Here is a 55,500-nt window from a genome sequence, read left to right as displayed (position 1 = left end):
CGACGACCCCGCTGAAGCCTCCTAAGCTCCAGCTCACCCCACTCAGCGGTTGGGGTGATTTTAGCAGATCCCCACTTCCCGTCCCCAAGACACGGTCTCCAGAGACGACTTCAGCGCGCGGGAGAGAGGGGTAGGAGGCTTGAGGCCACAGCTGAAATGCCGTCTCGGCTGCACTGCGCATTCCCGCCTCCCCGACGGTAATGCCCAGTCCAGCGGCGGAGCCTCGCATTTCTGTGGCCCTGTAGGTGAATCTGTAAAGGAACTGAGCGCTTGGCCGGGTGCCCGCCTGGAGGGACTCAGCCCAACCGATCCTGGCCCTGCGTTCCGACGGCTTCCCGCGAAGCTGGAGAAAGGTGGCGCATGCGCGGGAGAACTCAGGACAACACTTGGGGCAAAACAAAGCTCCCCGCCCCGGGCACCAATGAGAGGGCAGCGAGTTCACCTCCACGCGTGCACGCCCTCGTCTGGATGTATCAAAATGCGACAACTCTACATTCCTTACCTGCCTTGTTGTGATTGGTTCTCTAAAAAAACAAAGCAAAACAACAGCCTGTAACGTGCCCTCCCTGCCCTTGAAAACTCTTCATTGAAGGGCGCTTACAGAGCCTCCAGCACTTGGACAAGATGCGGAGAGCGCTCTAAGGGAACTGGGAAGTTGTAATCCTAAAGGATCCTTACTGGTCTAATTTGTTACTCTGCAGTCTCTACCCCTCTTCTCTACCTCCAGGACTAACATTTTAGCTAGAGAGAGAAGGCACATTCCTGCGTAGCTGGCCTGTGGGGTAGTGGTTAAGTTCGCATGCTCCACTTTTGCAGCCCCAGTCATGGGTTCGGGTCCACGGCACAGACCTATACATGCTGTCAAGCCATGCTGTGGCGGCATCCCACATACAAAATGGAGGAAGATTGGCACAGCTGTTAACTCAGGGCGAATCTCCCCCCTCACTCACCCCCCCACACACACAAAAAACGTATTCGTGCTTAACAAAAGGTTTGTTAAACTGACAAAGGATTAATCCCCAACACATATAAAGAACTCCTACAAATCAATGAGAAAAAAGATAAATCAGTAGAAGAAACATGGGCAAATGACTAGAACAGGTACTCTCAAAAGAGAGAATGGCACTGGCCAATAAACGTGCAACACGATGTTCAGTATCATTAGAAATCCCAGAAATGCAAATTAAACTACAGTTTAAACCACAGTCAATACTGCTTTAATGATTTGCACAGACACACACAAAATCTGTAAACGTCAAGTATTGGTGAAGATCTCTAACAACTGGAATGACTACTGTTGGGATTGCAAATTGTTATGATTGATACAATCACCTGGGAAAACAATCATCTAGTAAAGCTAGATGCCTCCCGGGTGACCCAGCCAGACCTCTCCCACATCAACCTCAGAAAAACTCACTGACACGCATCCAGGTCCATGTGCAAGAATATTCCTAACAGCACTGTTTGTAATGAGGAAAAAAAACTGGAAACAGTCCTTATAGCCATCAAAAGTGGAGTAAGTTTTTGGTTGATTCATGCAGTGGACACTGTATAGCAGTGAAAGTGCTGAGTGAAAAAGCAAGTCTTAGAAAAATATAGAATAATCCTATTTACATAAAGCTCACAAACTTGCAGAACTAAACAATATATTGTTTGGGGATAAAAACATGTGGCCAAATTATAAAGAAAAGTAAAGGAATGATAAATGTAATAGTCAGGGTACTGGTCACCTCTGAGAGAAGGGAAAGGAACAGGATGGGGACAGACGTGCAGGGGTCTTAAAAGGCAAAAGTGATGTTCTCTTCCACTAGGATATGGGTGCAAAGAGTTATAAATGTACTCAATCTTTCTACATGTATTATAAATACTCTTTTGTAGCCATTAAATATTTTGTAAGAACAATTAAAAAATAAAAATAATTTTTTTAAGTGTCAAGTACCTTAGAGGTTAGACACAAGGGGTAAAGCCACTAGCCCAAGGCATTTGACCCTGTCTCCTCTCTTGGAAGAGCCAAGTAGATAAGGCTCTCTCGTTCTGGCCAGAGAGCAGAGCAGCAGTTAGGGGTCCGCTCTGCTCTCTGCTCTCTCAGGTTGGGCTGTGGAGGGTTGGGGGGAGATGGAAGGGCAGTGCATGTCTCAGGCTGCCAGGGCTTTATTACATTTGCAAAGCTGATCTGCAGATGCAGTGTAAGATAGAGAGCTCCATCCAGAATCGCTCACCCCGTGCTGAATGCCCTGGCAGCCACCTACTCGCCAGATAACATCTTTAATATCCAGGGGGAAATGAATTCCCCCGCTTGGTCTGCCCATCTGGCCTTGCCTCTTGCCACAATCAGTCTGGCAGATCTTCCTCCCCTGCAAAAAGAAGAGAAATTGTTCTTCCACAACTCCGCTTTTCATCATGAAAGCATCGTCTGAGTGGCAGGGCCTGGGTATTGGTCATTCCTTCTTGCCTGCCTTCCTCTATTCAGCTTTCATGGGTGGCTTCTGTATTAGAGCTGTGCTAGGCACAGGGGACGAGGAGATGAATTAGGCGTGAACCTCATCCTGAAGAGGGAGCGGTCCAGTGGGGTAGACAGATAGAAAGCAAATAATCGGGCACCAAGTGTAATGGAGGTAATGGAGCCTCAGGAGCAGAGAAAGATAAAAAGATTAATTCCACCAAGGTGGTGGCCTGGGAAGATTTCCCGGATGAAATGAATTTTTATTACCTCTAAAATAAAGTTAATATTTTTTCTTATTACAAGAGAAACGCATGCTTATTTCAGAAAAATGAGGAAAAAAATGTGGAAAAGGATACTAAAAACACTCTTTTCTCATCATCAAGACAATCATAGTTAATAATCCCTTAGTATATCTCAAGAGGTACTAATTGAACTGAATCCTTAAAAATGAGTAGAAGGTACTGGTGAAGTTCTATTCCTTTAGCTGTGCGGTGGGTACCTCACTGCTTTTAAATTAGTCTTTAGAATGTATATATAAATTAAATGTACTTTTTTTTTTTTTGAGGAATTTTTTATTAGCCCTGAGCTAACTACTGCCAATCCTCCTCTTTTTGCTAAGGAAGCCTGGCCCTGAGCTAACATCCATGCCCATCTTCCTCTACTTTATATATGGGATGCCTACCATAGCATGGCTTTTGCCAAGTAGTGCCATGTCCGCACCGGGATCCTAACCGGCCGGGCTGCCAAGAAGCGGCAGGTGTGAACTTAACCACTACGCCACTGGGCTGGCCCCCTAAATGTACTCTTATATGTGTAAAGTATCTCACAATTAAAAGGTAAATAAATATCTAGTCAAGGATTTTGGGAGGACTGGTCTAGACATTTAGGCTGTCACTAAACTAATTTTTTTGTTTTTTAATTTATTTATTTGAGGAAGATTAGCCCTGAGCTAACATCTGCTGTTAATCCTCCTCTTTTTGCTGAGGAAGACTGGCCCTGAGCTAACATCTGTGCCCATCTTCCTCTACTTTATACATGGGACGCCTGCCACAGCATGGCTTGCCAAGCAGTGTCATGTCCGCACCCAGGATCTGAACCAGCAAACCCCAGGCCAGCGAAGTGGAATGTGTGCACTTAACTGCTGCGCCACGGGGCCGGCCCCAAAACTAAATTTTAACTCTTAAGAAATGTCGATGATAAAATTGGAATCATAGTCCATAAAATCCTGTATTTTTAGTTTCTAAAACTACAAGAAATTGCATAAGATCACAAGAATAAAATGGAATATAAAAGAATCTATGGGGGCTGGCCCGTGGCCAAGTGGTTAAGTTCTCATGCTCCGCTTTGGTGGCCCAGGGTTTTGCCAGTTTTGGTCCCTGGCACGGACATGGCACCACTCATCAGGTCATGTTGGGGGGGCATCCCATATAGCACAATCAGAGGCACTCATAATTAGACTATACAACTGTGTACTGGGGGTGCTTTGGGGAGAAGACCAACAACAACAACAACAAAGATAGGCAATAGATGTTAGCACAGGTGCCAATCTTTAAAAGAATCTATGGGCCACGGGTGGGCACAGAAAAACTGATGAACACAGATTTAAAAACAAAAAAAGCGAAATAGTATCTGAACCAATTTAAGCAATCAGAAATCAAGTCAAATTTCAGCCTCACTCAAATGTTAAAAAATGTTACCAGTAGAGGAACAGAATGTTACCACATGAAGGGCTTTCTGCTGGCTGGGAAGCAAAAGCCAACCGTCAAGAGGTAAGATGGTGGCAGAGAAAGGGCATTTTATCACAGCTTGCTAGCAAGAGGGATGATGGCCAACTAATGTCCAAAAGAACCATCTTCAGGAGGCAGAGAATCTTGAAGCAGTTAGGAATGCTGAACCAGGAGTCACCACACCGGATCTATCAGTTGTCACTGAGATGGCTATCAGCACAGACTCTCTGTTTGGGGGTCATCACATTCCTAAGGAACTCAAAAGAACAAAGGTATCTTCTTATCCTCTTATTGCAGCTGGGAGGTATATGCACTAGCAGGGGTCATAAAATCTACGGAGCAGGCAGATCTCCTGGAGAGTGGTATCCAGTTAGAGGTCATTCAAAGTTACAATATGGCTTCTTTTCTACAATATGGTTTCCCTTATGTCAACCTTGTATTGAGCTGGTATTATGAATTTCATTACATTCTGGAAATGGAAAAACAATTTATAATCCTACCCCTGGTTAATGTAATAACGACAATGTAGCGTTTAAGGCTTTTTTTAGTGCTGGGGTGTGCATCTGTGAGTTTTTAAGTGTCAACAGGCAGAAGCTGACCCTGGGAACTCCGGGACCTCTTGTGGATAACCAACGATTTATCTGTTCTAATCTCAACTGTCAAAGGCGCTATTGTCTAGTGCTTAGCAAATGGTGTGAGTAAAAATGAATAAACAAATTAAGCCAAAATCAAATAAAGTCTGAGTTTTGGCAGAGTGTTAAGGTAAAGGTAGGGACACGGTAGCGTTTTCCAGGTAGAGAATGGGTCATTCTAGGCACCAGCAACAGTAGATCTGAAGGTAGAAAGTGTGAATTTGCTGAGCATATAACAGACCTCAGCTGGGCAGACCGCGGGGGTTACTGCTGGAGCATGCGGCCCTAGAAGTCCCAGCTTTGCCCCTTGTTCCCTCCCTTCTCCCGGCTTCTCCGTTCCCCTTTCCCGCTCTCTGCTGGCTCCGCCCCTCTGGGGGCGCCCCGTGGTCCCGCCCCCTGAAAAAACCTGGGCCGGAGGCGGAGCCTCGTGTAGTCATCTCCCCACGCCGTGCTGACTGCGCGCGGTGCTGAGGCGCCGCTTATGACGTCACGGTCATTGACAGCGTGAGGCGGCGGCCGCTGCCATGGTGGTGAGGAGGCGGGTAAGGGTCTGCGTGGGTCTCCTGCCAGGCCGGGGCGCCTTCAAGGGCGGGAGGGAGGCCGGGAGGTTGCAGCCAGGGCGGCGGGCTTGTAGTCTGCCGTGTCGTGAGGCTGGGGGGAGGGTCGGAGGCCCAGAAACCTGATCGGGAGTCAGGGTTAGGGGGCGTGTTGGAGGGGAAGCTGAGTGAGAGGCGCGGGAGTCAGGCTCGGGGCGCTGGCGGCAACTTTAGGGTCCGGACTGGGGTGAGGGTGGTTGCGAGCTCAGGGTCTGGGCAAGGAGACATCTCCAGGGGGTCGGCCTTGGGGGTGGGGACACCACACTCACGAATCTCTCTCCCCCTGCCCCGCCGCCGGCTCCCGGTGGCTCACGCGGGCAGCAGGTGCAGCATGTCTAGTTTGGGGGCCTTGGGCGGCGCCCGCGCCGGGCTGGGACTGTTGCTGGGCACCGCCGCGGGCCTTGGATTCCTCTGTGCCCTTTACAGCCGACGGTGGAAATGGAACCAGCGCCATGGCCAGACCCAGACCCAGAGCCTGCCGAACTCCCTGGACTATACGCCGACGTCCGAGCCCGGACGCCAGGGTAGGTCCCCTGCGGCCGCAGTCACGGCTGATGGATGGGCCTGGGGTCCGGGCTGCCTTTGGCAGAACCTGTGGGACAAGACAACAGAGGGAGGGGGTGCCTGAGAGTTTCACCTTTTTGGAAAGCTTATTGAAAAGGAAAGCAGTCTTCCTCTTCTGTACTCTTTCACCTCTAATTTCAGGAAAATGTATTGTGGAAAGGCTGTTCAGCTTTCACTTTTAGTTCTGGCCACAGTAGTGCTATGTATGTATTAAAGGCACTTGCTTAGTGTTGGATGAGGTGTTTAGTAAGTAGAGGAAGGGCCCAAAAGAAGACAAAAGGAAAAGCTAATCCTACAGGCATTAAACGTCTTGAGGCTTGTGTATTACGTTATGTACTATTAGAATTTGAAGGGGCGTTGGAGACTACCTAATCCATTTTTTTATCCTTCTTATGAGGGAATCCAGATTCAAAAAGATTGCATAAGTTTCCTGAGTTGGTCACAGGGCAAGTAAGTGGCAGGCTTGGGCCTGGTCACCTGGTCCTGTGGACTTTCCCTGGCCCGGGGCTGGGTGTGCACTTACTGCAGTTGAAGCTGAATATCGCTGGAAGGCAGCCACAGCTGAGAGGGGTAGTGCTTTCAGTTTTGCAAACTTTCCATGTCAACAACTCATTTGAGGAAAGCATCTGGGGCTGGTTCAAACCACTCCCCTCAGGTCTGTGGAATGAAGGAGCGTTCCGATCATTTCACCCCATATTAATTGGGAATGAATGTTATCTCTGATTACCAAATGCCAGATGGTTTGGAAAAGTTAGTTTTAGAATAGTCTTCAGAGTTATCACCTTCAGTTGCCACCTGCTGTCAGCATCTTATAACCTGGTGGTAACCTAGGATTGCAAGTGTGCTTGTCTGTCTTTTCCTTGTGTTTTGTTCGTTTGTAATTTCCTAGCAGTTGTCTTTCTTCTGCTGAGGTGGGGAGAAAGTGGCCACATTCCCAGGGATCTTTCTTGCTCGACATTCTTGAACATTGTTGGGTGTGTGTGGTAGTCTGGCCCAGATTGTTACTAGATCTCCTTTAACAGATCTATGGTTGCCTGGACTGTGGGTCCTGCCTTCCTGGTTTCTTTCCTGTTCTTACATTTTCCAGTCCAGTTGCCTTCGTTTCCCAGTATGTGCTGTTGAAATTGACCTACAGCTCACTTCATGGCTTGGGAATGGTGTTTATCCGATGAGGTTTGGCTTGGCTTTTTCCGGTGTACCCTTTCTCTTTGCCCCTCTCTGATGATACTCAGTGAAGTTCTTGAGAGGCACTCAGCGTTTTCTTTGCTATTCTTTGTGACGTGAACGATCAGAATGTGAGCAAGCTCAGTTTTAGTTTTGCTGTGTGGCTGGTGTTGACTGCCTGGTACTTGGGCAGTATATAGTCAGGTAAAGGTTTCTCTTTTACTCTAGCAGGGCAGCTGTCCTGCCTTCTAGATACCACAGTCTTGCAAGCATTTTACACTATCTGCTGTGGTGTGCAGTACTGCTGAAGGACCTGGTGTGGAAGGTTCTTGGAACAGAGGGCTCTTGTTTAGAGATGGGGACCTTGACTTTTTTTCTGGATAGTCACTTGGGACTCGTGACCAGGACTTAGCTGTGAACATATGCTAACTGAGCCTAAAGGGTCTTTGTAAATTAAACTCCAGTGAGAAGCAAGTGTTCTTGAATTCTAGGCGCCAGATCTTTCCCTCACTGTATCCCGTGGCATCACTGTCTCCTGTCCTCCTTCCTTCAGTGCGGCCGTTGCGGGCAGTCCCAGGCGAGGCTGGAGATGCTGCGGTGCTGCCCGGCCTTCCACGAGAAGGGCAGGAGGAGGTGCTGGACCGCCTGGACTTTGTGCTGACCAGTCTAGTGGCACTGCGGCGGGAGGTGGAGGAGCTGAGGAGCAGCCTGCAGGGGCTTGCCGGGCAGATTGTTGGGGAGGTCCGGTGAGTAACGCATCCTGTCTCCTGCCTTGTCCCCAGCCCCTACAGCTTTTTCATTTAAGGTTCTGGCCTTTGCTGTCTGTCTCTAAGAAAGAAGCCAATTTTAGCTTCTCACCTAATTGGCAGCATGCTGTATACTTGGGACCTTACCTTGCACACATTCCTGGTAGCTTTTGGGCCCTCATGGTCTAGTGTAGCAGCTGAAACGCTTTGTTCTGACTAACCCGGCCTGCCCATGCAGGCTGGGTCCAGGGAGCTGCCCTCCTGTTCCCCTGAGGGTAGAGACCTAGGATTTTCTCTGCTCTTGACCCTTTGATGAGGAGCAGTATTAAGAGGCTTCCTCATGGTGAGGGGAAAGACAGGCTGGATGGGGCTTAATGGCACCCTCTGGAAAGGGGCCTGCTTTTCAGATCTCACGTGGAAGAGACCCAGAGAGTGTCTCGGCGGCGAAGGTTCCCATTTGCCCGGGAGAGGAGTGACTCCACTGGCTCCAGCTCCGTCTACTTCACGGCCACCTCGGGAACCACATTCACAGATGCTGAGAGCGAAGGGGGGTGAGTTGTTGCTCCTGGAAGCGGTCGTGGCTTCAGCCAGGTTACCTTTTGTAAAAGTAATGTTTATCAATGGAAAATTCACACCAAACTGGTATAAATAATTTTTGGAACAAGGTAAGGGTATAAATAAGTAAAATACAGAGCAGTTGAAACAAGAAAAACCATCCACCTTATGTCATCCAGACAAATGGAAATGTTAGTGGTTATTGCTCGCGTCTCTTGTTTTCCTCTGAATAGGTTTGTTTTTACTTAGTTATTAGATTTTTTATTTTGGTTTTCCTGTAACATTAGTGAGCATTTTCCTGTGTTATCAGAGGACTTTGTAAGGCTTGTTGTATGACTTTATCTCCTTCACTGAGTGGCTGAGCTGGGTGGACCGACTCTCTAAGCACGAAGTGTGTGCCCCTCCCCTGGATGCTCTCTTCCTTGCTCACGCTCCCTTGCCATCTTTACAAAAATGACTCTCCCGAGTAACCGGTGGCCCAGCACCTCTGACCATAGGCCTCACTGTGAGACAGGGCAGCCAGCAGGAGTGTGGTAGACAGCCTGCAAACTTGGTTAGGCTAAGGACTTTTTGATTTTAAACCACTGGTGCCATTTTGAAACTTTGGTTCCAAGGACGGAGTCTGAATGAACATCTTGTTGTGGTGGCTGGTGCTGTCACTGGCAGCGTCTGCCCTGGTCTGCTGCTGGGTCAGTCATCCGGCTGGCCTGTCTGAGGTCTAGAGGCTGATCTCTCCTTGGTATCTGACCTTTCTTCCTCCTCAAGGAAAAGACTGGTGCAGAGAACAGCCAAACCTTCTGTCAGGTCAGAATGACTGATTTGGCTCCAAACATGCACGTGGAAACCAAAAGTTAAAATTTTGATCTTTGCAGCACTGTCCCCTTTTAGCTGAAACACCTTATAATATTAACTACCATTTATTCTGTCCCTGTGACAGACTCTCTGCTAAGCGCTTGAGAGCTCTCTCCTCACACGGATCCTGTGACGTAGGTGGTGGTTGTCTTCTCCCTGTTGCTCAGATGGAGCCTTGAGCTTAGTGAGTTTGACGCCTTGCCTGGGTCTGTGCAACGTGCAGTGCTGGCTTAGCCTGTCTGACCCCGAGTCCATTCTCCCGGCAGCTGGGCTCATCTGCAGGCGTAAGGGTCTGCGATTTGAGGCATGGCCCAGTTGTCAGGGCACACAAGGGCTTTCACAGGAAGATGTGTCACATGCAGCCCTTGGGAATTCTTTCCATGGACTCAGAGCTGCCATAGCTCCCTGCCCAGGGAAGACCTGCCCGTAGCAGGACGGTTTGTTCAGTACATCTCACTCAAGACATTTCAGCCTTGTTTTCTTGTTTTGGCCGTTATATTCCCTGTTTCTCCTCATTTGGTTTTCTAAGAAAATTACGAAAGTGTTACTCTCTTTTTCCACTTCACTGCCATTGGGCATCTGTGCTGGATTTGATTATTGCTCAGGTGCCCCTTGAACAAGTGCAGTTTTGGTAAAGAGCTGTAGTCCTCCATTTGTGTTATCTGATCCCTATTATCTGTATTCTCAAGAGCTAGCAGAAGTGGCCCTTTTCTATTCAATTTACCTGCTACCTCTGGGCTGAGAGATGCTTTCAGAGGGCTGTGTTAGTGGGGGCAAACGTGAAATTAATATTTGACACATCTGGATTGAAAAGAAAGAAGGACAGTAGTTGATAGTGGGCACTGAGACTTAAAGAGCATCTCTATGCAGCCCAAGGAAGCAGGTCACTTGGGTGGGGAATTGGCCTCTGAACATTGTAAGAGGGTAGAACAGAAGGAAAGGTCACAGCTCTGCCCAAGATCAGGATGTAGAACTCAAGGTCCTTGATGATCTTAAGAAGTGTACAAACTTCTGGGGGCAGAGAGAGCCAGAGTGGTTAACCAGGGAAGCTGGGGGTGCTTCACTGCTTAGGGGGCTCCCTGGGCCTCCCAAGGTCATAAAGGACAGGACAGGGCTGCCAGCCACCTCTAATGGGATGAGAGGAAGGGTGGCTTTCTTAATTGTAGCTCCAGCAGGCTCAGCCCCATGACCAATCCTGTGGCATGTGGAGGCCGAACATGGTACGTGGTGCCAGACTCTGGTTTAGCTGGCTGCTATCTGGGGCGGTGACCACGGTGAATACTTCTTTTTGCCATGGCCAGTGCTGTATAAGTCAAAGAAAAATTCTGGGAGACCGCTAACTCTGGAATGGCTTTGAACACATGGGCCTGGGGGAAGGAGTGCTGCTTTGAGGGACAAAAGGATAAGACTGGATGGGCTACTCTACTCCACTGAAGGCTGTAGCCTCCCTCTTTCTTACAAATAAAATAAAATAGCAACTTTGAGCTCCTAGGGGATTGACTGAATGTGGCAGGGGCAGAATCATCGTGTGAGCTTGTTCCGAGCATTGTACCAAACACAGCTTCAGTTTCCTCCCTGTCAAAACCCAACTTGCCCTAAAACGCCAGCTCCTCCTGTAAGCCTTCCCAGGCATCCCAGCCGAGATCGCATGCACCCTCATTGCCACTCCTCAGGCATTTACCCCCTCATCTGGGTTGGTCTTATCTTCCCCAACAGTGAGTCTTCTCAGGGTCAGGGGCCGTACCTGGTTGTCTTTAATACTTTAGCTCAGCCCCTCTAATGGGGCTGAGGAGTTGAAAGAAACTTAATTGCCGGAAGGAGGGGATATGTGTATAACTGAGTCCTTGATCACTGACTTGTGGGCTCTCCTCAAGGAGCAGAGTAGGGTAGCTCTGGTCTCCTTGCTCTAAGGGAGCCTTGGGTCCTCGACCCTCTGTGGGGACAGTGTGTTCTGTCTGAGTGCACAGATCCAAAAGGCCTTTTCAAAGGCCCCTGCTGTCCCTGGCTGATCTCAGAAGCTGCGGGGCATGCTAAACAAAAGGGCCACCCTTCTCTCTTCTAATGGATTTCTCCCAGGGCTGGGTTGGTGGTCCCAAGAAATGTGAAAGAATGGTGTGAATGCAGAGACAGCAGCCCGCATACCTCTGGCACATGGTAAATCTCCTCTGAAGCCCTGGAAGCCCCTGGGGCTGATGTTGGTGCTCACTCAACAAGTGTTGGCCTGCCCACCACATGCCAGGCAGCGGAGTTGCAGACTACTGAGGCAGAGCGCCTCCCAGTGGGGCTGAGGTGCAATAAAGGGCCTCCTCCCAGTGCCAGCCTCCCTGGAGCCCCTTTGCCTCACAGGGCTCTACCAGCTCCCACTCTGGGTGGCAGTAAGTCCCCTCCTGACTGCTCCTTTCCCTTGTCCATGTCAGCTCCCTGCCCTTTACGACCCCGAGGGATCACAGCAGTGCAGGACTTTCTTCCTGCTCAGCTCCCTGGAGACACTGTGCTGATGCCTGTACTCTAGCGAAAAGAGCAGGGGTCCCTCCCTGGGAGACTCCTGATTTGAACTCCTGATTGGCCAGGGCAGCCTTCAGCTGAGCAGGGAATGGGTCTTCCCTTCTTTGTAGCAACAGGAGGTGATGATTCTCAAGCTCTCCACCCCAGATAACCCACTTACCCATTTTGCCTTTGGGCCTGGCTAGGCTGAGTAGGGGCACTGGTAGACTCAGATTTGACTTTCATTTGGGACAGCTTGTTGACTAAGCCCTAGGAAGGAATTAGTTGGGAGTTTCTCTAGGCTGCCCCCCTGTGGTCTCTCTCATCACCACCCAGGTTGGTTGTGAAATCTGATGCCACTTTTCCTTGTCCCTTTAATTTCTAAAGTTTTTACTGCAAATTGTTAGAGGGGAAAGATACTTGGATAACCTGCTAAAAAAGCAAGGTGAGGTCAGGAAGATTTTAAATGCCCCTTACAAGTTCCTGTAGTAAATGCTCCTGGGGCCCCTTCATTAGATGAGTCTGGAAGCTCCTCTATAAAGCAGTCAGCGTGGATTGGGCACCAGGTCTGGCTGCTCACTTGCTACCTTCTGGAGCCTGCTTCCTTGTCATCTCTGCCTTTCTGGATGAGCAAGACAGTACTTCAGCCTAAACATTCAGCCTCTGACTTTAGACTGTCTTGTATGGACTGTATTCGGAGTTTCTCCCACCCCTTTCCTTCAGCTCTGTTTTGCTCCAGCCATAGGGATCCCACCCCTTTCATTCCAGGATGGAGGACGGCTTATCCCTAAGTGATGTTAAGATCTTCCCTGTGCTTCAGAACCTTCTGGCTCTGACAGAACCTGCTTTTCCTTCAGTTTGGAGGGCTCTCTGGTATCTGGTTGTGGCCTCTGGAAGTCTTACCTTCTCCCTTGCTCAGTGTTTATCTGATTCAGTTGGCAATTAGAGAAAACACCCTAATCAGCTGCTGGTGGAGGCCAAGATCTGAGAAACTTGGCTTCCTCTTCAGTGGGCCTACCAGGGTTGGGGCGCCCTAGGAGACCCTGGCTTATGGAGCCCCAGACACCTTCCCAAGGGGTGGCTTGCATCTTCCTCCTCTCCTGCTCCCTGCTGCAAAGTGGCCCCTCCCCATCCCCAGCAAGTTCCCAAAGTTGCCAAGGGCTACTCCTGCTGTGGTTTAGGTTTGGTTGCTGACTTGGGGCAGAGGTACATCTTGAATTGAGAAAGACAGTTTGACTATTTGTGGCTATCCATGGCCTCAGAGGCCGGCACCCACTCATGCTGGTTCTGGCAGGTGCCTTTGGCTGATAAAGCAAAAATGATTGATAAACCATTAGCCTGGTGAGCCATGTAGCTCAGGAGATCAGCTCCACCTATATCTTAAGGTTTTTATCGTAAACATTTTTTCTTTTTTGTTTATAAGAAGATTATGTTTATTAAAGAAATCATCTATTAAAAGACGAGGGAAAAATGACCTTTTATTCCTCTACCCTGAGAGATCTACTGGCAACATTTTGGTACACACCTTTCTAGACTTTCTCTTTTTCTCTATTTTCGGGCAGGCTTGATGGTAATTAAGCAGGGAGTTCTCATATTAACCTCTCACAGGGCCCCCAGTTGGTCACTCTTCCCCTCCGGGGTCATTTTCCCAGTCCATAGTTCTATAGGAAGCTTTGAGGACTAATTTCTGCCTCTAAATGGTGGGAACGGTTCTTACTTGGTGCTCTCAATGACAGTGCCATGCAGAGTCCCTCTTTGTGGGTGGAGGGTTGACCCTAGGGGCACTGGGGCTCACCTCATCGTGTCACTTACATTTCTCTGCCAGTTACACAACAGCCAATGCCGAGTCTGACTATGAGCGGGACTCTGACAGGGAGAGTGACGATGGGGAAGATGAAGTGAGCTGTGAGACTGTGAAGATGGGAAGAAAGGATTCTCTGGACCTGGAGATGGCTTCGGGTCTGGACACAGGAGCCCTGGAGGCCGGAGGCTCCCCTGGCCTGGAGGATGTTCTGCCCCTCCTGCAGCAGGCGGATGAGCTGCACCAGGGCAGTGAGCAGGGCAGGCGGGAGGGCTTCCAGCTGCTGCTCAACAACAAGCTGGCGGTGAGGCTCCCCCTCCCTTCCCCACCCTGCTGACCCCCAGCGTATGACGGCAGGCCACTGGGGTTACTGACCCGGCAAGGTGACATGGGGAAATGAGGGCCAGATGGCTAGGTCTGCATCTTTCCCCCAGGGTTGCAAATCCTAGTCCAAGGAGGCCAGGCACCCCTCACCCTAGAGCTCCTCCCCCCTCCCCCACAGGGCGGTCCTCTGCCTCCTGGAGAGACTGCAGAAGAGCACCACCTCTCACTTTAGGGAGAAACGTGGAAAGAACTGGAATTTTTTTTACTCTTTTATTTCCCTTGAGGCAGTCCAAGCTGGCTGCCCCACTTGAAGTTTCCATAAGTGACAAGTGTGTAGGTCACTCATCTGCACTTCCCTTCTCCTCAGGTTCACTGCCAGAACTTATTTATACAGAGCTCTCTTGTGTATAAATGCCCCTAAAGTCAGAATTTTCCCTTTTCTTGGGCATTTTCTCATGTTCTTCATTGTGGCACGATGAAAAAGACTTCTCTTGCTGTGCCTCATTACATCTTGGAGTTGACCTTTCTTCCTTACAGTAGTAGGAGGTCAGAGTGCCCTCACTCTGGAATCTACTGGCTAGAGAGACAGTGTCGTCAGTTAACTGCAGGTGGGAGGTTGCATGGGGGTGGTAGCCTGATGTCAGTCAGTGTTGGTGTCACACACTACCTTGGAAACTCAAAGGTGGGAGGGAGAAGACCACAGCCCCAATTCTCTGCAGCTGAGGGAAGAGGGGCCTCATCCCTCTGTTTGGTTGGCAGTATGGAAGCCGGCAAGACTTTCTCTGGCGCCTGGCCCGGGCTTACAGTGACATGTGTGAGCTCACTGAGGAGGCAAGCGAGAAGAAGTCGTATGCCCTAAATGGTAAGTGCCAACAGGCTCCTGGTGGGAAGGTGACTCACTGACTCTGCAGGTGGAGCCAGCCCAGCTGCTTGGGCCCAGGGGAACCACCAAGATGCAGGCTGTCGGGGCAGTTATGGTGTACTCAATGGGGACAAACCCTGGCCTCCAGGGAGCCCTGCTTCCTCCTTGGGGCAGAGCAGTCTGTACAGCATGATGGTGAACACAGGTGCACGTGTTTTCAGTAGTGTATCCTATTAGCATAATTCTTTGTTTTCTCCCAACCACAAAGACAGCAGAGCCTGCTTTCTTAATCTGAAGAGGTTTTTTGCTGCTGCTGCTGCTGCTGCGGAATCTGTTTCAGTTATGGAGCCTGTGGGGCAGGTGTTCTAAGAATATAATAAGTGGGGTATGTTAGGTGAGCACCTGTAAGGAGCAGTTTGGGAGAATACTGCTAGCTCAGTAGTCCCTGGGATCTACTTAGCAACTCTGTTGCCAGAGTGGGTTGCCTGGTGGGTAGGGTGCATCTGACTTGTGCCAGGCTCAGGGCTCGTTACTGTCTGTCATGAGGTCACTGAGAATCCTAGGGCTTCTCTTAAAAAAGAGGCTAGTTTCATGGGGAAGATGATGCATCCTGTCTAACCACACACCCTCTGGGTCAGGCACCATCAATGGGCTTTCAGGCCTTGTGGTTCAGTTAGTTATCCAGAGTTATCTGATCTAAAGTAGATTTGTCTGCTTTCCCACTTTTGTAAGTACAGCCTTGCAAACATTATTGAATCTTTGATTATGTAGAATCTAACAGTAACTCAAGGTCATTGTTCTAAACATTTGTAGAATTTTGTTGATATAGAAAAACAGGCCAATTGAGTTAAATGTTTATTGATACAGATTTTCAGAAAAATCTCTGGAAGTTTTAGCAAAAGGTGCTTGCTTAATTACTGTTTCTTTCTTTTCAAAACAGTTTGTTTTCTCTCCTAAGTTTCAGATGAGGATTCTGATCAGCTTTTGGGCTGATTTTTGGACCCTTGTTATCAATAAGAACCTTTCCTTTCCTTTGCTCATTGATCATCTCTTATTAGTACTAGTACCCAGCATGAACCCTGCAGGTGGAGGTGGGGCGGTGGTTAGAGGAGCAGCCACGGCCAGCACTGGTCTGGTCTGGCTTCCCCAGCTTAACACCTTTGGACTAGTCTGTTCCTGCTGGAGGTGAGATGACTGTAGAGCATCTGTGAAGGCCCTGCTCTGGGATTCTAGCTTTTTAGCACCATCCTTGCTGGTTCTGAAGTTCTTCATTTTGTTCCATCTCTAGAAGCTGGACCACCAGGAGGCAGCCATTCTTTAGGATCTCAGGCGATATCTGTTCACCCCCTGTCTGTCTGTCTTGGCAGGAACTACTTGTCTCATTCTTCACTATTATTTTCCTAGTGAGACAGTGCTTTGAAGGGGGGCGGGGGGTGGCGGAGAGAAGTCCCCTAAGAGACAGTGTCCCTCATTAGCAGGGCCATGTGGTTCTTCTGTTTGGAAAGGGGGATGTAGGGTTCTCATCAGCTGTTTTAAAAATGTATTTGTTGCATATACAACCTTATTACTTTTGTTCCATTTTAATCAAAGGAAAAGTTCCATTTTGCAGTGTGCTCTTTTCTCCTGTGTGTAGGCCTGATAGTCTTCATCTCGAGGGCTCCAGGCTCCTTGACACTCTTAAGGGACCCTTGTCTAAAGCTTTCATGTGGTTTGACCTTCATATTTTTATTAGTCTTGGTGCCTAGAAAACTTGGGTAAGACTGAGTGAGTCATCTCTGGTCAGACCTCAGTCTGTTTGGCTCTGGTGAGGAGTTTTGGCCGAGAGCCATAAAGAATGTTCTTGGATTGTGGATCCTTTTGAGAATTTGATCAAAGTTGTGGACCCTCTCCTCAATAAAATGCACATGTACGTAACATTTTATACAACTTCAGAGGCATTCATGGACACCCTGAAGCCTGTCTAGAACACAAATCAAAAGCCCTCTGGGGGAAGGTCTGTTGGGGACAGTTTCTGATTGCCATTGGTCCTTTTATATTTGAAATGCCTCGAGCATATCAGGTGGGTGTTGCAAAAACAAGGTAGCTGGGGCAGCTGATGACAGAGAGAGAGAGCAAGGTGAAGCAGAAGTCATCCCTGAGAAGCTATTTGCTGCTTTTCATTCTGCTCAAGTTCACAACTATTTCCAAACCAGTCCAGGTTGGGGAGGGGTTGGTGAGAGCTAGAGCAGTCATTCTTCCCACAGCCTCTTCTGTGGAAGTGTGCGTGGGAGTTCTTGTTAACTCTGGATCACCTTTGTCCTACAGGAAAAGAAGAAGCGGAGGCCGCTCTGGAGAAGGGGGCTGAGAATGCTGAATGTCACCTGTGGTAATAACACCCTCAGGGGCCCGGGAAGAGCCAGCATGGGTTAGAGCAGAGGAAAGCCCTTTCTTTTCTCCGTCCTGGCCACAAAGGCATTTGCCAGAGAAACCAGGAGAGGGAGCTCTGGCCTTTATTTCGATATGCCCCACCCTACTCCCAGCCAGGGACCCAGAGAAGTTTTCTTTGGAAGGTGCCTTGGGGGTTAGGTACCTCCCTCTGTTGGGGCTTGGAGAAATGAGTCTTTGTAAGAGTCATCCTAGCCAGAAAACTTGTGGGCTCTTGGCTCTCAGGGAGGCTCAGACAATTTGCAGCTCTCGTCCCCTGCATAAGCTCTCCTTTCCCCTAGCTGTGATCCCTGGCTGGTGGTGGATTTTGGCTTCCTTGCTTGGCTCGCATGAGGAAAAGTGAATGTGAGCTCACCCCCCAGGAAGTTCAGCAGTCAATTTATTAGCTTAAAAAGCATTAGCCCTTTTGTGGTCTCATGTGAGGTAAAGCTCTGCCAACTTGCATGCGTCATTGCCAACTTGTGTCCTGGGGCCTGGTTCCAGCACCTCAGATTTTAGTGAAAATGTTCCTTTCCAACCTCCCTCCCTTCCTTTCCATATCTCTGCCCTCAGACCGTGAGGTGGGAGAGGCTATTTCTCCATCTGTTGCTGAAACTTTGCCTCTGCAAGGGCTCTTCTCAGAGGCCACGTCACTGTTTCTTGGGTGTCACAGGTGCTGCTTCCCTGTGGGCTTTCTTGGGACTCCTGGGCTCCCAAAGATAGAAATTGACCTCATTTTCTTAGCTATTCTTGGGAAACAGCTGTTTGGAATAAACATGGAAATGAGCCTCTCTATGGATCTGATGCAAATACCCCCAGATATTTAGTGAATTACTAGAAAAGGAAATTGGGCCTTTAGACGCTCATTTAATGTCAGCTGTGTTTCTAGAAACAATGCTGGGGGATGGGGGATGAGACCTTTGTTTGTGAAGACAAAAGATGGGAAGCTGGCTGGCTTTGTTCCCCTGGGAGAGAGGATGTGAAGGAGAGGGCTGAAATTGGAGGGCTTTCTTTCTCTGCTTCTGTTGGTTCCCAAGTTAGCATGAGAAACTCCTGGAGTGCCCCGTCCCAGTCTGACTGGCCTGGAGTGCGGTTTCCCAGTGATGTACATGTATACTTCCAAGGCTAAGGAAACGTTCCTTCACTGTCTGCTCAGGAGACAAGTATCAACACTCTGTTGCTGATTATTAGAGATCTGCTTTCTGAGTTTTTATGATACCTATGATTGTATTCATTATGAGGTGAAATTTGGAGGTCTAGAGTGACCCCTTGCCTAAATATTAAGTATAAGAGAGATTTCCTAGGGAGGACCCAGCTTTTTTGTACCTAGTATACTTTGGAGACTTGTGAATCTCCTACTGTGTTTGCTAAAGAACATGAATTGGGACCACAGATCTGTGAGAAGAGGAATTAAATACAGATGGAAACAGTATTTTCAGCTCTAGTTGAGGGGGCAAGGGGGCAGTACAGTTAGGCCACATGCATTCCTTGCAGTGACAGTACCCAGTCCTTGTCCCTGAGCTTGCTGCTTTCCCCCATAGGTATGCAGTGCTTTGTGGTCAGCTGGCTGAGCATGAGGGCATCCAGAGGCGCGTCCAGAGTGGCTTTAGCTTCAAGGTGAGGAAAGGCTTCTCCTCCTCCCCTTGTGCTGGTCTAGTCCAGGTTCCCTGCTGCATCCTAGATCCTTGTGAAGGGTGTTCCTAGAGCCTCTATAACTTGCCTCTCTTCCCTTTGCAACTCCAGTGTCTGATGTTAGTTTATATTTACATTTTCCCCCCAGGAGCATGTGGACAAAGCCATTGCTCTCCAGCCAGAAAACCCCCTGGCTCACTTTCTCCTTGGCAGGTGGTGCTATCAGGTGAGCTAAATCCCAGGCCTTGATATAAGGGCCCAAAGTGTCCTGTGACACTGATCTCCTTGCCAGGAAGAACAGGATCCTCAACCTGGTCTGACCCAGGTGCCATTTCCTCTAAACAGTCATGGTACTGCTTGATTGGACCCAGCCTTACTTGACCCTGTTTGTTTTCACTACAGAATATTTGATGTTCCTAAAGATACTTCTTAAAACATTTTATTCACACCTTGGTCTTTTGGTGGCAGGTCTCTCACCTGGGCTGGCTAGAAAAAAAAACTGCTACAGCTTTGTTTGAAAGCACTCTCAGTGCCACTGTGCAGGATGCCCTCCAGAGCTTCCTAAAGGTACAGGGAAGGGTGGACAGAAGCCAAAAATGTTAGGGGACAGTTTTATTTTTGCTTATTCTATGGGAAAATCAGAACCACCTGGAGAGCTTATAAAAAATATTGCTTCCCAGATCCACTGAATCTGTCTTCAGGCTGGGGACTGGAAATCTCTATTTAAATAAACTTTAGCCTAACTAAATTTGGAAACTCCTTACTGAAATGCTTTTCTTCCTTCTCCAGGCTGAAGAACTACAGCCAGGATTTTCCAAAGCAGGAAGGGTATATATTTCCAAGGTAAACTTACCTGCCTATTCCAACATAGACAAAAATATCTATGTTGATGATATTTCTGAGAACTCTTGAAAGCATCCTATACTCATCCCCTTCTAGCCTCCTGGCGGTATTTCTCCCAGGTTTTCACTGTTGTCTCTTCTCAGTGCTACAGAGAACTAGGAAAAAACTCTGAAGCTAGGCAGTGGATGAAGTTGGCTCTGGAGCTGCCAGATGTCACTAATGAGGTAATACTTTAAGAGCTTTTCTAACGCTGGGTTCCATCATTGAGTCATCATGTGACCTTTTCAGGAAAGAATATTCTCCCTTGAGGTCTTATTTCCATGGAAGAGAGAGTCTACACTTTTACATGTAGGCTCTTTTGTATACATCTCACGGGGTGGGGGGTGGGGGGGGGGGAGGGGGGGGAAGGAAGATTTCAGAGGCTCCAGGCTATCTTAGGAAAGTAGGCAGTAAAGGGCCCTTCTTGGGTACTAGTGGTTTGGGAAATGTTGGCTTAGATTTTGAGTCCTAGTCTTATTCTCTTGTCTCCCTAGGATTCAGCTTTCCAGAAGGATCTAGAGGAATTGGAAGTAATTTTAGGAGAATAATCACATTTCAGTGGCCACCACGACTTGAGGGATACCACTCCTTAAGGGGGGAAAAAATCAATTCTTTTTTCCCTTAGGCTCTGCTTAGATCAGGAAACTGAGCAAGACTGGTTAAGGGAGTGTCCTGACTCCTGGGTCTGACTGGTACCTGCTATCATTCTCCAATTTCTTGACTATTGTCCACGGATTAATTTATTCTAATCCCTTGCCTAATCTGAAATTGGGGAAGTACTTGTGGCTTGGGTTTCTATTGTTCTCTCCCTTAGGTAAATTCTTGAAAAATCAAGACTAGCATAGCACTTGCCCTAGGGTTGAGAGTGGGTAAGAGCACTGAGGGCTGCCTTGCAACTGCTAGTGAGGTGGATGAACTTCAGAGAGCTGTAGGAACAAAACGCAGAACTTGTACTCTTTAATCTTTTTCACTGATTAATATTTCCACACCTTAGTCCTAAAATCACACCCTACCTACTAGGGTAAAAGGAAGGGCCAGGGCAGTCCACTGATATTGCCCTCTTCTTACGTATCATGTGGATTCTAAGTGTATTCTTGGGCCAAGGGGCTGGGCCACCTGACTTCTAGATTCCCGGCAGTTTTGGAATGACAGCAGTGCATAAAAGGCTTATGAGACTGAAAGTTGCCTGGTATATATTTTGGTACAAACTTGAAATAAACCAAATTTGACTAGAAATGACTGTATTCCCCTATGTTTGTTATCAGCTCCTTATTCTTGCTTGACACTTCTATAATTGTTTCTTACTACAGAGGCTACTGCAGACAAGCAGAAAAAAACAGCATCAGATAGTTTAGAATAAGCTCTTTGGTTAATGCTATTTCCAGTGAACATTTTAGTTACGTGTAAAACATAGGCAGAGACCTTATTTTTAGCCTAACAAGGCCTATTCCAACTAAGTAGTGTTCCTTGACCCTCTCATGTTCACTCTTAGGACTAACAGCACAAAGCCTAATCTATAAGAAAAACTGAGACAAGTTTCTAGGTTTGAGATGCTTTTATACAAGAACCAAGCTTCCATTCCAGAATCTGTCACTGTGGCTTTATTATGCCATCCCAGGTTTGTTTTGCAGCGTAGAAACAAAAGAGAAGACCTGGAAGGTACTCCATTCTTTATAAAGTCAGGGAACAGAACTGCTTTTGAAACATGGCTGCAGTGAATTGACTATGTCTTCCTATCTCCCTACACATAGTAGGATCAACACAGGCAATAACAGATTTTTACCACCTCTCCTCCCAATATTAGCTGAAAGGCCCTTTGAAATTGCAAGAGCTGGTTAAAACCCATCCTGAGTAGAAGTCTGAAGGGGAAGACGAGGATTATCTCAGACTCCAGAAGTAGAATAATCCAGGCAAGTACCGGAACTCTACATGAGACTTACAGAATAAAAGCAAAGGCCACAGGAAAGCCATAGTATATCTATTTTGTAACATTCTCTATTAGGTTGAAGGACAACCAGCTCAATCATCTGAATGTAGGACTTCCCTTTTAAATTTTCAATTTTAAAGCAATAGAAACTGATCACCCCTATCTACTGCCAAAAAGATATTATGAAGGCCCTATCTTGAAGTATTCAGCTTATACCAGAAAAACAGCACATTCACAACAAATTACATTATTAGCAGCCCCACCCTGAATCTGCTTACTTAAAGAGCCTCTGAAATGCTTAAGATTCCAGAACTATCTTGAGTTGCTCTTAGCAGTAAAAAACCACAGCATGTAGATGGTGAAGGGCTGGCAGCCCAGCAGACCTACTCAGTACCCTTAACTAAAAACAAATTCTTGCATAAGATAATTCAGGCAAACAAACTTAAAAACCTCCTTCTGATTGACAGTTTTACTGACAGAGAAAAAGAACCTGAAGGAGACCCATTCCCTTTGCTGCTTAGCTGAGGCATTTTTTCCAACATTATTCAGACAGTGAGAGAAGAGTTAGGTCTCCCTAGCTTTAGTTTTCTTTGAAGCATAAAATTGTCCAGTAGACAGCTGTTAGTCCTGAGTCAACCCCAAGGGACTATGTCAAAGGTATTCCATATCTCCCCTCCCAAATCCAAAGAATTCACATAGAGATTAATACACTCTAGAAGGAATAAACATTTCAGATCAGTTTGTGACTACTGACCTGTCTCCTGTTTACACCATCAGAAAAGCTGATACAATGGCTGTTTTCCCGGAAGCCTGTTTCTGGCAGTCACAACAGGAAGAGGCCTGTGCAGAACCCCAGGGAGCAGTCTTCTCCATTAGGCTGCAGCACTGAAGGTTTATCACAGGAAAAAACCCAATGATTCAGTCTTTGGCATCTCCCACTCCATCCGCATTGATGGCAAACATAGCTTCAGCTTCAGGAAGACAGGGAGAGTCGTAGATTTTGCAGATTCTGGTTTCCCCTCTTCCTTTCCTCAGGTACAGTCTGACCCAAAGACACAGACCAAAGCACTAAAGTTATTATAATTAAGAAATTCTATACTTGACTTTTTATGGTGGACTTAAATTTTTTTTAGACATATGTACTTCCTAGAAAGACTTCGGGGTTCTTCTTTAGGGCACTTCCAACCTGGAGAAATCCATTTCTGTCATGTATCCACCTTAGTGGATTTTCCACATGGAAACAGTTTTTTTTTTTTTAAATAACGAGGGAGAGGTATATCAATGCTTCATATTCATTCTTCCGCATTTCAGGCTTTTAATTCCTTTATGAACTAAAAGCAAACACCTGAACTAACCAGAGCGTGACAGTTAGATTTAGCAAGGGCTCCTGTGTAATTACACACAAGAGTAGCTTTAACAGGGTTTAAATGGAAATGTTATATCTTCATGTCTACTCCACAGTTAACATGACATTCCAAGATGAAGTCATCTATCCCATCACTTTACCTGGTTGTTGAGGCATGAGCAATGATATTTCCTCCAATAGGTTTTTTAGGATCTGCAGCAAACATAGCTGCTCCGTCCACTTGGGCTACCACCTGGTTGGTGATTACCACTGCTACACCAAACTGATGGGGAAAGCATAAATGTCATTTTTTGTGGCCACAGATATTCTAAAGACCATAGGGCTGCCACCCTTATCCCCCACAAAGCAATGAATGACTAAAGTCTCTCTTCATATCCAACTGATATCTTGATGATACCAAGCCCTCATGTCCTGGCCTCCCAGCAAGGCTCCTGGAATTCATAGCCCCTGAAAACAGGCATTCTCTGTCACTACCCCACAACTTACCTCATCAGCAAGTCGCAGAAGCATCCGCAGAAACCTGGCCAAGTGCATCTGCCTGGCTGAAAGCTCACCACGGCCCGAATAGTCTGTTCTGTAGAGGGCGGTGGCACTGTCTACAATTAGCAGTGCATACCTACAGGGAGCAAGGATTCTCTGAAGCCTATGTCAGATGCTGCTCCCTTCCTCACTACCCTAAAACTTCATATTCATAAAACACTTGCATATATAGATGTTTTATTAAAATATTTGTACAGCATTCATGTCTGAGGCACCATATAACCAGGTAAAATTTCCAACAAGTTCAGGTGAATTATGGTTTCATATTTTAACAGTGACTTGACCTAAACCACAAAGCAAGGTGTCAAAACTAAAACTTAAATCTTCCCATTTCTAATTGAAGCTACTATCAATTTGGCCAAACTGCCTCTACAGGATTCAGGGTGGGGCTCTGCGAGCATATTCAGTGGCTTCTACTGAGCACATACCTGGACTCTACCATCATGGCTGATGCTTGATAAAGAAGCTGGGTCTGGTGGTCTGTGTTGAACCCTCGAGCATATGCTACGTTATCCAGGACATCACTGCCAGAGAGGCCATATCTAGAAGAGAGGAGAGAACATTTTCAGGCTGCATGCACAACTCAGGCAGATGAGAAATTCATCTCTAACAACGAAATTACCTGGATGTGTAGGTAAGTAGTGGTGTTGGGGGCTAAAGAATATAATTCCCTCTCTATTAGCAAGTCCAGGCAAACTACAGAAAGAGATGACAGCAGCAACTGCTTTAGAGAGATCTTCCTGGCAGGATTTTGAGATAAATCAAATCTATTCTTTGAGGACTCCTGAACTAGAATGACAATTTCCAAGTATAAGAAAGCAGTGTTCTCCTGGAAAAGCCAAGGGCAACACGACAGAATTGGGACTGAAACAAAAATAATCACTCAGATCAATTAAATTAATATAAACTGTTGTTATATAAGAATAAAACCGGGGCCAGCCCAGTGGCGCAGTGGTTAAGTTCGCACGTTCCGCTTCTCGGCTGCCCGGGGTTCGCCAGTTTGGATCCCGGTTGCAGACATGGCACGGCTTGGCAAAAGCCATGCTGTGGTAGGCGTCCCACGTATAAAGTACAGGAAGATGGGCATGGATGTTAGCTCAGGGCCAGCCCTCTTCAGCAAAAAGAGGAGGATTGGCAGTAGTTAGCTCAGGGCTAATCTTCCTCAAGAAAAAAAAAAAAGAATAAAACCTTCTAAGCAAGAACTCAAAACTGTAAGAAGTTCAAGAGAAACAAGTATATTTCATTTCTTCTGTTCTCCCCTTTTTTCTTGCTGGTAACTAGTTACAGTTCAGACAGAATATGTGACATGTATGTAGTATGGTTAAATAAGTGATACCTTAACTCATCTTAGACTTCATAATGATTCTTTTTCCTTTGCATTTAAAAAAGGCAAATACAGTATCTCCTATTTTCTTAGAATAATCTATATTTCCTCACCTTTGTAACTGCTGCCTAAGGCATGAATGTTCAAGGTGGTTTGAGTAAGACAATTTTCATTCTCATTAAATCTGTCACAGTGGGCCCTATTGCTTCAAAGGTAGTTTGATTTACCTATCTATAAAAAAGACAACTAAATGCCTGCACTTTCATAAAGGCTTCCCTGCACCTCTCAGATATGTGATTCTCCCTCTTCCACACTTCCAGAAAACCTGACTTAGGCCTTTTTATGGCACTTGTGAGGAGCTACCCTGCCATTCATTTACTAGACTACAAATTTCTCGAGGGGAAAGACCAGGCCTCTCTACCTAGCACATTTTTTATACCTTGTAAATTCTGAATAAATGTTGCTGAATAAAAAGCTTTTATCCACAACCCAAACAAAAAGAGAACCATATATCATCACTTTAACCCAAGTAATATTTTCATATTGTCACCTGAAATTATATTCCAAAAGTATTATACTGACTCCCTTATGTCATAGTTCAAAAGAGAATCTGTTTAGACAAAATCAATGTGCTGTAATTCTTTGAGAGCCAAAAGTTTCTACAGTTACAATTCTATCAGTCTTTTAAAGCAATCTATTCTATGTGGAGACTCTGATCATTACAAAAGCATACAGTGTCAAACCTGTTTTTCTGAGATTTAGCTTTAGTAAAACAGCTTTCTTCTCATTTTTCCTCCTCCCAAAAATAGAAAAAACAAAAGACTGTTCTAGCACTTGAAATAACACTGCAATAAGCTGAACTTCAATAGCAGGAGGTTCCACTCTACCCAACTGAACTTTCCATATCACACAATGGATTCTTCATGTTAGGCGCAGTCTTTGCACTTTCCTGGACATTTCTCCTGCTATTCTTCGCCATTATCAACACCAATGGAAGTTTAGCTCTGGCATTAAGTGGATTGATAATGAATTATTACTTAAGTCTGGGCATGGAGATAAGGAAATGATGTAAGGATAGTTTTACCTTGGGAATCCCAACCAAATAAAATAGGAATAAGGAGATAAAATTTTCTATATTCAAATCATAACTGTAAGATAGAAAAAAAGACTCAAAAGGCCTAAATACTGTGCAACACAAGTCTTCTAATCTTGCCTCAAGAAGCATTGATATAATCTACTACCAGGAAGGGAGATTTATCTTTTGATATCAAAATATGGATGGTTTATGAGAAAAACAAGAGTTATCCTGGCTGTTCTCTCAGCAGCTTTCACAAAAAAAGACTATAAGGATCTCTGTGCTTATGTTCCTAGAGCAGCACATGGAATTTTTAATTCCCACAACTTGGAAAAAGTTAGTTGGAAATAAGCATCCTGTCTCATAGTGTTTCCAGAACTTCCTTAAAGATGAGAATAACCTGGAACACCTGTTAAAAAGAAGGTAAATTCCTGGGCCTAATCCAGACTTAATGAATCACAATTTTCAAGGAAGAGGTGTGATAATTTGCATACTTAAATATTTCAGGTGATTCTTAACATGTTAGTTTGACAAGCTCAGCTGTATTGCCTCAAGGGGGTTCTGTCATTCTCTCTTCACAGTACTTAACAGAGCTTTCAAAAAAGGTGGTGATCCTGTAGCTAGCAATTGTGGCTGTGGTTCTCAAACTTCAGCAAGCAACTGGATTACCAGGAGAACTTGTTCAAACAGATTGCTGGACCCTATCCTCAGAGTCTCCGTTTCTAATTCAGTAGATCTGGAGTGGTGTCAGAGAATTTGCATTTGGAACAAGTTCCCAGGTGATGCTAATGCAGCTGTACTGAGGACAACATCCTGAGAACCTCTGAGCTCCTGGAACCTGAATGTGGGTTAATATTCTGCACAAGGGCATGGCAAAAATTAATCAGTGAGGGTTGTGCTGTTGTGAAGGGAAATTAGGTATTAGCTTAAGGAGGCCCTGTAACTGTCTCAGAAATATAAATTTTTAAGTGCAATATACATAAACAGAAATTCAATTATAAAATTTTTTCTTGATAGGTAGAAGTGATTAAAGTGAATTAATGAAATTTCTATTTAAACCTATTTTTCTTTTAGTTGACAAAATAGCCATAAACATGGCCCTAATTAATAAATATTCATTGATTAACAAATACTGGAGGCCCTGTTCTAGGGCGTAGGGATATGAGTGATTAAAACAAAGTCCTTGTCCTCATAGCCAACACCCTACTATCTCCTCTATCCTATCTGAACATTTATGTTGCTGGACAAAATCAATGACTTTATCCAAAAGAGAACTCTTCAACTACTAAAATAGCATACTTAAAAATTAAAAGTGTGGTTTATGTACAAGAACACCAAAAACAACTTGCAGAGGGAAGACAGAGTTTACTATACTCATCTTTAGAAAACTTAGATCAGGTTGCAAAGGAGTAATTCTTTTCTCTTGACAAGGATTTTATAAGCAGAGGCAAAGAGCTGCAATTATTGTTCCAACCTAATTTTATGCCTCAACGGTGTACATTTGATGGCTTCGATTCCTCAGATTGTAAACTGGTAAAGAGAATTTTGTTATAATTATAAAACTAGAAAAGAAAATTCTCCTCAACTTAGCCAGGCAGGTTCTAACTGGAGTCTGACATCTCAACATGCAATTAAATTCTATTTAATCACTAGGTTTCAGTAATGTGTGGTAGGGACCAAATTATCACATTTGACCCCAGACAAGGGAAAATAAGTAAGACAACTTTGAGAGTTTATTTGAAAGCTGTATTAGGGGATGTAATGGTAAAAGTAAATTCTTTACCAGCTTTACCGAGGTGTAATTTATATACCATAAAATTGACCCATTTTAAGTATAAAATTCAATGACTTTTCAGTAAATTTGCAGAGTTGTACAACCATCATCACAATATAATTTTATTTATTTTTTAAAAGATTGGCACTGAGCTAACAACTGTTGCCAATCTTCATTTTTTTCTTCTGCTTTTTCTCCCCAAATCCCCCCAGTACATACTTGTATATTTTAGTTGTGGGTCCTTGTAGTTGTGGCACATGGGATGCCACCTCAGCATGGCTTAACAAGTGGTGCCATGTTCATACCCAGGACCCAAACGGGCAAAACCCTGGGCTGCGGAAGCGGAGCACGCGAACTTAACCACCCAGCCATGGGGCCGGCCCCCAACAATCCAATTTTAGAACATTTCCATCATCCAAAAAAGATCTCTCATGTCTATTTGCAGTTACTTCCTGTTCCTACTTCCAGCCCCAGGCAACCACCAATCTACTGTCTCTATAGATTTTCCCCTTCTGGAAATTTCATATAAATGGAATCATATAATATATAGTCTTTTGTGTATAGCTTCTGTCATTTAGCATGTTTTTGAGATTCATCCATGTTGTAACATGTATCAGTACTTCATTCCTTTCTATTTTGAATAGCATTCCATTGTATGGATAAACCAAATTTTGCTTATTCATTTACCAGTTGATGGAAAATTGGTTGGTTTCCAGTTTTTGCTTATTACAATAATACTATAAACACCCACTTACAAGTCTCTGTGTGGACATCTTTTCATATCTCTTGGGTACATAACCAGAGTGAAATTGCTGGGTCATATGGTAAATTTATGTTTAACTGCCACAGTTTTTCAAAGTGACTGCACCATTTTACAGTCTCACCAGCAATATATTAGGGTTCCAGTTTCTCCACATTCTTCCCAACACTTGTTACTATCTTTTTGATTATTTTATCTCACTGTGGCTTTAATTTGCACTTCCTCGACTAATAATGTTGAACATCTTTTCATGTGCTTATTGTCCATTTGTTTATCTTCCTTGGAGAAATGTCTATGTAAGTCCTTCACTCATTTTTCAATTGGGTTGTCTTTTTACTGTTAGGTTGCAAGATCTTTATATATTCTGAGTACTAGACTCTTATCAGATATATGATTTGCAAATATTTTCTCACATTCTTTGGGTTGTCTTTTCACTTTCTTGATAGTGTTCTTTGAAGCACAGAAGTTTTAAATTTTCATGAAATGAAAAGTGACTCTATTATCAACTTTCTTTTTTGTTTTTTGGTGAGGAAGATTGGCCCTGAGCTAACCTCTGTGCCAATCTTCCTCTATTTTGCATGTGGGACACCGCCACAGCATGGCTTGACAAGCAGTGTGTAGGTCCACACCCAGGATCTGAACCTGCAAACCCCAGGCTGCTGAAGTGGAATGCGTGAACTTAACCACTATGCCATTGGGCTGGCTCCTGATTTTTTCTTCCATGGTCTTTGCTTTTTGGCGTTGTATCTAAGAAACCTTTGCCTACCTTAAGGTCACAAAGGTTTTCTCCGGTTTTTTCCTAAGAGTTTTATAGTTTTAGCTCTTACATTTAGGACTATCGTCCTTTAAAAAAGTTTATAGCAAATATACATAAAATTTACCATTTTAACCTTTTTAAAGTGTACAGTCCACTGGCAATAAGTACATTCCCACTGTTATACAACCATCACCACCATCCACCTCCAGAATTTTTTTATCATCTCAAACTGAAACTCTGTACCCATTAAACAGTACCTCCCATTCTCCGCACCCCCAGCCCCTGGCAACCCCATTCTACTTTCTGTCTTTATGAATTTGACTACTCTAACTACCTCATATAAGAGGAATCATACACTATGTGTCCTTTTGCAACTGGCTATTTCACTTAGCACAGTACTTTCAAGTTTCATCCATGCTGTAGCATGTGTGAGAATTTCCTTTTTAAGACTGAATAATATTCCATTGTATGTATGTATGACATTTTGTTTATCCATTCGTCTGCTGATGGATACTTGGGTTGCTTCTACCTTTTGGCTATTGTGAATAGTGCTGCTAGGAACATTGGCATATTAGTACCAGTTTGAGTCCCTGCTTTCAATTCTTTTGAGTATATACCCAGAAGTGGTTTTGCTGGATCATTTTGTAATTCTGTTTAATTTTTTTTGGAGAACCACCAGATATTATCCACTTTTGGTTAATTTTTATGTATAGTGTAGGGTAAGGTCTAAAATTTATCTTTTTGCACATGGATATCCAACTACATAGCACCATTCATTGAAAAGACAATTATTATTTCACTATTATTTCCCCCACTAAATCGCCTAGGCACCTTTGTCAAAAATCAAGCGACTATAAATGCAAGAATTTATTTCTGAACTCTCAGTTCTGTTTTGTTGATTTGTATGTCTATCCTTACACCAGCACCACCCTGTCTTGATTATTGTTACTTTATAGTAAGTTTTAAAATCTGGAAGACTAAGACCTCCAATTTTTTTTTTTTTCTTTCAAGAATGTTCTGGCTATCTGGGTCCTTGTTATTTCCATACAAATTTTATAATCAGCTTGTCAATTTCCGCAAAAAACTTGCTAGAATTTCAATAGGGATTGTGTCAAATCTATGGACCAATTTGAGAGAGAACTACCATTTTAATAATAATGCGTCTTCCTATCTATAAATGTGAAATGTTTCTCTATTTATGTAGATCTTCAATTTCTCTCAGCAATGTTTTGTAGTTTTCAGTGTGCAAATCTTACACTTGTTACATTTATTACTATTTTATTATTTTCGTTGCTACTGTGAATAGAAATGATTTCTTAATTTTTGATTTGTTCATTGCTAGTATATAGAAATACAATGGATTTTTGAATATTGACATTGTATCTTGCAACCTTGCTGAACTAATTTAGTTCTAGCAGTTTTTTTTGTGTGTAGTCTCCTTAGGATTTTCTACATGATCCCTTAGGATCATGTCATCAGTGAATAAAGATAGTTTTATACCTTACACTCCAATCTGGAAGCCTTTTATTTCATTTTCTTGCCTGATTGCACTGGCTAAGACCTTCACTACAATGTGGAATACAAGTAGTGAGAATGGACATCCTTGCCTTATTTCTGATCTTAAGGAGAAAGCATTCAGACTTTCACCATCAAGTACGATGCTAGCTGTAGGTTTTTCATAAATGCCCTTTATCAGGGCATCTGATAAATCTTCTGTTATTGAAAGCAAGATGCTGGTCCCTAATTATTATGGTTGAATTGTCTATTTCACCCTTCAATTATGTTAGTTTTTGTTTCACATATTTTGAGGCTCTGTTATTACGTATGTATTTGTTTATAATTCTTATACCTTCCCAGTGAACTGAGCTTTTAAATATAAAATGTTCCTCTGTCTCTAGTAATTTTTTTTGTCTTAAAGTCTATTTCGTCTGATATTAGTATAGCCATTCCAGCTCTCTTATGGTTATTGTTTGCATGTGATATCTTTTTCCATCCTTTTACTTGGAACCTATTTGTGTCCTTGAATCTAAAGTGTTTCTCTGGAAGACAGCATATTGTTGGATCTTGTTTCTTATCCAGTCTGATGGCAATTCATAGTTTTTTGACTAACGAAGAATGCTCTTCTCTACTAAGGAAGGTCATTCTTTTGAACCACACATATAACTTCAGAATATGGAGCAGTAAGAGAAGAGACATTCGTTAGACATTCAACTAACCCTGGCAATCACTATAATGATAGATGCAGCCATATTTCTCTGCTAATCTAGTAACCCACCTCTCAGCCACTGCTAGCAGCCGTTCTGGTCTAAAGGTACCTTCGGTATCAATGTACATGGCCTTTCCTTCACCTCCACCTCGGTCAATGGGAAGCTAGAGAGAACAAAAATAACAGTGGAAATGAATACTGTACTTCTGATATAAGTGACTAAGCTCCCCATGATGGGTCTATAATTTGCCCCCCATTAAATAAAGCAAAAGGAAAAAACACTTTAAAGTGACAATCAGAGGCAGAGAGGAGACATTCCCTTCTGACAGAAATATACTTAGTAGTAGATATAAACCTCATTGTGCCCCCTGGCAGGGGAGGCTAGAATCTTGCCAGAGTTGGACTGCTTGGAAATATAGTTCAAAGTAGGTGATAAAATTCTATGACTGTATACCAACACAATACTGATCAATTCTCTCAAAAGTAAAAACATGTGGAAGGTCATTTAGATTCTCATGTGATACTCAATTAATTTTAGCATATCCAAACCACACTTACACCTCACTTTATAGAGCAGAGTTCGTTCCTATGGGTTACTAAAGGATACTGGCAATGCCCCAGGGACATCCTAGAAGTTTAAAATATCAGCAACAAAGAAGAAAAAAGGTGTTTGCTCCAATAGCACATAGCGATGTTACAAATGAACAAAAGAAGAAAGAAAAAAATAATAATAGAAAGTAAGAGTGGGGAAAAAAAATAAAAGGAGGAATGCCGTGAAAACTGTCTCAAGAGCTACTCAAATTTCTGCTTCCAGCTACCCGTCCCATGCCAGACATCTTTAAGTTCTACAAATTTTAAGAGAATCATGTTAAAGGGTAGTTTCCACCCTAGAAATCTACTTTGAAGCCATAATTCACCTTTAAATTCTTAAGAAAATCCTTTAAGACGTTTTACATTAAGGGCCTGGTAGCACCAAATTTTCTTTCTTTTCCTATTTCTGAGAATTTTTTTTTTCAAAATTACAAAAGTACCATATGCTTGTATTAAAAATTCAAACAATATAGAATAAGTCAAGCAAAAACTGAAAGCTCTTCTTCATCACTCTCATCTCCCAGAAGTAATCTTCCACATCATTTTCTATGCATTTTCATACAAATACTTTTTATATACTATGTGGTTCTGCCACTTACTATGTGACCCTGAGAATATTAAATCTCAGCTTCCTTTTCTGTAAAGTGTAGATAAAACCCATCTTTGAAGATTAAGTAATTCATGTAAAGTGTTTATTTTAGCACACTGCCTAGCATACAGAAAGCACTTTGAAGACTTATGATATCCTCTATCTCTAGGGCACTGATTTTAGCATATACTCAGTTACAAAGCCTTTATTAACTGGGAAAGGAAAAAATGATTATGTTATCATTTGGTAGGTTGGCAGATAAAATCTTTCAAATGATAGGAATCAACAGAAGGAACAAGGACTATGTATACAACAAGAGAGTCTTGGGGATTGCCTGGTGGCATAGTGGTTAAGTTCATGTGCTCCACTTCAGCAGCCAAGGGTTTGCGGGTTTGGATCCTGGACGTGGACCTACACACCGCTCATCAAGCCATGCTGTGTCAGCATCCCACATACAAAACAGAGGAAGATTGGCACAGATGTTTGCTCAGTGACAATCTTTCTCAAGCAAAAAAAAAAAAACCAAAAAACAAAAAACAGAGAGAGAGAGTGTCTTGATAGAGGAAAGGTTTGGAACTATTGGCCAAAAGGACAAAAAGCAGAAACTGCCTCAGTTTTTTGGGGAGGAGAAAATCTTGACACTCAGAGGGCTAAGTCCCCAGGAATTAAGACGAATGAGGTTCCCCCCTTCTCTCACTTTCTGGTATCTTTAGTGCTAGCATGAGAAGGGATTCTTTTCTTGCTAGGTAGACCTCCTTGGGCAGAAGGGAGGCCATAATGTGGCTGGGCACAGGTAAGCAGACTGACAGCAGAGGAGTGGACAAGGTCCCAGTATATTTTGGGCCAGTCTCAAGTGGATGGACTATGTACTCTGCACTCCAACCCATTTTGTCTCCTCCACCTTGCCCTCCCAGTGCCATTGCAGCCATTTTGTGTTACTCGGCTGAGACACCACAAGATTAGCTATTTTTAATAACAGTATCATAATTTAACTCATCTTCCTATTTTATAGTAATGCAGGCTGTTTTTAACTTTAACCATTTGATAATGCTACGGTGTAAACTCTTTGTACATTTATCCTTGACCATATGTGAAAAGTTTTGTAAGACACATTTTCTGTCAAAGGGCATGTGCATTTAAAACCAGTACTGATGTTAAATTGTCTTCTGAACATTTTAAAATGACCCTAGTACTTGAACAAGCATGTAGTATTCATTTTTTGTAACCTATGGCTCTCAACTTTATTTACATAATTTCACTATTAGACAAAGATCTAACACATAATGGGGTTTCACTTCATTAAGTTGAAAAATTTGAACAAATGAGAGCAGATAATGTTTACATTTAAGTAGTAATCTAACATCCTTTCTGTATGTCTGGTTCAGCTCTTAGGATAGTGAAATGTAATCCTTTCTATTATTAATGAATTAGCATTCTTTTTCTCTGAAAACAAAAAACAAAGATCTATAGTTGTTCAGCCATCTGTGAATGTTATTTTTATAGAGAGAATATGTTTGTGAATTTTGCTTCAGTTTATTGTTGACCAGCATTAGCTGACTGCTTAATAAACATTCCCAGGATAGGATTCTGTTTACACAACTGAAGAACATCAGTGTGATATGCTGAGTTGCCCTGGCAACTATAGATATTGTGTACTGTCCTCTAAATATTTATTCCACATGAATTCCTGTCAAAACATGGGGAAAACATTTCTATTTCAAAATGTCACACATCATGTCAAATGACCCATGTCAGGGTGATATTTTAAACAGTCCTATTTCCCTTTAGTAACAATTTTCTATTGGTGCTCTGGAGATAAGCTATAGCTCCCACAGCTCACTACCACTCTTCTTCTTCTCCTCAATGATTCCTCCCTTATTATCCTAAAAGTTCTCATGTCTCCCCAGCTCTTCCCTCCTCAGAATTATTTATAAGCAGAGCCGACACCAGCTTAGATCTACTTGGAATCCTAACTTGACTGTCTCATAAGACACATGGTGACGTTTTGGTCTGCAATGAAAAGATCAGTAGAGCAATAGAGGAAAGAAATACAATTAAAATGACAAGTGAGAAAGGAAAATGATGAGCAAAACAGGAGACTATCTCTTGCTGTGAGATAAATTTTCATTCGTAAAGAACCAGAATATTTTCCTGTCTCAAGAAATGGCATGCACTGTTTCAAGCAGAAGTAGTGACTGATGAAGGACCCATCTGTAACATGAGAAAAATAAGGAGACAAATTTTCTTGGGTGACTTGAGAACATCGGTCTTATTATACTAGTCTCCACAGATATGTGTTTTACTAACTGTGAATCCTATGCAGGACACAAGGTCCTAACAAAATTCCTATTTTTTTTATGGCACATAGCATCTTTAACTATAGCACAGCATTATATCAATGTAATAAATATTTTTGATAAAGTGCTATTTAAATACAGAATAAATTATGAAGGACAGTTCATAACTTGTTTTACAAGGGAAAAAACACAAAAAAGAACAATTTATATTTGATATCTAAATTCATTTTCATAAATGAGTTCCAAGAACTACTGTTACTTTATCGAGAGGATAAAAATTCACACTAGAATAGAAAGATACTGGGAAGCCTCCTCTATCACAATGATATAGCTAAAACTGTAATAAAGCTTCAAAAGATTTTGAGAGTTGGCCCATGGGAATGAGTCCGGTTCCAGGGTGCTTTGTGGGCCAGCCACTCACAGCAGTATACTCTTAAAGCCAGGGAATGCTAGGATCCCACTCAAAGAAGAAAAAGGGCTCCTCAAAACATTGCTTGAAGTTGCAAAACAGTGAAGTTTGTTCAGTTTCTCTTCTATATCCTCCTCTCTCTGTTTCTCTCTCATAGATCTTTCATTTTCAGAGATTCCAATGTTACTTCTCTGTATAAGACTTAGTTCCACATCTCTAAATACTGCTAGAAATTTTCACTTCTTGTCTCATCATCTCAACCTCACCACCTCTAAACTTGAACTCATCTTTCCATAAAAACTGTCTCTCTCTCCTCAATCCTTTTTAAAGTTACCAAATTAATATACTGTTGGGCTGAGGGATATTTTTTATTGTCAATCATTAAGTGCTGCCCTTTACAGTCATACACCACAAAATGATGTTTCAATGATGGACTGCATATAGGATGGTGGTCCCATAAGATTAGTACCACATAGCCCACATGTGTATAGGCAATACCATCTAGGTTTGTGTAAGTGTACTCTATGATGTTCGCACAACAATGAAAGCACCTAATTATGCATTTCTTAGAACATATCCTCGCTGTTAAGTTATGTATGACTGTGTATCTTCTGCCTATATCCCTTCAGTCTCACTATTTTACTTTAGTCCAGATCAGCTAATTCTTGTAATAATCACACATCAAGTACCCTCAGCTCTCAACTCTCCTTCCAATTCATTCAACAGGTCGCTACTAGAATATTTTTGAGAATTTTCCTCATGTTATTCTTCGGCTGTGAAACACTGAATGATCCCCACTCTTTACAGAATCAAATATAAACATTTTTTTTTTTTTGAGGACGATTAGCCCTGAGCTAACATCTGCGGCCAATGCTCCTCTTTTTGCTGAGGAAGACTGGCCCTGAGCTAACATCCATGCCCATCTTCCTCTACTTTATATGAGGGATGCCTACTACAGCATGGCTTGCCAAGCGGTGCCATGTCCAGACCCGAGATCCGAACCAGCGAACCCCGGGCCACAAAAGCAGAACATGTGCACTTAACCGCTGTGCCACTGGGCCAGCCCAATATAAACTTCTTACACTGGAGTCAAGACCTTCTAAAATATGGTCTTAATGTGTCCTTTTAAGATTTATCTCCTACAACTTTTCCAAATAAAACCTCTAAGTAAATGGTTTATTTATTGTCTTCTCCTCAATACGTTATGCCTCCCTGTCCCCTGTACTTCTGTTCATACCATTCCCTACAGTTAAATGATTTTTAATTTTTTTACCTGCTCAAATTTAGCATTCTTCAGGAGTCTGGTCCAATCTCTTTTCTCCATAAAGTATTCCATGCTTACTCTAGGGTGAAGTAATCCCTCTCTCTTCCTTAAATAGTTATGCTACTTCCTCTATACCATTTATAATGTATCAGGTATGCCTTAGGACATCTATTTTATCATCTCCATCCATTCAAGTATTTACTGAGTGCTGAAGACTGACTAGCAATACAGCAGAGAACAAGCCAGTTACAGGTTCTAATCTTATGAAGGTTTTAAGAGCATGGGCTCTGAAGTTTCATTTGACACCTGTATCTACTACTTAAATGAGATACGACCTTAAGCAATTATTTAACTCACCATGTCGGTTTCCAAATCCACCCATGAATGGGAGCATAAGTAAAGGAAGAAGAAACAAAAGGAGTCCAGGAAAGGTTTTCTCCTAAAGATGGAAATAGATATGTGTGTATACCAATGAGGATCATCTAATAGAGAGGCAGAGCAGAAAACAGGAGTAGAGTCCTTGAGAAGGTGGCAGGAGATGGTAACCAGATCACACTGGTAGGATGGGCCTTTGAGAGGAAAAGAGACACTTTCTCCATTGTAACCCAAGATAAGAAAAGGTGGGTATAAATGTAAGTGGATTTATAGATTTGATATGAAGAGTAAGTTAGGTCATTGGCTGAGAGTGAAGGTTGAAGAGAAGCAAGAAGGTTTGAGGAGAAAGGACAAAGTACAAGACAGTTGTCTTACTAAGTGGGAAAAAGTATGCCTAAATGGAGAAATTCAGCAGATCTGCGAAACAGTACTGAACGTTAACCTACTTTGTCATCTTGAATTTAAAGTGAAGCCAATTAGCATTATGTTATGATTTTTCTCCAGTTTGACTGCCTATTTGGCAATAGGCACTGAGAAGACAGACAGCGTTCATCTAAGATTGGCATCTCTTCAGGTGGGAGATGTAAATCTGAGGGTATTTGTAAAGGAATGATTTTAATGATGAATCATAAAATCTAGACTAGTGAAGAGGGCAGGTGACAGTGAGGGGAGGCCTAGTAGATGGTACCAAAGTATTTGAAATCAATGATCTAGAAGTTTCTTAAAATGTGAAAGAATTTTGCAGTAGGAATCTATAGGATTCTTAAGGACAAAGTGCCATCCCAAAAGATGCTTGCAAATAGCAGGAATCAACTCATTCTTGCTGATTTGATTAGTTAGAGCCCCAACAGCTCACCTGGCATGTCACAGCCAATGTATGACAGATCTGGGTCTTCCCAGTTCGGAATTCTCCAAACATCTCTGTAATGGATCCAGTCTCAATTCCTCCTAAAAGAGCAATAAGAAACACCTCTTAGCACAATACAATGTTTAGAAACAATAATCAGAGAAATGCCCTTGAAGCTCATCAGAAAGATGTTTACATAATTTGGAAATATAATTTTCAACAAGCAGTAATTTTTAAAATACTTTTTATTTTGAAATAATTCTAGATTTATAGAAAACTGCAAAGAAATGTACAGGGAGGTCCCATGAATTCTTCATCCAAACTCCTCCAATATTAACATTTTACATAACAATCGTAAAGTAAACAATCAATATCAGTTTTCTGACATTGATACAATTGACAGAGCTTGGTCAGGTTTCTCCAGTTATACATGCACTCATTTGTGTGTTCTATAAAATTTCATCACATCTGTTGCTTCATGTAACTACCACCACTATCAAGACACAGAACAATACCAACACAAGTCAATAAGCAGTCATTCAAAAAAAAAAAGATATGTCATCTAATATTTACTAAATGTTTCTCGTGTACCTGGCACAGTGCTATGTATTTATATGCATCAGTTTATCTAATTCCAATAACTTATAACGTGGGAGGTCTTTTTATCCTCATTAAGAAGAGAAGAAAACTGAAGCATAGAACTATTAAGTAATTCGCACCATGTAATACAGCCAGTAAATGCTGGGAGGGGGGACAGGAGAGCTAACATTCAAATTTGAGTGTGATTCTTGAACTCATGCTATGTTGCACCCTAAAAAAAAAAAACTTGTGGCCGACCCCGTGGCCAAGTGGTTGGGTTTGCGCGCTCTGCTTTGGTGGCTCAGGATTTCGCCAGTTCAAATCCTGGTGCGGACGTGGTACTGCTCACCGAGCCATGCTGAGGCGGCATCCCACATGCCACAACTAGAAGGACCCACAACTAAAAAATACACAACTGTGTACCAGAGGGCTTTGGAAGAAGGAAAAAAAAAGGGGGGGGCACTTAAATTATTAAATATTTGGGGAAGCAACAAGAACCAAATCTAACTTTGCAATAATTTAGGACAGTAATGTTTTCAAAAGTTTTAAAACTTTACAGCTTTCCATAAAGTCTTGAAGGTTAGTGTGTACTACAATGTAGTATTCAAACATGGAATTTTTTTTTTAATTAAGATTATGATAGTTTACAACCTTGTGAAATTTCAGTTGTACATCATTGTTAGTCATGTCGTAGGTGCACCACTTCACCCTTTGTGCCCTCCGCCCTCCCCCAACCGCCCTCTCCCCTGCTAACCACCGATCAGATCTCCTTGTCTATATGTTAACTTCCACCTATGAGTGGAGTCATACAGAGTTCATCTTTCTCTCTCTGGCTTATTTCACTTAACATAATACCCTCAAGGTCCATCCAAAACATGGAATTTTTTAACCAATCATCAGATTGTCAACCTTGTAGTAGAGTAGAACATTATAATTATTTCTTTAGGCAGAGGGCGCTTACTCTCTGACTACAATATTAAATGGAGATTAAATTATTTAACTGGAAGATAACTTCAGTATTTTATAAGTCAGGTTCCAGCCTGCAGCAGTTTTACTTCTTCAGTGTGGATCCTTCTCTTCTCTCTCAATCATAGCTAACACATAAATTCTACCCAAATACTTCAGTTTTGTTCTGTGACCTGGATGCTTTGCTAACTGCAGTTCACAACATATGATAAGGGATTACTACACCTTGAAGTAGTTTGTCAAGCTCTTTGGAGCCAGTAGTAATCTGTATGATCTCTGATCGCCTTTGGTGGAACTCAGTTGCAGTGGTGAAACCCATTGGAACTAATTTAGCTGCCTCAGTCTGGGAAAAATAAGAAATGTCAAATCAACAAAATATACTTAGTAAAACAAGAAGCACGCATGCAATAGAAAGAGACGACAGCTAACAAAATTTCCAGAATGATTTCTCTTTAAAAAGTCATCAAAATACTAGTAGTTCTAGTTCTAGGATTAATTTCTCTCTCTGGCAACTAAAAGATAAACTAACTTAGAGACTCCATGAAGACTAACTTTTTAATTGCCAATTTAAGTAACACATTCATGTAGTAAAAAAAAAAAAAAAAAAAAGAAAAAAGAAATTATAGACCCACATGTGTACTTCACCTGATTTATGATAAATTAACACTATAATACAAAGTCTAACAACATATTTAAACCTTGATTTCCTGGTCCATCAATCACAGACTGTAACTTTCAACTACCTTAAATGAGGACATTTGTCCTTTACCTCCATGTCTACTTCCCCTTCTGTCAGGTGTACCTTTTCTTATACATTATCAAGGTTGAGAACATTTATATCCTATTTTGTAGTCATTGATAAGCCTTCAATGATCAATCTATAGGTTGATTCCAAAATTTAAAAATAAATGCATTCACAAATATGTGGAAATTAAACATTACACTCCTAAATAACCAATGAGTCAAAGAAGAAATCACAAGGGAAATTATAAAATACTTTGAGATGAAAGAAAATGAAGACACAATATACCAAAACTTATGGGATGTGGCAAAAGCAGTGCTTAAAGGGAAATTTATAGCTGTAAACACCTCTGTTAGAATGATCTCAAATCAATAACTTAACCTTCCATCTTAAGATCCTAGAAAAAGAAGAGCAAACTAACCATAAAGCAAGCAGAAGGAAGGAAATAAGATTAGAGCGGAAACTAATGAAATAGAGAATAGAAATATAATAGAGAAAATCAAGAAAACCGGAAGTTGGTTCTTTGAAAAGATCAACACAATTGATAAATCTTTAGCTAGACCAAGAAAAAAAGGCTCAAATCACTAAAATCAGAAGTGAAAGAGGGAACACTACCACTAATCTTACAAAAATAAAACTCCATGCCAACAAATCAGATAACTTAGATGAAATAGGGAAATTCCTAGATACAAACTATTAAAACTCACTCTAGAAAAAGAATCCAAGCCAAGGCACTGAATAATTGAATTTGAGTCTAAATTCAGTAAAATAAATTATCTTAGTTTGACTATAAAAAACAAAAAACGAAAAACTGAATAGATCTACAGCAAGTAAAAAGATTAAACTTGTAATTCAAAATTTGCTACAACAAAAAGAAAAAATCAATGAACAGCTAAGTAGTGAGTTGCATTATTCTTTAAACTTGTCTACTACTTAATACTTCTCTTGAAAATTCATTACCGTGTTTATATTATAGCTTTGTAAATATAATTCATTGCAGAACCAAATGGTGTGCTAGAAATACAATTCTTTCACTAAGGCTCCAATGTTAACAACCCTATGTCTCTCAAAGATTTCTACCGTCAAACTCAAATTCATTCTTTTTTATACACCACCAGTTTCAAAATCACGCTCCATTTTACCTTACTTTTATAACTGAGCGATGTCTTTCTCAAGTGTCTGACTTTATCATTTCTCAAATTTTCCAACCTCTCAATCTTACTATGTATTCTATTGAATCCTTCTTTCCCCCTGATGATCTCCTTTCCTTCTCCAAACTGGGCTGTCTGCTCTCCAGGATAGCTACTGTCCTGGGTCTTCCTTCACTGAGTACTTGAGTTGGAGTCACTCTAACCTAGATTTTGTTTTCCACCCTCATTTTGGTAAAGTATATTCTCAAGTAACTTCCTAAGAGTGGACAAGAGAAAAACGTTCAGAATTCCTCTATTTCTGAAAATGTTTTATTCTCCCCTAATACTTGATTAATAATATTACTACAATAGAATTCTAAGTTCAAAATTATTTTCTCTCAGATCTTTGAAGGCATTGCTCTACTAGCTTCTACCATCCAGATTTCTGATAAGAAATGTGCTGTCTTTCTGATTTTTGGTTTTTTCAGGTCACTTAGTTTTTTCTCTCTGAATCTTCTCTTTATGACTGGTATACTAAAATTTCACAATGATGTATCTAGGTGTGGGTCTTACTATGTAAGACTTCTGCTTCCCTTAAGCTCTGGGAAATTTTCTTGTATTATTTCTTGGAGAATTTCTTCCCTTCTTTTTTCTGTGATGTCTCTTCCCATAACTTCTAATCTTCAAGATGAATGAAGATTAATGAAAATTAGAAAATAAAAATACCAAGGGGGGGGGAACTATAAACCAATATTGAACTCTAGTTAATATATGCTAAAATATTTAGGAGGAATTGTACTGACATCTGCAACTTTCTTTGAAAAGCATAGAAAAATTCCAAGATACACTGATCACTGGATTGAGAGATAAATAGGTGATAAAGCAAGCATATTAAAATGTTAATGGTAGAGTCTACTTGACGGGTATATACGTGTTCATTGTAAAATTCTTTCAAGCTTTGCAGTAAGTTCAAAAATTTTAATAACAAAATGTTGAAGAAGGGGCTGGCCGGGTAGCGTAGCAATTAAGTTCCCATGCTCCACTTTGGCAGCCTGGGGTTCACAGGTTCGGATCCTGGGCGTGGACCTATGCACCACTTATCAAGCCAGGCTGTGGCAGGTGTCCTACATATAAAATAGAGGAAGATGGGCACAGGTGTTAGCTCAGGGTCAATCTTCCTCAGCAAAAAGAGGAGGATTGGTGGTGAATGTTAGATCAGGGCAAATCTTCCTCATATTTAAAATGAATAATAATAATTAAAAAAAAGGGGTGGGGGGCCAGCCCCATAGCCAAGTAGTTAGGTTTGTGCGCTCTGCTTTGGTGGCCCAGGGTTTTGTTGGTTCAGATCCTGGATGCGGACATGGCACTACTCCTTAAGCCATAGTGAGGGGGCGTCCCACATAGCACAAAGAGAGGCACTCACAACTAGAATATACAACTATGTACTAGGGGGCTTTTGAGAAAAGAAAAAAGTTGAAGAAAAAATACTCATAGGAGATGCTTTCCCTTCTAGTGATTTTAACCTCTACATTTTCTAGTCTATGAGTTCTTAAAAAAACAGAATATTATAACCAAAGTGAAATCTGAAGTAAAACCAGGCAACTGCAATTTGGCAGAACTTTACTTCTATTCTTACACAATAAGCCTGCTTTCATCTGTGCTAGGCAGAAGTGTTAAATCTGTTGGAGTTTTCAATAGCTAAGAACTACCAAATCCTTGGACACTACATAGAATGGCAAGTAAAAGAAAAATATTACAAAAAAAATCCATGCTGAATCTGTCAGTGCTGTCATAGTGCACCAAGAGAGCAGAGCTCAACAAAAGCCAATTACAACTACATTAAACTTTGAAAATGTGAAGACGACCACAGAAGAATCTGCCACCTTCTGAATGAGTTGTTTTGTTCACCATATCTCTCTCTCTTGTTAAGAAACCACTTTGATTTATATTTTGAACACGATTTTTCTTTTCTTTAGTTTCCTTTCTCCACTGTGACAGTGGATCTTCTTGCTGAAAGTCTCAGTTCCAAAGACTTTGGGGGAATGGGAGGGGATAGCCACTGTGACTGACCAAATATTCTTTAACCTTTAAAAGCAAATAACACAGTCTTTACCCACCAGAAACTCATAAAATGTCTGAAATCAAAGAGGACAGAAAAATAAAAAGACCTATCTATATCACTTTGCACATCTCATTTCACTTATTACAGGTTTGTATATATGTTTTCACAGAAACAAAACACTGGATTTGATTTTTAAAACTAATGTCTGACAAGGCATAAGCAAAGACCCTGTCAGGATCTGTTCAGTCAAAAATCCATGCCCAGAAAGAAACAACAGACTTTAGAGCCACCTACTGGCTTAGTCAACATCACAATCTTTCAGTGAGGCATTAGGGACTCAGAACTTTTATTTTCAATTAAGTCACCACTTCAACAAACATTTATTTATTTGAGTAATCCAATAAATGACAATTTCATACTTCCATGGATGGTAACACCTTTACTCCAAGGACTTAAATTAAGAATTACTTATGATTTTTGAGCCCTGAGTGGCTTACTATCACAGACTGGTACTAAATAAATGGAATAACAGCCCTGCCAGTGCTTACAAATTTCAAGCTCTTAGTATAATACTGGGTTGTGCATATATTAATGTATGAGATATTAAATAAGTACAAACAAATCTCAGATATTGTCCATTTGACTAAGCTACATGGCAGAACTACATGTGAGGAAGCTCCCAATAATAACAAATGCATTCTTTTTGAAGATTCTTTGGCTTTTGAAGATTCTTTTTCAGAGAAAATTTCTGTGAAACTATAACAGGAATCAACACAAAATATGAAAACATAACTTTATAGATAAATATTTGTTTTACACTATATAAAAGTTCAAGGGTAAAGCCAATCAAACTGTGTAACTATATAAATACCAGAGGATAAGTGCATAAAATAAAATGTAATCATGGGGAATTATGGGTGCTAAAGATGTCTGACCCAAGAATAATAAATAGTAGCTCTAAGACCTTGGAGGGAGACAACAAAGGATCACAGTATAATAGGATGAAAATAACTGGGTTCTCGTCTTAGTTCTGCCATCATCTGTATGACCTTGGATAAATCACTGAACCACTGTGCCTAAGCTTCCACATCTGTAAAACAGGGAGAATCCTGGCCCTACCTCTCTCTCTGTGTCGTTATGAAGGCCAAATGAGAATATAGTGAAAAGGATGGGATTTCAAAGTTAAAGTGCTATATAGTATAAGAGATTATTAAGTTACTACCTCATTTCCGCTAAGCCAGTAAAATCATTTTTATGTCATTTATTAATGTAAAAAAAACTAAGCTCATGATTTGAAATCACATTCTCTGGTCATCATTAAAGAATCTTGCCTGTGATTAATTAACAGATTATACACAGAGAGACTAATTAATATGACTTTCAATTCAAGTGATAAAAACAGCTTGTCTATTTAAAAGTAATATATGTTTATTATAGAAAATGTATGGGGCTGGACCCATAGCTGAGTGGTTAAGTTCGCGCGCTCTGCTGCAGGCGGCCCAGTGTTTCGTCAGTTCGAATCCTGGGCATGGACATGGCACTGATCACCAAACCATGCTGAGGCAGCATCCCACATGCCACAACTAGAAGGACCCACAACTGAAAAATATACAACTATGTACTGGGGGGTTTTGGGGAGAAAAAGGAAAAAAATAAAATCTTAAAAAAAAAAATGTAGAAACTTCAGAAAACTGAGGCAAAATAAAAACTGTTCACATTCTTACCATCCAGAAATAACAGTTAATATTGTAGTGTATTTACCCCCAGTGTATGTGCTATACACAAACACACATTTTTAAAAACAAAAATCAAGCACATATACACACACACGTATATTCATGTGTGTATACATACATACACGCATGTTTTGTTAAGCTGCTTTCTTATATCAGGAACATTTTCCTATGACAATGAATATTCTTCAAAACTGTTTTTAGTGGCTGCATACTAACAAATATATTTCTAAGGCATGACATCCTAATATCCAGAAAGATAAGGTACACACCACTCACTGCTGGTAGGAGTGCAAAGTGGTAGTCAATTTGGCAGTATTTATGTCATAACCCATGATACTGTAATTCCCTAGAGAAAATTCCAATTTATGCAAGGAGGTACATACAAAGATAATTAACTGGTAATGCAGTCACCTCTGAAAAGGGGGACAGGGTCATCCTGTCAACAATGAGGGATAGAAGGAGAAAGACCACCACTTTTCACTGTATACCCCTTTGTACTATTTCCACTAATGCCTCCCTAGGTTACATAAGCAGTACTTACCAGAATTTTATCAGCTTTGGCTTCACTAATCCCCTTAATATTTATTAGCTCCTTCTTTGGTGCATAGGCAACAGCCTCCACAGTATGGAATCCGGCTTCTTCCAATTTCTTCACATCATTGGCATTTATGCCACATTGCTACAAGTGAAGAAAACCAGGGATAAATTTAAGCTTCAGTTCTCTCAACTGTCCAGTGTGGATATTTGCCCTACCTACTTCACAGAGCTCTTTTTGAGAACTGTGATATTATATGCAAAAGCTTTGAAAAGTGTGCCCTACATATGAGGTATTTAATAACAAATTATCAACCTTTTCATTAGCAAAACCAGTTTTAAACTAGCACTATGTCATGTATATTAAAACTCTTATAATGGACTCATCACGAAATGAGATTAAACCAGTAATTCCTAAGCACTGGGAATAAACCTGCAACTCTCGACCTTTTATGCCTGGGACTCTAAATGAACTTTGAGACCCTAAGCCCTAAATGGCCACTTTAAACCAGTGTTTCCCATATCAAGCACACACAAAAAATAATATCGTCTACACTAAGCTAGGGTAAACAGATAAGGTTGCACCAGAGCTAAGAAGAACAGTATCTTAGCATATCAATATCCTTTTGGCAGCACAATGACTAGAAAGCTCTGCTCTAACAACTGAATTAAGAATGGGGAAAACTACTTTTGGTCAGGGACTTACATACATACTTCTCAAAACAAGCCACCTAAAGGTACCTCTTCCTCGCTATATACAAAGTCAGCTTTGGTTTTATTAGCCACCGAAACCATGACTTGGGGGAAAGCATGGGGAGATGTCTATGTATTTGGGGGTCAGGGAAGGTTTGGAGAGGGGAGAGAATAGTATCTGCCCATACAAACCATGTCTGCTATTAATATTTAAGCAATAAGCAATATACATGTGTATTTAAGGATGCTCACGATAACAAGTTATGACTCTAAACCCTCTAATGTTTATCACAAACCCATTTAAGTAACTTCTGGAGTCCTGAAGCTTAGCTGGGGATGGGAGGAATATGTGTAAAGAAACAGAAGAATGAAGGCTTTCTCTGCTTTCACTCCTACTTCTTTTGGCCCATGTCAGCTGCACTCACACCGGGGCCTCTGTACAGTGGGCAGAAATAGTGCAAGGTCCCAGCTCTTGTGCAGAGTCCTAAGCTAGAGCCTGGCTCTTATACCTTCACACTTCAAGCCCTTCTGCCTCTCTATGACAGCTGTCTTCCTACTAACTTCAGCACAGATCTGGGTCAATGGAGAGATGTTGCTCCTCTCTCCTTCCCATATAGCTGGCCCTGGCCACTGTAATTCCCTGAACAGTAATTTCATACTTAGTACAAATGACTCCACCATGGGATCCTAGGGTTTCTTAGTTTCTGACAATCCAGCTCTGAGAAATAAAAATGATAAATTAGGAGGAGAATTCTCAACAAAAGAAGAGATCTAGACAGACATGTTTAGCAACTATCTTAAGCCTTTCCACAGGATCCTTGACAATGCCCCTGAAAACTCTAATTTGGGTCTTGATTTGAGGTAGTAAACCAATGGTATATGTAAAAGTTGTGATTTCTCCCAATAGGTAGAAGAATCTAGTCCAGTATTGTAGTTCCAAAATTAGCAACTAACACATACCTCTAACCGTGAAACAGGTTGTGGGCCAAAGCTCTCTTCTTCCACTGAAGTATCTGCATTTGCTTCAAGCTGCATCTGCATAGCCATTACTCAGTGTTCAAGACTGAAAAATACAGATGGCCATCAGGAAGAACACTAAAAGTAAAGAGCTGCAAACTCAGGTTTACAATAAATCTCTGAAAAATTCCTTGCTAGGCTTTTGGTCTATTCACTGACCGACTCATGACAGGAAAAAGAACAAATCTCTCACCAGCTTTCCCTTCTACTTTGCTAGTTGTATCAGAAAGACTAGGGAGAGCCAGGACTATTTTGCTTCTTAAAGATGCATAGCTTAACTAGATCAACTACATGCCCCTGGTCCCCTGCTTCATATTCCTTGAGAGTAGGGGCCAAATTTTATTTATTTCTATACACTCTACAATACATCATAACTGTCAGGTGTTTGGTAAATATTTGGCAAATGAATGCAGACTTTCTGGGACTCTACTTATAATTAAAAAAAAAAAAAATGTGAATGGTTAAACTGCTTCAGTTCCATTGTTCCCTTCCAGCAAGCAGGGTTTGGGGGTGGTGGGACAGGAGTGAAATGAAGGTACAGAATGATTGCCCATAAGCCTCCATTCCTGATAGAGAAACAATAGATGGAGATGAGAGGTAAATTCCCAGCTCAGGCAAGGATCATGCTTGTAGTCACACATTTTGCTTCTAATAGGAGTGTATGAAATTTAAAGATCACCATTTTAATCAATTACAGACCTCAGTGAATGCACAAATGAATAAATAACATGCAAGTACCCTGCTTAGTCTGAAACCTTCCAGATAAGCATAAGGCCAAAAGCTCAAGTCAGGTCATTATGAGAGGGTTAAGATTGCTCAGGGTGAAACGAAGAACTGAGAACAAAAAACATCTGTAACTGTCTTCAGGAGGTACTAGTAAAAGCGAACAAGTCTTGATGTCCACAGAATAAATGAACCTAAATCACACCAAAACAACCTGGACAGTTAAACCATCAGGATAAATTTAACTCAAAAGATAACAAATAGGAAATCTCCATTCTTAGAGACTTGACATGATCATTTGTTCTTAATTGGTTCAAGTACAGATCTCTTAGATGGCAGATTTAGCATAACCTGAGCTTATGATAATTCCAAATATCGAATCAGCTGAATGTAATTTAAATTTAAATGTCTCCCTTCATAATTTATGGAAAAGATGGAAAGCAGAGTAATGGAAGGATGGTCTTTTCAATAAATAGTGCTGGGCTGATTGGATAGCCTTAAAGAATAAAATAAACTTGATCTCTATCTCACACCACAGAAAAACAATCAATTTCCAATTTAGATTATAGATCTAAATGTAAAAACAAAGCTTTTAGAATGTAGACATGTATCTTCACAACTTTGGGTTAAAGGTTTCTTGAACTAGATACATAAAGCAGTAACCAGGGGCCGGCCCCGTGGCCAAGCGGTTAAGTTTGTGCGCTCCACTTCGGTGGCCCGGGGTTTCGCCGGCCCGGATCCCGGGCGCGGACATGGCACCCCTCATCAAGCCATGCTGAGGTGCTGTCCCAAGTCCACAACTAGAAGGACCCACAACTAGAATGTACAACTGTGTAAAGGGGGGATTAGGGGAGAAAAAGCAGAAAAAAAAAAGATTGGCAACAGTTGTTAGCTCGGGTGCCAATCTTTAAAAAAAAAAAAAGCAATAATCAAAAAGGAAAAAGACTGAAAAACTGAACTATACTTATATTTAGAACTTCTATCCATCAAAAGACACCATTAATAAGAGAATGAAAAGTCAAACTACAGTGAGGGGAGAAAATATTTACCACATATATAACCAGGGGCTGATAATCAGAATACATAAAGAATTCCTTCAAATCACCAAGACAGACAACCCAGAAGAAAAACAGGCAAGAGATCTGAACAAGGCCTTCACGATAGAAGATATCCAAACGGCCAAAAAAGGTATGAACAAACGCTCAACCTCATTAATAATAAGCAAAATTAAAAATTAAAACAACAAAATATAACTATATACCTACCAGAATAGCTAAAATTAAAAAGATTGACAAAATCAAGTGTTAGCAAGAATGTGGAACAACAAAACACTCAAAACACTGCTGGTTTGAATGTAAATTGGTACAACTTTGGAAAACTAGTATTACACGTGAAAGTTGAAGATAGACAAATGCTATGACCCAGGAATTTCAATACTCTATTATTAACCCGTTGAAAAGCATACACATGTGCACCAAAACGTATACAGAAATGTCCTCAGCAGCCTTTCTTATAAAAGCAAAAAACCAGAAACAACCCAACGTCAACCATGGGTAGAATGAATAAGGAATACAAGATACCAACGACAAAGAACTACTGCTACACGCAAAGACATGTATGAATCTAGGCAATGTTGACCAAAGCCAGACACAAAAATAGAAACATACAGTCTTACTTATGTAAAATTCAGAAACAGGCAAAACTAGTCAAGGGCGTTAGACGTCAACACAGTGGTTCCCTTCGGGGAGAAGCCGGGAGAGTATTAGACCAGGGGGAACAAGTGCTGACAGCATTCTACTTCTTGAGTGCTGATTACACAGGTATGTTCATTTTGTAATAATTCATGGAGCTGTGTACGCTTTGATCTGTGCATTTTTCCATACGTCTATTACACTTCACTTTAGAAGTTGTTTTAAAAACCAAATCTCCCTACAGATCATTCCGTAGGCATCACTAAACGGTCTTGCGCGTTGGATACCGAAAATCTCCTTTCGGCAACTGGAGGCCGGCACTTTGTGAGCGCAGCAGGGCGTGAGGGAGAGAGGGCTGACCAGAAATCCGGAAACCCCGGCCTTGACACTCAACAGCTGCGACTTTAGGTCACTTACGCCTCCCCGGATCTGGGCTTCCTCGGCCACGCCCCTAAAGTGGCTGGGGGAAAGAAAGGCCCCCAAGGCTGCTCCCAGCTCTAAAGACTGGGCTCCGCTGCTGTTCTCGCCACCACGAGCTCCCAAAGTCGGACGGGCCCGGGCAAGCCCCTGCTCCGCCCCGCCATGTTGGAGCTTCTCCCTCGGCGCAGAGGCGCCCCATAAGCCGGCTGGAGGGACACGGGCCTGGGGCCGGTCCGGCTACCGCGGGGACGAGCCCGGCGGCGGAAAGGGGCCCGGGCCGCGCCTGACACCCTCACCTCGGCCTGCAGCGCCGCTCGCTCGGGCGGGCTGCGCGCTCCGACTTCCCTCCGCTGGCTTGGGCCCGGCTGCCGCGGACAGACTCCAGACCCCCTGGCCTGCGCCCCGCTTCTCTACTCCGTCGCTTCGGCCTCTGCACACAACCCAGGCGAGCTTCGGCTAGCGACTACGCGCCTCGGAGTGCGTCTCGGCCCCCCTCAGGCCTCCGTCTCAGGCCTCAGCGCCCGCTCTCCCCGGCGGCTTTCGGAAATCCCGCCAAACCTCCGTCAGGGTCACGCCCGCGTCAACGTAACGTCTCCCCGTCCTTCTCGGATACGCCTTCTAGCATCTTCGGCCACTGCTAGCGAGTCTGAGGTGGGACCACGGAGCTTGACTTTGCCTGCTATTATGGATTGCCCTCTTCCTTTCCCCCCTAACGACTAATTAAAAATTTGGGACTTGCTCCTTTCTTTTCTTTACCAGACCGAGGACTACAACTCCCAAGAGGTAGTGGGGTAGGCCTGAGACTACAACTCCCAGTATGCCTCGCCGGAGGACGCCGAGGGATTAGCTCCTCAATCCCTCTGGGAAATATCCTGGCTCCAGAGAGCTGTTAGTGATTTGCTTCTGAAGTTTCTTCTTTTTAAATCTTTTTGTTGTTGTAACATTGGTTTATAACATTATATAAATTTCAGGTGTACATCATTATATTTCGATTCCTGTGTAGATTGCATTATGTTCACCCCCCAAAGACTAATTACCATCCCTCAGGATACACATGTGCTTAATCACACCTTTCGCCTTCCTCGCTCCCCACCTCCCCTGTGATAACCACCAATCCAATTTCTGTCTCTATGTGATTGTTGTTTTATCTTCTACTGATGAGTGAGATGTATGGTATTTGACTTTCTCCCTCGGACTTACTTCACTTGCCATGATACCCTCAAGGTCCATCCATGTTGTCACAAGTGGCTGGATTTCATTGTTTCTTATGGCTGAGTAGTATTCCCTTGTGTATATATACCACATCTTCTTTATCCATTTGTCCCTTGATGGGCACCTAGGTTGCTTCCAAGTCTTGGCTATTATGAATAATACTGCGGTGAACATAGGGGTGCATGTATCTTTACTCATTCGTGTTTTCATGTTCTTTCAATAAATACCCAGCAGTGGAATAGCCAGATCGTATTGGAGTTCTAGTCTTAGTTTTTTGAGGAATCTCCATGCTGTTTTCCATAGTAGCTGTGCCAGTTTGCACTCCCACCAGCAGTGTATGAGAGTTCCCTTCTCTCCACATCCTCTCCAACACTTCTTGTTTCCTGTCTTGTTAATTATAACCATTCTGACAGGAGGTGATATCTCATTCTAGCTTTGATTTGCATTTTCCTGATAGTTAATGATGTTGAACATCCTGTGATGTGCCTGTTGGCCATCCGAATATCTTCTCTGGAGAAAGGTCTGTTCAGATCTTTTGCCCATTTTTAAATTGGGTTGTTAGTTTTTTTGTTATGGAGATGTATGAGTTCTTTATGTATTTTGGATATTAAGCCGTTATTGGATATGTGGTTTGCAAATATCTTCTCCCAATTGTTAGGTTGTCTTTTCGTTTTATTGATGGTTTCCTTTGCTGTGCAGAAGCCTTTTAGTTTGAGGTAGTCCTCTTTGTTTATTTTTGTTATTGTTTCCCTTGTCTGGTCAGTGAAGTTTCTAAACATGGGCTTTTGGCACTTTGGGTTGTTGTGAGCCTCTGACTCAGTCAAATTGCCAGAGCCGGGCACTTTCTAGGCCCCTGCAGGTGGTGGAGCTGAGGAAACTCAAGTAGACATGTTAAGCTGGGAAATAGAGCTTGTGGAGGGGAGAAAGAAATGACTGAAATATTAGTTAAGCTGTGGTACTTTACTGGGTATTTGCAGGACTCCGGTAGAAGGAGGCATTGATTTTGAGAGGGTAAACCTTATTGTTGTTTACTAGGAAATTTGGCTTGTGATTCCAGTTTTAAAGGGTAAATAGGGTTTCCTGGGCAAAGAAGAAGAGAGGTAAGACATAAGCAGATAGAGCAGTTTGGGTGTGGAAATTAATGATGTGGTTAAGGAATAGTATTGTCTGAAGAGAGAGGGAAAGTGTCGTAAGAGGTGCCGAGACTGGAAAGTTATGTTTGGTTCAGGCTGTGAAAAAGCTTAAGACCATGTATGGAGCTTGGTCTTTACTTTTTAGGTAATGGGGAAATCATTGGAAGTTTTTAAGCAGACGAGTCATGTGGTTAGATCTACTTTTTCCTCCACCACTCCTTTATGTTTGTGGAGTGCTTTAAAGTTCATTAAGTTTTTATTTAATCCTCACACCATTATCTTGTGGCAATGAAGGATAGATTTCAGGAGAGTGAAAGTAAAGACAGCGAAAACCGTTAGGAAGCTTTCGCAATATTTCAGGCAAGAGATGAAGGCGTGAGTTAGAGCAACACCAGAAAGAACAGATTCAGGAAGCATTCTGGGGGTAGAGCCAAACTAACTTAGTGATTACAGAGGGTTCCTGAGGATGATAGTGAGTTGCCTTCCATACCGAAGATACCCACCTTTCCCTCCAGTTCTTCACACACCCTCCTCCTCAGAACATCTGCAGACCCCTCTTGGCTGAGTGAAGTCTCGTGCATTTGATCTTTCATTAAAATGAAGTTCCTGTGTCTAGTTCCTGGATGTCAAACCAGAGAAGCCCCATCTGCAGAAAGATTAAGAAATTGAGAGACTAAGAAAGTAGGAGAGAGTCTGAGACGGAAAGAAAACAGTTTCGAATTCTGACTGCTTTCCAGATCTCCCTTCCAATTTCTTAGAGGCCCAACAACACTTACTGCTCTGGAGGTCCATGGGATACCCCTACATGCCAATAAATCTCCCTTCCATTTTAGTGTAGAGTAGTTTTCTGTTCCTTTCTTCCAACAACCCACTAAGAACTTGGAAATAAGACAAACTAGATTTCTCACTAACAGTTAAATTAACAATCCATGAGAATATTTATAAATGTGTAATTGAAAGGTTTTGGATATATCCCAAATTGTAATCGAGGTGTCCTATCTGAAATCTCAGGGAGACAACCTCTAATAAGACCAAAACTTAATAAGCAGAAACCTAATCTTTTATCTTAAGAAAAATAATCTCAGGGGCTGGCCTGGTGGTACATTAGTTAAGTTCATGCACTCCACTTCAGTGGCCCAGGGTTCACCAGTTCAGATCCCCAGAATGGACCTATACACCGATTATCAAGCCGTGCTGTGGCAGGCATCCCACCTATAAAGTAGAGGAAGATGGGCACAGATGTTAGCTCAGGGCCAATCTTCTTCAGAAAAAAAAAAAAAAACAACCCCACAGGCTTGGCAGTGGATGTTAGTTCAGGGCTAATCTTCCTCAAAAAAAAAAAAATCTCATTGGCATAGTCAACCTGGAGCATGGAAAGGGAAACCCAGTGTCACGTCAAGGTGATCCATTTGAGTAGTGTGAGGAAGATTTAGTATTAGGAAGTCTCTAATTATAATTGACCACATTAATAGGTCAAGGAGAAAAACCCTATGGTAAATTTCATCATTTTGAAAAGGCATTCATTAAAATTCAACATAAATTCCTGATTAAGGGGAAAAAAGGTAAAAAGGAATTAGATGTTTCCTTAACATGATCAAGAAGAAAACAGATATCCCAAACAAGCTGCTGTCATCTGCTTACCAGTGAAACACTTTCATTAGAATGAAGAGCAAAGTTGTCTATTGCCACTATTATTTACTATTGTTCAGGAAGTGCCACTAAGTGTAATAATAAAAGCATGAAATAATAAAAAATAATTTAAAAGTAAATAATAAAAGATGTAAATGTTGGAAAAGATTTACAGATATGATTATATACCTGGACAGTTTAAGGGACAATAGTGTAACTGATTACAAAATATAAAAAGATCAGAGCTTTATTAAGTACTAACAATAACTAGACAATGTAATAGAAAAAAAGATCCCATTCACATTGGAAACACAAAACATTTCTGGGAATAAACTTTTAGAAATGTTCAGGACCCATGTGGAGAAATCTCCAAAACTGTGTTCCCAGAGAGAAGGCTCAAGATTATAAAGTTGAAAATTCTCCAAAATCAGTGAATTCCCAATAGAAACCCCAGCAGGATTTGTGGCAGTCACTGTTGGTTGCCTACGTAACAGTCATTGCTCTTCTTTATGGCTAAGAGAACCTAGTCTACGGAAGGTTGCTCACCAGTAAAATTTTGGATGACTTTGCCTTCATCTGTATTCTTTTATGTATTGTTTGAATTTTTGGTATGAATTTGTTTTGACCTTATGATGATAATTTAAAAATCGTAACAAAAATGTAAAATGCCTCAGGATAAACTTAACAAGAAAAGTGCACATCCTGTAAGAAGGAAACTTTAAGATCTTAAAGGACACAAAATAGAAAAGCATACTATCTACTTGTTTTGGAAGACTCAACATCTTAAGCATTTCAGTTCTCCATTAGTTGATCTTTGAATTAGTGTAACATGATCTCAGTATAAATGCCAACAAGATTTTTTTGGGAAGTGATCAAACTAGTTCTCACCTTTATAATGGTAAAATAAAAAGCAAGAAGAGCTAGGAAAATCCTGAAGTAACTAGAGCCTGAACCAACCAAATATTAAAACATATTATAAAACTACAATAATTAAAAAGTACTTGTACGAAAAAGATAGGTCAATGGAACAGAATGGTTTTCCAGTGTCTTAGTTTCCTATTGCTACTGTAACAAATTACCACAAATTTAGTGGCTTGAAACAACAAAAATGTATTATCTTACAGTTCTGGAGGTCAGAATTCCTAAATGGGTTTCATTGGCCTGAAATCAAGGTGTTGGCAGAATTGTGTTCCTTCCGGAGGTCCTAGGAGAGAATCTCTTCCTTTGCCTTTTCTAGTTTCTAGAGGCATCTGCATTCTTTGGCTCAAGGCCCCTTCCTCCATCTTCAAAGCCAACAATCACTCTGACCGCTGCTTCCAGCATCACATCTCCTTCTCTAACTCTGACATTCGGCCTCCCTCTTATAAGGACCCTTGTGATCGCATTGGGCCCACCCACCTAATCCAGCATAGTCTCCCCGTGTCAAGATGCTTCAAAACATCTGCAAAGTCCCTATTGCCGTGTA

The 55,500-nt window shown here is 42.1% G+C and overlaps 2 protein-coding genes across 6 annotated transcripts; one reads left to right on the top strand and one right to left on the bottom strand.

Annotated features, from left to right (window-relative positions):
* The first annotated feature begins 5,238 nt into the window (after positions 1-5,238).
* On the top strand, positions 5,239-20,903 carry RMDN3 (regulator of microtubule dynamics 3). Of its 5 annotated transcripts, none has more exons than XM_046653279.1 (13): positions 5,239-5,344; positions 5,720-5,922; positions 7,680-7,872; positions 8,280-8,423; positions 13,589-13,868; positions 14,648-14,750; positions 17,055-17,115; positions 18,695-18,770; positions 18,934-19,011; positions 19,254-19,352; positions 19,575-19,628; positions 19,772-19,852; positions 20,162-20,903. In XM_046653279.1, the coding sequence occupies exons 2-13, from the start codon at positions 5,730-5,732 to the stop codon at positions 20,213-20,215; spliced, it is 1,416 nt and encodes a 471-aa protein (XP_046509235.1). In that variant the 5' UTR covers positions 5,239-5,344; positions 5,720-5,729; the 3' UTR covers positions 20,216-20,903. The 5 variants fall into 5 exon arrangements, with proteins under 5 accessions (XP_046509235.1, XP_046509238.1, XP_046509236.1 ...); XM_046653282.1 differs by having other exon boundaries at positions 5,271-5,344; positions 5,729-5,922; XM_046653280.1 differs by having other exon boundaries at positions 5,308-5,332.
* A 304-nt stretch (positions 20,904-21,207) lies between these two features.
* RAD51 (RAD51 recombinase) lies at positions 21,208-50,597 on the bottom strand. The gene is made up of 10 exons (XM_046653284.1): positions 50,358-50,597; positions 47,171-47,273; positions 45,525-45,662; positions 39,539-39,656; positions 37,778-37,869; positions 31,466-31,560; positions 23,929-24,042; positions 23,447-23,576; positions 23,101-23,222; positions 21,208-22,636 (listed from the first exon to the last, which is right to left on the bottom strand). The coding sequence occupies exons 2-10, from the start codon at positions 47,255-47,257 to the stop codon at positions 22,513-22,515; spliced, it is 1,020 nt and encodes a 339-aa protein (XP_046509240.1). The 5' UTR covers positions 47,258-47,273; positions 50,358-50,597; the 3' UTR covers positions 21,208-22,512.
* Between the last annotated feature and the right edge of the window lie 4,903 nt (positions 50,598-55,500).

This window comes from Equus quagga, chromosome 2 (genome assembly GCF_021613505.1).
Source record: "Equus quagga isolate Etosha38 chromosome 2, UCLA_HA_Equagga_1.0, whole genome shotgun sequence".
NCBI lineage: Eukaryota > Metazoa > Chordata > Mammalia > Perissodactyla > Equidae > Equus > Equus quagga.
This window is presented reverse-complemented; position numbering and strand designations above follow the sequence as displayed.

Excerpts from the sequence above, each read along its gene's own strand:
- RMDN3 (XM_046653279.1), top strand. The coding sequence starts at position 5,730 with ATGTCTAGTTTGGGGGCCTTGGGCGGCGCCCGCGCCGGGCTGGGACTG. Across the intron at positions 17,116-18,694 it reads AATGCTGAATGTCACCTGTG|GTATGCAGTGCTTTGTGGTC; the intron begins GTAATAACACCC and ends TTTCCCCCATAG. Across the intron at positions 19,629-19,771 it reads GAAGGGTATATATTTCCAAG|TGCTACAGAGAACTAGGAAA; the intron begins GTAAACTTACCT and ends GTCTCTTCTCAG.
- RAD51 (XM_046653284.1), bottom strand. The coding sequence starts at position 47,257 with ATGGCTATGCAGATGCAGCTTGAAGCAAATGCAGATACTTCAGTGGAA. Across the intron at positions 31,561-37,777 it reads CATTGGCTGTGACATGCCAG|CTTCCCATTGACCGAGGTGG; the intron begins GTGAGCTGTTGG and ends TGTTCTCTCTAG. Across the intron at positions 23,577-23,928 it reads GCCATGATGGTAGAGTCCAG|GTATGCACTGCTAATTGTAG; the intron begins GTATGTGCTCAG and ends TGCTCCCTGTAG.